The sequence below is a fragment of the Nyctereutes procyonoides genome, unplaced genomic scaffold (assembly GCF_905146905.1).
Source record: "Nyctereutes procyonoides isolate TBG_1078 unplaced genomic scaffold, NYPRO_anot_genome, whole genome shotgun sequence".
NCBI classification, from domain to species: domain Eukaryota; kingdom Metazoa; phylum Chordata; class Mammalia; order Carnivora; family Canidae; genus Nyctereutes; species Nyctereutes procyonoides.
Genome location: NW_026575044.1, coordinates 30,962,194 through 31,028,650, shown reverse-complemented (window position 1 = coordinate 31,028,650; position 66,457 = coordinate 30,962,194). Strand labels below are relative to the sequence as shown.

At 36.9% G+C, this 66,457-nt stretch overlaps 1 protein-coding gene across 1 annotated transcript; it reads left to right on the top strand.

Annotated features, from left to right (window-relative positions):
- The first annotated feature begins 14,848 nt into the window (after positions 1-14,848).
- DSG4 (desmoglein 4) lies at positions 14,849-60,497 on the top strand. Its single transcript, XM_055323730.1, has 16 exons — positions 14,849-15,184; positions 28,337-28,372; positions 29,756-29,887; positions 31,425-31,580; positions 31,893-32,037; positions 33,990-34,156; positions 34,400-34,534; positions 35,542-35,727; positions 41,564-41,835; positions 46,404-46,543; positions 48,844-49,071; positions 51,149-51,454; positions 53,921-54,060; positions 54,213-54,276; positions 55,554-55,762; positions 58,315-60,497. The coding sequence occupies exons 1-16, from the start codon at positions 15,137-15,139 to the stop codon at positions 59,080-59,082; spliced, it is 3,132 nt and encodes a 1,043-aa protein (XP_055179705.1). The 5' UTR covers positions 14,849-15,136; the 3' UTR covers positions 59,083-60,497.
- The last annotated feature ends 5,960 nt before the right edge of the window (positions 60,498-66,457 follow it).

Sequence of the window (66,457 nt, the reverse complement as noted above, 5' to 3'; positions counted from 1 at the left end):
ACCCCCTTTCATCTTTATCGGGAATGCATCTCTTTTTTTGCTCTCCAAAGCCACTTTCAGAACATGATCACGTTCATCTTACACAAAACCTTATCCTTTCCAGACTCATGTGATCTGCTTGTATTCCTCTCTCTCTCTCCTGCTTGTGTCATTCATTGACCTCCCAGCAATGTCCTCACTTTTACTAAAGACTCATATTCTGACACACAGTCCATTGCGATCTTTCCAACTCCTGAAAGCATTCACAGTAACTTAAGTGACTACAGAGGTGAGGCACCTGACCCCCATTTTTCTCCATCCCACCTCAGCAGGGCAGTACTCTGGGTGCCTATTTCAGTCTTCACATCCTCTGATCACTTCCTCCTTATCCTTTCAGCTCACTTGCTGAAGTATTCTGATTGCACAATTCCTCCACTTAATCAAAACTTCTTTGCTTTCACTCTCCCTGCTTTCTACTATCTGCCACCCCACTTCCCTCTGTGTCTAATCAAGCGTCATGAGCTTAAATATGCTGCCTCTTGGTGAATGCCTTCAAACTCCTTGCCCTGCTCTCCCCTTTCATATCCCAAATCTTTCACTCTCCATCTCTGTCCTCACACAAACAGCTCAGGTGTGACTGACTTTTTTTTTCATTTTGAATACTTAATCTCAAATCTCAGATTAATATAAAATGCTTCCCCACAATCCTACCTCCATCTCTGATAGACTTCCCATCTCATTATACTAGGTCACTATTCCATACCTTCTCTGTCCTCAAAACTCCTGCACCTCTTCTTTCCTCCTCATTCTTAGTTGATGACCCAATCTTATTGTTCACCTGACCTATACATCTTCCTGTACTTGTACTCTCTCCCCCCTGCCTTATTACAATGGAGTTGGTGTTCTACTTTTATAAAAAGACAATCCCCAATTTGTGCTCAAGAACTTTGCTCTTTCCCTAATAGTCCTTTTTGGAAACCATCTCTCTCTCTCTCTCTCTCTCTCTCTCTCTCTCTCTTTCTATTTCTTTCAGAGCATGTTCATCAGCACCCCTCCATAGAATTACTGCCTCATTTTTTGTTGGTTTCACAAACTTTTTAAGACTTATAAACACATGACTTTTCTCTCCCATGTCCTATCAAACTTCAACCCTGTCCCATCAATCCACTAAAATGGCCCTTGTCAAGTTTGTTTAAGACCTACAGATTGCCAAACACAAGGTCCACTTTTCTATCCTCATCTTTATTAATCTTTGGAAAGAATCTGAAAAAAATTAACTATTCTCTCTTCCTTGCAACAGTTTTCATTCTTGGCTTTTATACCATCCTTTCAAAATATAGCTTACATTTCACTGCATGAATGAATAAATTGAATGAATTCTCTCTTATTTTCCTGTTTCTTTGCCATCTACCCAATTATCAAATGATGATGTTCCCCTTAAAGTTTGATCCTATGCCCTCCCCTTTCTACACTCTACACTGTCTCTATGAGACCTCATCAAAGCCTCTTTTAAAGTGTTCAAAACTAAGCACACTTGTGCTCCCCAGCCCTCCCTCCCAATAAATAGAGCCCACTGCTCAAGACAGAGACTAAGTACTCCTCCTTGATTTCATCCCTTCCCTCACATCTCTTTCCTTCATCTGATCCATCAGTATATGCTAATGACTTTGACTGAATCTATAACCAAAACATAGCTCAGGCCATCCAATAGCTTCCATCCCCATATGGCCACCCCCTCCTAGAACTGTATCTTATCTTGTCTATTTCCATAGTGGCCTTCTTCAAACAGTTTTCTGCAGATAAGTTTATGTGGCCTTCTTAAATGTAAATCAGATTAAGCCAATCCTCTATTTCAAGAATTTTACTAGATTTCCATTGCATAGAATCCTAGAATAGCCTATAGGGATCCATAGGTACTAGAATAGCCTATAGGGACCCATCTGATCTGGTATGAAAGATGATGGTGGAAAGATAATGCTGATTTGGACAACTAGAATAGTTGTAATGGAGAAGGAGGAAAGAAATGGACTGAGGAAATGTTTTGACCTCTGCCATGAGAATTCACTCTGTGTGGCACATTTTCCTCCTTGTTTTCATATGGTTACATTGTTTTCACCTTTTAGGTAGCAATCTTAGTATCATTCCCTCAGAAAGCCATTCACTCATTCATTCATTTGTTCATTCATCCATTCATTCTGCAGATACTTAGTGAATGCCTAACAGTGTTGATATGACAGGAACAAAACAGATAAAGTCCTTCTGAGTTTACATTCAGGATAAGGAGTAGGGTAGGGGGTAGGTCTGACAATAAACAGGAAAATAAAGTGTGCTAGATGGCAGTAACATGTCTATTGAGCAGACAACTGAAGAACATTAGGAAACAAATCATGTGGCTATCTGGGTACAAGACATTTCAAAGGAAACTACAAACCACAAACAGTAATGAGATAGAGAGAGAAGGAAAGCAACAAGAAATGAAATCTGAGCGTAACAGGGATGAGACTGAGTTTGAGCTTTCAGGTCATTGTAAGAATTCTGACTTATCCTAAGTGAAATAGAAAGCCACTGGAAAGCTTGGGCAGAGGAGTGCTCTGCTCAGATTTGGATTTTTGAAAGATCACTTACAGCTAGCTCTCTTTTTTTAAAAAAATTTTTTATTTATTTATGATAGTCACAGAGAGAGAGAGAGAGAGAGAGAGAGAGAGAGAGAGAGGCACAGAGACATAGGCAGAGGGAGAAGCAGGCTCCATGCCCTGGGAGCCCGATGTGGGATTCGATCCTGGGTCTCCAGGATTACACCCTGGGCCAAAGGCAGGTGCCAAACCGCTGCGCCACCCAGGGATCCCTACAGCTAGCTCTCTTAATGAGGGACTCCTACTACCTGGTTTGACCATATAGTTTAATAGCAAAACAAGCAACAAAAATAAAAAGAAAAACCTTAAGCAGCTAAATAAAGAGAAGTTCAAAAGAAATTGGAAAAAGGGCCTTGAGAACTAGCTTAAATTCAAATTTCATTATAAAGTTTCTTGAAAAAACTCGAGCATAATAAACACAGATGGAACATATTAAATTGGTCCAAAAGATTGAAAAGGAGCCAATTTCTGGGCATGTACTTAGTGACTGAGTTCATATTAAGACAAACACTAGCTGACCTTTATTTTTCTTAATTTTACAAACAAAACTTTAGGAAAAACTTGGTATGTCCCTGTTTGTTCTGTGCCTATGTGCTAGTCATCCCTTCTCAGATAAAACTCAGGTGGAAAAGCATACTACCTGAAGAAATCTATAAATTTAATGTAATCCCTATCAAAACACCAACAGTATTTTTCACAGAATTAGAACAAATAATCCTAAAATTTTGTATAGAATCACAGAAGACCCCAAATGCCCGAAGCAATCTTGAGAAAGACAAAACCAGAGGTATCACAATCCCAGATTTCTTTTTATTTTCTTTTTTTTTTTTTAAGATTTTATTTGAGAGAGAGAGTGAGAAGAGCATGAGCAGGGGAGAGAAGGAGAAGCAGGCTCCCTGCTGAACAGGGAGCCCAATGTGGAGCTTGATCCCAGGACCCTGAGATCATGACCAGTGCCAAAGGCAGACAGACACTTAACCAAGTGAGCCACCCAGGCACCTCACAATCAGAGAGAGACAGATACCACACATGGAATTTAAGAAACAAAACAAACAAAGAAAAAAAGAGACAAACATGAAAACAGACTCTCAAATATAAAGAACAAGCTGGTGGTTGCCAGAGGGGAAGGAGGGAATGAGTGAAATAGGTGAAGAGGTTAAGAGTACGTTTATCATGATGAGCACCGAATAATGTATAAAATCGTTGAATCACTATATGGGATGCCTGAAACTAATATAACACACTGTATGTTAGTTATACTGAGATTAAAATAATAAATAAATAAATAAATTAATTAATTAATTAAACAAACCTAGAGGGAAGAGCCTTGCCTCAAGAACTTTCCTACAACTGCTCAACACGTCAGGCTCTATTTCTTGTTGAAGGTCGTATCTTGATTTCTGCAGGTTTCTCAGGGTCATGAGATTGAGCCCCAGACTGGGTTCCTGTGAGTGGGGAGTCTGCTTCTCTCCTTCTCCCCCTATATTTCCCCTCACTTGTATACACATGCATGGGTCTCTCTCTCAAATAAATAAATACATAAATGTGGTTTTTAAAGAAGACTATATCTGGTTGGACCGAGAATGTTAATTTGTCACATTTTCACTAGAAAATAATTTGCTGTGTTCAAATTAATAGCTATCTTTTTCAAAATGTATGCCAGTTCCTCCTTGCTCAATTACTGACTTGGGCTTCTCAGTTTGTTTTGATCACATCTGAGACTGGATTTACCCAGAATTAGACCCTGAGAAATAGGATTTCTGGGCAGTCTGAGGAAGAAGGGGATGGATGTGAAGAAATCCTGGTAAGTAACTGTGAAATGAAATAGAGAAGGGAAAACAGCCAATAGAGGCCAATTATCCCCACGGATAACCAAAGCTCAGCTCTCCTGGGGAAAATGTTGGAAGTCAGTGTAGTGCATGCAGTGCAGAGTTAAACTAGCCCAGAAATGAGAGAGATCGCATACTTAGACAATGTCCATCAGTTCACAGTTGAGGGGCAAAGTGGCTATAGCATTAATGAAGTGAAGAAACAGAATAGCTGGCAGTCAGAGATTGGATTTGTGGGTACTAAAATATAAGGGCAAAATATATGGAAAGGACACCAACAGGGTCTGTTACAACCACTGGTCTACTCGGCAGCACTCTGGCGAAATATGCTACAAGCAAGAAATAAAATTTTCAGATTTCACAGCCCTTTCTTAAACATTCCATTGTAAATAAGAATGGACCATAAGTTAATATATTGATAAACTGGATAACAAACCCCAGTGGTATAAAATAGGAAAGTTTGCAAGTCCCCTTTATCATTAAATTGTACCTTTATGATATTATATGATTCATGTTAATTAGATGCCTGTCCCTGTAAAGTGTTTAGACATATAATCATTCTCCTATAAGAGATGACTTAGCTTTACTGTTACAAATTTAGGAGTGGGCTTGATAGATAATTGGTTTTGATATCTATTTACTGCTAGAAAGAAGGGTCATGAATCTATTAAAGTTATCATTTTTTGTATACACAGCCCAACATTTTAATAGCTTATTTCCAATAACATCATGTTAACTTACTCAGTATCTAAAACATGTCCTTGCATCTAGCTTATTTAAAAAGGTACACCAAAAATTGTATTGTCATTATTTGGATATAGAAGTAATTAAATAACACATTTTGAATTAATGTGTGATACAGAGGTCAGCACAGCAACAAACAGAAACAATAATTATGTATTGAATACATACATAGATACAATCAATCCACTACTCAACTTATCTAAAACCCATCCTTGTCTGACCATCTACATGAGACCTGAGCCCCCAGATTATACTATATTGCTTGTCAAATTCCACAATTCCCAATAGAACTTCTCCTTCCTAATTATTATTTGGCCTGATGATTCCTCTTTAAAATGTGGAACAGTATAATTTAATTTTGTTAGATTGTAAAATATATTTTGACCAATTGTTTTAAATATGCTTTGGGGAAAGATTAGATATATAAAAATTTAGATCTTGCTAGGATATAGTTAGAATTAAAGAATTATTTTTAGATTAAATAACCTAAAAAGTAGTTTATTTTCAAATATAACTACACATTTTTCAAGTGGAAAAATTTAGAAAATAGAGTACAAAAAAATTGGGATGAAAATGTGGCTTTCTTCATATGACAAAGGTCATGGTGGCAGTAGAAAAGTGCTCCCAGGCTCTGTGAGGTTGATATATCAAAATGCAGAAACTCAATAATTATTTGTTGTACACATAAATAAATGCAATCCATTCACTACTCAATTTTTCTAAAATATGTCACCTGATAGGTGAAATCAAACATATGTAAAAGCTCAGGCCTTTCTACATACTGGTTCTCTGGGAGAATAAATGAAGGTATTTCCTATCTCAGAGAAAGAACATTTTACCCCTGCAGCTTAGATGAAAGGCATATCAAAATAACCACCTATCTCTGCTTTTCCTTTCTTAACCAATAAATAATTTTTGAGCTAGTATCTTGATTGCTAGGGTAAGTGGAGGGCATTTAGAGAATATGAACTTTATAGTTACTGTGCAATGGAAAAATCTCCCCATTATAAAATAATAAATTAATATTTTATTTCATAAATCATCTTCTATAAACATGATTATTGAACACCAATTACCGGGAAAACTAATTTACTTTCAATATAAAGATGAAAATAATTTGAGGCTATGGGTTGCCTGGGTGGCTCAGTTGGTTAAGCATCTGCCTTCAGCTCAGGTCATGATCTGAGGGTCCTAGAATGGAGCCCACATCAGGCTCTCCACTCAGCAAGGAGTCTGCTTCTCCCTCTCCCTCTGCTGCTCCCTCAACTCTTACATTCATGCTCTTGCTCCCTCTCTCAAATGAATAAATAAAATCTTTTTTAAAAAAATAAAAGAAAATCTGAGGCTAGAAAACTTAGATGTAAAGCTTGCAATGGGGAACTCAATCCAAGTTAAACAATGAATGGGCCAAATATGGGTGCCTATCTGACTGGATTTCTCTTTGCTCTTATCATTGACAACCTAAAAGCACTCCTTCTAAAACATTATTTATGGGCAGCCCAGGTGGCTCAGCGGTTTAGCTCCGCCTTCAGCCAAGAGCATGATCCTAGAGACCCACATCTATTCCGTGCATGGAGCCTGCTTCTCCCTCTGCCTGTGTCTCTGCCCCCTCTCTCTCTCTCTCTCTCTCTTTCTCTCTCTGTGTCTCTCATGAATAAATATATAAAATCTTTAAGAATAAATAAAATAAAACATTATTTAACATTATTTATGAAGTAAGGATAATGAGCCAGATTTTTTAAAAGATACATATGTATTTTAAAAATAATTAAATCCAAAATGAAGATTAAAAACCAATTAAATAAAATAAAATTTCAATCACAGGTACAAAACTGTCAAATTAATGTGCTATAAACTAGAGGAGCAAGCAATAAGAAAAACCTATTTATTGACTGTCACTAAAAATCAAATATTAGCACATAGAAAAAAATAGCATATATATACCTAATACCATAGGCTTTAATAAAGTCTATTATACACAATCTAGAAATTATGAAGAAAGAACACCAGTCAAAGAGAGTGTACTATGTGCTAGTTTCTCTAAATGTATTTAATTTAACTTCCAAAATCTGCCTAGGAAGGAGATAGATGAGATAATTGCAATTTACAGAGATAAATTAACTCACTCATAGAAACAAACCAAGCTAGTGAAATTTCTGGAATTTGAACCGGATCTACATCTTTAACGTTTTAATATGCAACACTAGCATTCCAAATTTACATTAACTATAAATAGCTAATTCTATGAGCATGACAAACTAGAAGCTACAATTAGGGATCAACTACATAAATAAAATAAACTACATAAATAAAATTAAATTCTACACAACAAAAGCTAACAAGTGACAAGGACACATTCTTTCGAGATCTAGTGATGTAAGCAAGCCATAGAATTATCAGAAAAAAATTCTTCTAGGAACCAGTTCTCCCTCACTGGTCACTAGGGGAGCTGAAGCTGAAAGGCAGACTCCTTAAAAGATGTCCCCTGTATTTTCTGTAACTAAGCTTCCTCCCCTATTGAGATCTTTGGATATGTGGCAGGATGGAGAGGCACAAAGACAGCATTTTCAGGGTAACTCGGGAACCAATCTCAACTAGATTTCCTAAGTAAAACCCAGCAGGAAAAAGGGAAAGCAGAAAAATACCTAAAAAGACTTCAGATACTAAAATCTTCAGGCACATCCTATCAAACAAATAGAAATCTGGCATGCCTGGGTAGCTCATTGGTTGAGCATCTGCCTTTGGCGCCGGGCATGATCCCAGGTCCAGGGATTGAGTCCCGCATCGGGTTCCCTGCGAGAAGCCTGCTTCTCTCTCTGCCTATGTCTCTGCCTCTCTCTCTCTCTCTTTTATAAATAAATAAAATCTTAAGAAAAATAACAACAAATAGAAATCTAATGAAATTTATATACCTAGTAAGGCTGATAAGAACAAAAAGAGAACACACAAATAAAAAAAATATCAAGAGTTCTTTAAAATAGGACATGATTATAGATTCCACAGACACTAATGAAATGAAGAGATTGTGAATACCTCGTTGCCAATCAATTAAAATATTTAAATTAAGTGGGCAAATTCAGAGTGAAAAGTACAGTTTATCCAAACTTTCAAGAGTCGAACACTCAAGGAAGAAATAATTCCAATCTTAGACAACTTTTCTACATAAGAGAATAAGGCCTTCCAACCCTCAATTCATTTTATAAAACTAGCATAACTTTTTGACAAATTCATCAAGATCAGTATAAGAAAGGGAAATTATATGTTAATTTCATACATGAACATGGACAGAATATTCTGTTTAGGGGAGTGGGAGATACAGGCTTCCAGTTAAGGAATGAATAAGTTTCCGGGATGAAATGTGTAACACAAGAGAATGTAGTCAATGGTATTGTTACTGCATTGTATGGTGACAGATAGTAGGTACACTTGCAGTGAGCACAGTACAACATATAGAGTTGTTGAATCACTGTATTATATTTGAAACTAATGTAACATTGTGTGTCAACTATATACAAAGAAAGAAAAAAGAAAGAAAGAAAAAAAAAGAAAGAAGAAAGAAGAAAGGAAAGAAGAAAGAAAGAAAGAAAGAAAGAAAGAAAGAAAGAAAGAAAGAAAGAAAGAAAGAAAGAAAGAAAGTTTAGCAAAATTGCTGTATACAAAAATCAAAAGGCCAAAATCCATTGTATTTCTTTTATTTTTGTAAAGATTTTTTTTATTTATTTGAGAGAGAGACAAAGAGAGCACAAGTGGGGAGAGGGGCAGAGGGAAAGGGACCAGCAAACTCCCTGCTGAGCAGAGAACCCTAGCAGGGCTTGCTCCACATGGGGCTCCATCCCAGGACTCTGAAATCATGACCTGAGCCAAAGTCAGACACTTAAGTGACTGAGCCACCCAGGCACTCCAATTATATTTCTGTGTTTATGAAAATAAATGCTAGAAAAAAAAATAAATGCTAGAAACTATAACTAAAGAAAATATGTCATTTATACTAGTAAGATAATGCATTTTTGTTGTTTTTAATCACTAAGTTTGTGATAATTTATTACAACAGCAACAGGGATAGATAGTAGCACTGTTTATAACAGCCTACTCCAAGGAAAAACATAATCATTTTCAAATGCAAAAAAAAAAAAGAAAAAAAGAAAAATCAAAACAAACTCAAAAGAGAAAAAAAAGCAAAAACAGTGTTAATGTTTTTTACAAAAGTTGATTTCCCTTATATATGAAAAGTATTTACAAATCTGTAATAAAGGCATCAGTAACATAGTGGGAGAGAATAAAGAAGTAAAGTCTTCACATAAAAAGAAACACAAATAACCAATACCAACCCCTTCATGAAGAGATGCTAACCTTACCATATTTTGAAAAATATGTTTACCTGCTGCCATTTCTGCTTATGTAGGCCTAGGTTAATTATCCTCACTCAATAGTTCTTAAAACTTCAGCCTGAACCCCCAGAATTACATGAAGAGCATGTTAAGAAAAAATAATTTTGGTCCCATCTCCAGACATTCTGATTCAGTAAGCCTGAGGCCAATAAATCTGCATTTCCTACATATTGGACCATATGATTTTTGGCCCAAGAAATACATTTCAAAAAGCACTGCTTAGCTTGTGACCTTCCTCCTCTTGAATTTCTTCCTAAACAGCCTAAGCCCACATTCCACTTCAGAGTCTGCCAGATGCATAACTAACAGCATAAAGGCTAAACAATGTACACAATACAACTTTGCCAAAGAGGGGGCACTGCCAGTGTCACTGAGGTAGCCAGCATGATATTTATGTAATTTTCATAGTGCAGAAGTGCTGTCACTGTCATCATGATCCAGAGTCAGGGAGCAGACCATGATGAAATTTTTGTGGGATAAGTATGCAGCAAATATGTAATAAGTATGTAAGTGTGCACTTTAATTAATACACAGTGAGAAGCCACACTATTCTTTCTGCACTTACTTAGAAGACATCCCACACCAAGGACATGACATCACAGAGAGAATCAACAAGGCACCTCTGTCAGGGTGTAAGTATGATTTTAGGGTGTAAACTAACATCATCCTTATGGTATTAATATAACTCTTTAGGAAACTGACATTTAATCTCTATGATTTCCAACACCCACTAAATAACCTGGTTTGCAGGCACCATGGTTGCCATACATAAATTGGCTTTAACAAGGAGATAGGTTGTTTATCTCCAGTGCCATTAACTCAGGGTGGACAGTCAGAGGTGTATTCACAGCACAGCTTGAGGTCAAAACTAAGACAAGTGTTGTTTACATTTTGTTTATCCACCCAGGCCCATGCTAATGAAAACTCTTTTGCTTGGGTCAACTCTAGAACCTACTTGCCTACTGCATTTGATAAACATAGTTTAGGACCATAAATATGTTTTAAATTTCCTTTCCTCTAACACCTGCTATCAAGAAATAGAATTGCCCATGGATACTTAAATATTATCCACCAGTAATCCTACACTGATAACCTTATGGCAAACGCTGCCTTAACATCATGTTCACACAATTTGGCCTAAATAGATTATGTTTCTTTTTTTCAAAAAGAATCTGTACTGGCATGGATTTAATTACCTATCTTTGAGGGCTTACTTTTAAAAAATGTAAGTGTTAAAATAACTAACTTTTAGGTGGACATGATGTATGGAATGAAAATGTCTCACTACTTTAAAATGTCCCAGTATGAGACAATATTACTGAAGCACAGAGCAATACTTAACTATGAAGAGCATCCCTGAAATTCTACATACACTTTCATCTGAGCAAATAAAATGCTACTGGTTTGATATCAAACATTAATAATAAAACAAACTTACTCTTAGAATTCTGCTTGCAGAGCCAGCTATTAAATTTAATAGTCTGGTAACCTCTAAACTATGTAAAGAGTTTTTGTAAAAGGTAATAGCATTCAGCCATCAACCCTTTTTTAGTTGGCTTTCACATATCCAGCCAACACTGAATAGTGGCATGGTATTTATATAAATTGACTATAGTCGAGTAGAATTCTTGTTCTACTTTGGCACTAATAAACTCTACAGACTCAAGGCTATAACTATAACATGCATTGGGGAGAAGGAAGAGTGAAGAGGTTGCATTAGATCATTCTAGGGTATTTTTAAACATTAATATTTTTGTACTCTGATTTTATCATGGATAGTACCCCGCAAGAGAAACAAAAGTAGCTGTTCTTTATCAATCTAAGCTCAAAATCATGACCTAGGTTTTGTCCAGAAAACTAGTCACTAGTCACTAACTGAAATCCTTTCAGGATTCTACTTTGAGATAGCCTCCACAATTCTCCCAAGGAGAGTAAATACAAATGAGGTGTTGGGGCATCAAGTGCCCATTCCTCAGTTACTATAAAATATTTTTTAAATGTTTTTTTTAATTTTTTTTTTTTTTTTATTTACGATAGTCATACAGAGAGAGAGAGAGAGGCAGAGACACAGGCAGAGGGAGAAGCAGGCTCCATGCACCGGGAGCCCGACGTGGGATTCGATCCCTGGCCTCCAGGATCGCGCCCCGGGCCAAAGGCAGGCGCCAAACCGCTGCGCCACCCAGGGATCCCTATAAAATATTTTTTAAATAATAAATTTATTTTTATTGGTGTTCAATTTGCCAACATACAGAATAACACCCAGTGCTCATCCTGTCAAGTGCCCCCCTCGGTGCCCGCCAACCAGTCACCCCCACCCCCCACCCTCCTTTCCTTTCACCACCCCTAGTTCGTTTCCCAGAGTTAGGAGTCTTCCATGTTCTGTCTCCCTTTCTGATATTTCCTACCTGTTTCTTCTCCCTTCCCCTCTATTCCCTTTCACTATTATTTATATTCCCCAAATGAATGAGATCATATAATGTTTGTCCTTCTCCAATTGACTTATTTCACTATAAAATATTTTAAATCTGTGTATAATCATAGTCACCAGATTCAATTCTGAATCACTGAGTACAGAAGTTACAAATGGGGAAATCTGGAGGAATTACCTAAAAAATCTACAAGCTATTTCTATTGTTTGCCATTTCTTTTGTTTCTTTTTCTTTTATTTCCTTTCCTTTCTTTGAAACTCACCCTATGAACAAAAACTTTTATTTTTCAGAAGAAATCAACTAATCATGATAAAGCAAAAAGTGGAAACCTGTGCAAATACCTCCATCAAACAGAGCCAGGAATTTTCCTCTTGTGAAAAACAGTGACACATAGATCTAGATCTGTTTCACTAATTCTCTTAGACAAATTAAATTATTCTAATTCAATATTAACTGAAATAAAACAAAAATGAATTTCTTTAGTTAGCTAAACAACAATCAACTTGCCCTATGATGCATATTATTGTAATGCACTATTACGTTGACTCAAAGCCTGTTTGGAAGTATTGGTGAAAATAAAACCATCATGACAGCCACTGACTTCTTGAACTTTTAGTTCCTTCTTAAGCTCTGACTGACCTATTGTTTATAACCATAAGTCTGCTAACAAATCCTTACTGGCTTTTCTCATTCTCTACTATTCTCTAGTGACTCCCATTGCAATAAAAGGTCTCCCAGATTCATTTCTGCTTGATGGCCCAGAGCATTGTACTGAAAGCACTGAAGCTATAGATCCTCTTCTATCACTCCTCCTTTGGATACAGACACCAAAAAAATTTATGTACATGGGCCATGGTAAATGGGGTGGCACACAGAAAAAGGATGTCAGCTATATATTCTTTAAATATTTGAGACACTTTACATTCTCCTCTCGTGTTTCTATACTTCAAATCTGAAGCAGCATGGCACACTGAATTTCCACAAGTCACAAACCATCTTCTTAGCTGTTTGTGGTGCATTTCTAGGGCTAAAAATGTACACAGTTAGCCAAAGACTATTCCTCATTGATATAGTGCAAATTCTCATTGTCCTTCCTTCTTTATTCCAAAATAATTCAAATGTTTTGTACAAAAATAAAAGCAAAGCCACAACACAGTTATACACAATAAAAAAGTCTTTGGTAGCTTGTATTGGAAAGAACCACTTCACACCAACTTATCCCTTGGAAATCATTTCAAGCAACAGTGTCCTTTATACTTCTGACATATAGAGAAACACAGGGAAAATACCACCGTGTCTCCAAAGCCCAAAGCTCACTAGCACTATTGATAGAGGATATATTTTGAGAGTAAAAGTACTTAATTTAATATTGTTCTATCCTAGCTATAAAAGAAAAATTTTCCAAGGTAGATATAATTGTCCCATTTCAAACCCTCTGAACAATTCATGAAAACAAAAGATGAAAGCTCTGTTGTGTGTAAAACAGTGACAAAATAATTTTTTACAGCTTATTTACCCAAGCATAGTTTTCCATAACTCTTAGCTTAAAGACGTATCTAACATACAATGAAATAGTAAATTAATATCCGGAGGACAATCTGATATACTTTAAACCTGATACACATACTTAATCAGGTCAGCCTATATATTTTTGAATGAGCCAGATATCCTCAAATATTAGATTTGGCTTGGGCAGGTGTATCCAAATACTGCCTTTTTGTAACAATTCACTTTTTCCATTGCTTAACTATAATTTCCTGCTCTTTCTTATAAATATTTTCAACATATAATTCATTCATTTTCATTTTAGGATACTATGCCACCCCTCTAATGCTCTCTCCTATGCTCCTCAAAATGTCAAACTAAGATTCTCAAAAACTAAGTGTTATTTAGAATACTTTCCATTAACAGCAATAGAGCCCGTCTTGTTTCTGAATTACAGCAGTGAGGTAGTAAAGACAAGATGCAATCTCCAATCAATATGTATTAGCAGTAGAGAACTCTATCAAATTCTCCAACAAACTTGTATCAGCAGTTAGAGGACATTCAACTACATTTTCTTTTTATGTTTGTTGATGATGCTTGCCAACCTGCAATTTTTTCACGGGAAACTAAACCTACTCCAAATCCACTCTAACAAAGGGTAAGAGAGAAATGAAAACAAGTAATTATTTTCAGAGACATCCCTGTTGCTCTGGTCTTTTCCTCTTAAATTCTTAGGCTTATAATTCCAGTTTTTTCTTAATCAATATTTATCAGGGTTTCAAACGTGTTCCTTACCCATGTTATGTGCTTTTTTTTAATCAGGGGAAATGCTATTAAGAATGAGGAAACTCTATCATAGTTTCTTTAAGACATTAGTGTTATACCGTATCTAACAGGTTCAACTGTATATTGAGGAAAGAAGGTGCTAAAATGTGGGAACAAACATCCTAGTGAAATTAGAGTCTCTTTGTTCTAGCCTTATTTTTTCAGAACATCTTTAGGGTTGAGTAATGCAGTTTGACCATAGTACTTTTTAAGGAGCGAAGCAGGAATTAAGAGATGAGAGTCTCATTATTCTATCTTTCTCCCTACACCATCTTTTGGGCCTGATACCTTTTCACAAAATCCTCTGCTCAAAGTGTGAGTCCTTGAAGTTGGTTCTGTAGTGGACATGTGTATGTGTGTTGTCAGTATATATAATTTTACTTTTACGATGTTGGCAGAAGAAGAAGCCTACTAATTTTATTCAGCATGATGATAGGCCCTAACATTTTAATTATTTTTCATGTTGTGAGTAATTTATTATTCATTGGGTATCTTCCCTGTAAATCTTGTCCTCACTCTGTAAGATTTTTCTTTGGTGTCCAACAAAGGGTTTCATTGCAATAAGAATCAAGGTGTGTCTGTGTTCTTACCCAGAGCTCAAACAATGCCAGCCTTCCAGACCAGCCCAAGAGTTTGGGGTGGGGAAACAGAGTCATTATAGAACATCTTCATTCCTCTGCTCAGAAAGCACCAGAGTTATCACCCATGCCCTCCTAAAAGGGCATCTTGAAGCACATCTTGCTGCAGAGCTGAATTCAGAACCTGGAGGACTAGGACTAAAATCACATCTCACTGGGGTTCGTGTGCAAGAGAGACTCGAAGGAATGGATTGGCTCCTTTTCAGGAACATTTGCCTTTTGATCATTTTAACGGTAAGTAGAATTTAAAGGCCTGGCAAGGAAATGCAGCCTTAAGGCCTATCTATTTTGTTGGTTGTCAGGTTTTCTACATGGGATTTATTCCTTTTTAAACCTTTCCTGTGAGTTCAGCTGCTGTTGACTTGAAAGGACTCTCCATGCTTGAGGGACCTAATGCCATAGAAAAGCAGAGCGAGGATCTGAGTGAATTATACTTCAGTGGCATCATAGACATATTCTAATTCAGATTAAATGTCTGGACAATTCTAAAATTTCTAATCAGAAACAAAATTATTTTTCTATTTTCTTTTATTTATACTTAAACCAAACAGATTACTGTCAAAATTCCCAGTATAAATGGATTCCACATATTTAGGGAAGTAAAGTTGGTCAAGCTCATTTATTTCAAACAGTTACGTTCCTGTGAGTTTGTTTTAAGGTGAAGGAATGGTGGCTATGTCAAAATTACATTGTGAATAACTGAAATATTTCAGCCATGTGAGAAAATTTTTCCTGTCAGAAATGGCTAAAGAAAATGAAGAAAACCAAGCCATCAAGACAGACCCTTTCTGGGATTATTAGGGCATTTCTACAGTCCAGGAAGGAATCATTTAGATGATATAGTTCTTTAAAATAAACATGGCATTGTGGATATTATACTACTTTCCTCCAACCCACGGGTGCTGAAGTGCTTTCCAGATAGGTATCATCCACAACAAGTGCCCTATTGAAAAAGCTAAGGCAGCTCCTAATGCCAGATCCCTAGAGGAACAAAGATCAGGTTGGTCAATTCACTAATTTTCAATTAGAAAAATCTGTTTTAAAAAATCAATTAAGGGGCACCTGGGTGGCTCATTCCGTTGAGCATCTGACTCTTGATTTCAGCTCAGGTCATGATCTCAAGATCTTGGGATCAAATTCTGTGTGGTTCTGCACTCAGCAGGGAGTCTGCCTATGATTCTCTCTTTCTCCTCCTTCCCCTCTCCACCCCACTCATACTCTCCCCCCCCCAAATAAATAAATAAATAAATCTTGGGGGAAAAATCCATTAAATTGGGTTAGATTACATTAGATATAAATCTATTGATGGTTAAATGACAGAACAATTCAGCCAAAACAGTTAAGAGAAATGAAAGGGATAGATAAAAGAAGATTATTAGGAAATTGTACATATGTTTTTTTCAAAGCAAACAAAGGCTAATACTCTATTGTTGGCCTCACCTCAGTCTCCAAGGAATGTCCATAGTGATGTCATGACATTTGCTTAGAAAATGATTTGTAAGTGTTATTCTCTGGGACTCATCTGAGCATCAATTCTAAAAGGCAGAGGGCAGCCAAGGGTAGGGAGATAAGGGAGCACATTGCCATCCAGTTGGCCCAGCAGGTGCCATTCTTCTGGACTTCACAGTTTCCATGAGCTTCAAAAGCAGTGCAGGAGTCTAACGCTGCCAAAGGGCACACATCCCAACCTTGGAAGGGAACAGTGGAGGAACATTCCATTCTCTGAGTTTGGGAGACAGATTATTAAACAAGACCATTTGGAGGGGTTCTGAGTGGCTCAGTCAGTTAAGCGTCTGCTGTCGGCTTAGGTCATGATCTCAGAGTCCTGGGATCAAGCCCCACAATGGGCTCCCTGCTCAGGGGGCATCTGCTTCTCCTTCTCCCTCTCCCTCCCCCCCCCCTTCTCCCCTGCTTGTGCTTATAAATCTTTTGTTTTTGTAAGGAAACTGATTGCATGCATCCAAATTTTAAAGGCTACTTCTGAGCACAAAATTTTGCCTCCTACTCTCTGCACAGGCATGTTTTATGACAATATTACTTAATTGAAGAGTTAATGTTTCTTCTCCTTGATCTTGAGAAAGTATTATATTTCAGATTCTCAGCATCTTTTTTTGGTAGTATACATTTATTATCCTTATTAATTTTCATGTTTTTGATGCTTAATTTCTCCCTACTCCCCACTGATAACTAAAGTATCTGTGTTTTAAATTTCTTGGTATTTGTGAGAAATTTAAGGTCTTTCCTAAAAGATTTCTAATAGATCTTTTAACATATCAATTAGTAACTTTTGTAATTAGGAAGTAGAAATTGCTGGCATATACCAAGATTGGAATAAGTTAAGGAAAATCAATATAATATTATGGATGTTGTGGAAAACAAGCACACCTACTTGTCTTTCATTTCTTGAGCTTGAACTCTGCCCTTTTTACATTAACTAAATCAAAGGCTATCTGGGCATCATGGCAGCTTATACTAATGAGGGTGTGGCAGCTTCTCAGAGATGGTACTTTGTGTCATCTGTATCTCAACCACAGAGAGTACTTTAAACAAGATTTTGACGTGATCTATAAATGGTACCCAAAACTCAAAGCTACAAGAGGGTGTCTCATTTTATCACGTGAGCCCTTTGGCATCTTCGTAATGTTCATCATGTTCTACTCTGAAATGGGTTGGGGTGGTCAAATACAGTCAAACTGGACTAGGATTCAGAAGCTTCAGGGGTGAGTCACAGCCTCCCCTCAAAGGAACTGGGTAACTTTGGCCAAGGCACCCAATCTTTCAGGGTTGCATTTGTGCTCCATGTCAGGACACACTGTTAGACATGATGTCACTAAGCTTCTGCCAATGCAGAAACTCTGAGATTCTTTAATTACCTCTACCAAAGAGTCATGCAGTAGAAGTTCATATCTGGCTCCCAAGAATTATTTTCATAACTTTAGTTGAAGAATCTAAAGATTTAGGTCATGCTGTGGATCGTATAAGTCTTATTAGTAAGGAATCAAGACAAACTAGTTATTAGCTGTGAGAGACATGTATTTTATCAAGTTGTTATCATTAAAAAAACAGCCATGTAGCTTTTATCGGATAAAAATTTTTGCACATATGGTGATCATTCATGATCATGTATACATATGAAATGTATACATTCCAACTAAGTCTTCTCCTTCTTGGAAAGTAAAGAAGGTAGATGGCCAGGCATATGAACATTATCTCACTGTAAGTTGAAAACGGGTATAAAAATTTAAAAGCATATTTAGAACTAACCAAGCCACTTATCAATTTAGTTCTCACACAAAACAACGTAATTTTGCCATGTAGAACAGAAATTTGTGTTTTATTTTATTTTCAGACAAATCTCTAGGAGTATAGACTTATGGGAACACCATTAATAACAACAATAAAAATATTTATCTGATTTTGTTTTTGACTTGTGCTAAACAGAATACCCTAGATAACATTATATGACTGGTTTTAGTACTGCTTGTTACAGATACATGGATGTCCCAATTGGGCCAATGCTGTATCCTTTCTATGCTTCCTTTATATTGTCTATTATATTCCAATATCCTTTCACACTTACTGGCTTTCCTCCCTCTTTCAATACCTAACACCAAAAGTTACATGGAAATAAATCTCACCTCTATTATTTTTGCTGTTGTTGATATAAGCAGCTAAGAAATTATAATATATATTTTAACCTGAGAGTGTAAATTTAGATTTTTGCTTTCTGATTCCTGCAGACTTTATGTTGGATTTAAAATAATATATAATATAATTTAATATATAATATAAATAATATAATAATATATATTATCATAACATGACCAATAATTTTAATACGGTCTTCTCAAGAATATCTACCTGTAGATTTGTAAGATAAAAATCTTGCTCTAAAAAATATTTCATGGCTCTTGAGACTCTATGATGTTTTCCTTTTTTCAAAGATATTTCTCTTTTTAAGAAAACATTACAATCCTTAGTACATAGCCTCTGACTTCTTGTTAGTCCCTAACTATCCAGGCAGGGATTCCTTACAAAGCAATGAAACTGTTGTTTGAGCTGCTGGGACATTTCCTTCCTTTTCCTAAGTGGCAGCGCTATTGGAATATTTCACCCACAAGGAGCACCTCTGATGAGAGGGTTTGTGGGAAGAGTGACTGGAGTGAAACCTTCAGATATTACCACATGAGAACTCTTTGCCTTTCCTTTCTACATGGAAAATTACATGGCTTGCAAACTAAAATGCCACTACTTGATATACCTTCAATTATAAACAAAAGTAGTATAATTAGGCTTGAACTTGGCATCTCTAACATACCCCTATGAGGATACCAATTGCTTTACTCAATTATTTTTATAAGTATTATTCAGGAGAGAACTGCTTATTAATAAGTTAGTCCTAGATGTGTAAATGGATTCAGAAACTGACTTCAGGGACGCCTGGGTGGCTCAGTGGTTGAGCATCTGCCTTTGGCTCAGGGTATGATCCCGGGGTCCTGGGATCGAGTGCTGCATCAGGCTTCCTGCAGGGAGCCTGCTTCTCCTTCTGCCTGTGTCTCTGTCTCTCTCTCTCTCTCTGTCTTTCATGAATAAATAAATAAAATATTTTTTTAAAAAAAGGTAAAGGTAAGGCACAGAAATGAAAAATAGCCTTGTTCAGTAGCAATGACTTAAATCACTCAGTATGTAAAAGAACAATGTGTAGACTAATTTGCAGTAAGCACGTATAATGTGCTTCCAATATCTTTGCAAAATCATCATATTCTCTCTGGGAGAAAGCACTGACAAAGAAAAATAGGCCCAGAAAAACTTCAACAGTTCACCAAAAGTTAGATGGCTATCGAATATTGTATATCCTATTATTCTCCCCAGACTGGGTACATCATTACAGGTTGGAACTCCAACACAAAGAACAGTACCTGTCACATAATATTTTATCAAAGAAAATTTTAAATAATGAATGGATATCATTTCTAATTTATCTTTCTCACCAAGTCACTTCACCATATTTTCCACCTATATGTTAATAGGTCACTTTAATGTGGCTAGTGAACTTCAGAGTAAGCTTGTAGGTTTAAAATTGAGACAACCATGGGAGTTGGATCTTGGGGATTTAGTCTGACACTGCCTTCTCATCGTACTGTCTCACACTAACAAAGCATTTTATAGTTAACGAAATCATTTCACACACATAACAGGAAGTCCTAAGAGATAAATAGAAGTATCCTTGTTTTACAAATAAAGAAGGGTATAAATGTACCATAAGTGGCACAGTTATAAATTGAACTACATGTCCAAAATTTTATCCAGTTTCAGAATTGATTCTTTCCCTTAACTGGGCCAATGCTATATACAACCCATGCTTCTTTTATGATGTCTATAATAGTCCAATATCTTTTTACATTTATTTGCTTTCCTCCTTTGAATGTGGGAGCCCCTTTTGGGCAGATACTCCATCTCAGTCTTAAACACATACTTGGAGAGTAAGTAGCACAGGCGTATACGTTTTAGCTTCAGAGGCATTTTACACTGCCAGAAAAAGTCCTATTCATGTTACTTCAGTTAATGCAATTTATTGTAAAGACATCCAAAGGAAAAAAAGAAGATGGGAAATCCACTCATCAGACTAGCCCACAGAGAGCACAGCACACTCAGGATACCAGACATCTCTCTGGGTTATTTCTGTTCCTTCGACTGCACGTGCCCTTAACTTCTCTACTCCATTATCATGCAACTGGTTCAACCCTCTCCATTTTGTGTGATGTCTTTTAGCCAGCCTTTCAGGCAAAACTATACCTTAGAATAATGCATGACCTACATAGGCTCCCAAAAGGTGACTTTTATAGGCAAGGAATTTCTTCAATTATCCAGGAACTCATAACTACTCTGCACAGTGTAATTGAGGTTTAGGCAGTTATGGTACTATGTGCAATTTAGAAAGATGTCATTTCATGTTTTTTCCAAAACACCCATTCACAGGTATTTCTTGGAAAGTGAGGAGCCTCCTGATTTTGTACAGCTTGAGAACAGAACCTACAGAGTTCGTTCAGTAACACCTGCACATAAAGGGATGGGATTTGGAGAGCATGGCTATTGGGACCGTCATCAGTAGAGCCGGCTGAGCAGAAAACAGAAATATCAGAAGTGCACCATCCCCATCAGGCACAATATAAGTTATCCTAGGAAGGACCCTAGGATCTAATATTACAACTTCCTTAAACAAAAAACAAAAAACAAAAGCAAAACAAAAAACGGACATTTACACTTATACTCACAAATTCACAGGGCAACCATGGATTGTTGCTATTCAATTGAGTTGGGTTCTGTAGAGAGGACAAGAGCAAATTAAATAAATTCAGAACACTCCCTTTATCACTTAAATTGAGAACTAATAGGTTGATGTAGCTAAGTCTTTAAAAATGAATGACTAGTACTTTTAGATGACAGGGTGTGCTGTGAACATATCCTTTAAAGCACAGAAGGAAACTCTTCTTTCACTGTTCTTCCTTTGTATAAATATACTGAGCATATAGGGTGCCTATTACTTTCACAAATTTTATTCTTTTTAGATGAGAACCTGAATCAGAGAGAAGCTAGGAAATTTATCCAAGATCACACAGCTGGTAAACAAAATTAAGACCCATACCCAGTTCTTCTGCATTTAGAAGGATGCATTGCTAATCATTATTATCAATGTCTAAACCACATTGCTTTTTATGAAGCTAACTATAATTCAGGGCTACATATTCACTCTGAGACAGAAATTATTTGACTTAGAGATACATACAGACTGAAAAACCTTAATACCACCTTACTTGCTGCTATAACAATAATCTTCATTTGAGGCAGAGATATCCCTGAGATACATGATCATTTCAGAGGGTACAAGTCCACAGATAGTTTTAAAGGAATCATTTACTAGATCTCAGCTTCCATATATATTTTTTTCCTTAAGTCAATCTTAATCTTTTTTTTTTAAGATTTCATTTATTTATTCATGAGACACACACAGAGAGAGAGAGAGAGAGAGAGAGAGAGGGGCAGAGACACAGGCAGAGGGAGAACCAAGCTCCACGTAGGGAGCCCGACATGGGACTCAATCTTGGGTCTCCAGGATCAGGCCCTGGGCTGAAGGCAGTGCTAAACCACTGAACTACCTGGGCTGCCCATTTTAGAACATTTTTTTAAAAGATTTATTTATTTATTTATTTATTTATTTATTTATTTATTTATTTATTTATTTATGATAGATATAGAGAGAGAAAGAGAGAGGCAGAGATACAGGAGGAAGGAGAAGCAGGCTCCATGCCGGGAGCCTGACACGGGACTCGATCCCGGGACTCCAGGATCGCGCCCTGGGCCAACGGCAGGAGCCAAACCACTGAGCCACCCAGGGATCACCCCATTTTAAAACATTTTTAGACACTAAATGCCTCTGGGAGATTAATTATTCTCAATAATTTCCAAATAGTCAATTGGCAAAAATAAAACACCTATTTGGTCCTACTTGTAGATCAGAACAAGACTTTCATTTGCAACACGTATCTCCATGTATACTTTCCATAACTGCACAATTTGAAACACATTAACCCTTACTAATGTTATATTTTCATCTAAAATCTGTCTATGTAGCAGAACTAATTTTATGAACACCAAACAGTTGGATGAGAGGCAGGGGAAGAACAGCACTAAATTACAAATATTATTTTGTCTTCCTTATTTTTAAATCCCCACTTTTTCTGAAAGGTCTACACCTCACCCAACTATTTACAATGTAAATACAGACTATAAACAAAGCCAACTTCTAGATTTCAAACCAAGTTTATATATTTCATTTTTCTTAAATAATTTTCAGCAAAGATCAAGTCTAATAAGATTTTAATCATCCCAAAGAGCCATCCCATGGCCCTGCAGAAGGCAGTCCCCACTAGCTATTTTACTGCAATGCCCATGTATTTGCAAGGACTGGAGTTTGATTCACTGCTACCCAACTGGTTTTCTAATCTATCATCTATTTGTACAAAACCATCATTTAATCACATCGATACTAAAAATCCTATGGTACAAAGGCCTTGACTTTAGTCATTCCTTTGATGGCTCCTAATCAAATGGTTATTTTCTCATGTGAGTTTATCATACTTATAATTAGACTAATGTTTTACAGATAAGGTAAAAAGTTGAAAAGAAATATCATAAAATTACCATTTAAGCTATGTGGAAAGTCTAAGAAGTCATTTAAATTTGGAGAGAGAAAACTCCACAAGATGGAAGCATGTCTGAGTAAACATGGAAGGCAGCCCACTCATTCAAAGGCTGCTCCAAATTAAATGCTTAACCAAGAGCAGAGATAATGAGTGATCATAGGCATATCATGAACCAACAGAAAAAGATATCAAAAGCCACCATAAAACAATTTCTTTCAAAGAATTACATGGACTATTTAATACATCTATGTATCTGCCTATTTTTCCTTTTGTATCTTCTACATTTTTGAATAATGCCACACTCTATTTCTGCAAGGCTTAATATCTTTATCATTTTTTATAGTTATCATTTTATAGTTATCATTTTTTTATAGTGATTGTCCATTGGTTTCTACAGCAAATATTTCCTGTATGTCTAGGCACTGGGCATTCTGATAGGGGAGAGAGGGTAAGAACATGATCCCCAAAGTCCCAATTTTCTTGGAACACATATAGTAATGGACAGGTATAGACAATAGATATCTTTTCAAAATAACATCAGACACTGAAAAGTGCTAGGAACACTCCTATTGAGGAAGATGTAAAAATGATGGATTTGACAACCATTGACAAAGGGTGGTCATGGATGCTGATTGAGCTTGGAGATTGGGAAGTCAGGTATGTCTCACTGAGAAAGGGACTGAGCCAGTGTTTTGAAAATCAGAAGTTTGAGTTTTCCTGGCAGTGACTCAATAGCCTGAGACAAGTGAGCACTTGGGTCCTGGAAGAACAGATAGCTCAGGGACAGAGATAAGGGATAGAGTTAGAAGATGAGCAGACCAAATCAGATAGAGCTTCTTGCTATGAAGGTAGCCTAAATTCCATTCTAAGGGCCACAGGAAGTTGCCTTGAGGGTTTTAAGCAAGGGAGTGACTTAATCCAATATGTGCTTCAAAAAGACTGTCCTAGCTATTAAATTGTTTTTATTTGGCCCTTGCAAAAGATCCATGATATAGCCCCCTAAGATATTTTGCCTTATGTATATGAGACTGAAATAAGGATTTTGTATTTGGTAACTTTTTCAATCTTAAAAGAAGTGGGGATAACTAGTTAGGAAAGAATCTTAATGAGAAAAGATTTGGTACTCCTAAGGAACATATATAAAAGCTATACATTCTACTTCACAATAAACATGTTTGTACAATAGTTTCAATGGAGGTGTAATTCATCAGTAAAAATAAACAAGCTTCTATGCAAGCAAGAAAGCTTTTCCAACTTTCTTTTAAAAATCAACACAAAAACAATGACATGATTGTCTATGCAGAAAATCAAAAAGAATTGACAAAACAAGTCCTGGAAATAATAAGAAATTATAACAAGGTTTCAGGATACAAGATTAATATACAAACATCAAATGCTTTTCAATATACCAGCAATGAACAAGTGGGATTTGAAATTTAGAACACAATATCATTTAACCCCCCCCTCAAATTAATTATGCTTAAGTTCAAGCAAAAAAATTATGCTTAGGTATAAATCTAACAAAATATATACAAGGTGTACATGAGAAAATCTACCAAATTCTGATGAAGGAAATGAAAAAAGAATTAAATAGTTAGTCCATGCATGAGAAAGAGAGAAGAAAGTGCAGGAGAAACAGAAAATAGAGACTGGTGGGAAGCTGAAGATGGGGAACAGTAGGCTCAGATGACAAGTTCATCAACCTTCTGGCATCCATTAAGGCAGTGCTTCCAGTTCACCTCCCACTGGGGGGACAGTGCCTGACAATCACATATCACAGTTTAGTCTCAGCATTAACTAGTCAGTTCTCTGTTATCCTAATATCCCAATGGTCTGAATGGAAGATACCTATTAGAGTGATATATAAGGCAACCTTCACAATGTAGGATGTCCCTATGTAGTCACTGGAACTTTACCAAAATAATCACTGAGCGCAAAAACCAAATTACCAAATGGCACATTATAACTCTTTGTTGGTTAAGAAAAAAAATTACAACTTGTACATGTATATATGTTTTGGGAAGAAGAAGAAAATTAAAAAAAAAAAAGCCTGAAAGAATTTCTCCAAACACTTAACAGTGATAAATCTCCAAGTAGTAGGATTTAGTGTGATTTTTACTTTTACTTATACCTTCCTGAACCATCTAATTTTCTAACAACAACAACAACAAAAAACGCTCACCCCCCAAAAAAGTGTTATTTATTATTAAATAAAACATCCTTTGTAATCAAATAAAATGATCTATTAAATACTGAACTTCTTTCCCAAGTCTAGATATTTTGCTAATGTCCAATTAAAAGTGCACGTGAGGGAGAAAGTGAATTAAGAGGAAACACTATTGGGGCGCTTGGGTGGCTTAGTGTTTGAGCTCCTGCCTTTGGCTCAGTTTGTGATCCCAGGGCCCTAGGATCAAGTTCTGCATCAGGCTCCCTATAGGGAGCCTGCTTCTCCTCTGCCTGTGTCTCTGCCTCTCTCTCTCTCTCTCTGTCTCTATCTCTCATGAATGAATAAAATCTTTAAAAAAAAAAAAAAAAAAAGGAAACCCTATTCCCCACTGCCAAATTTCTAATCTGTATTTTTCCCCTTTCTGGACTCAGGTGACATTCCAAATCCCCATCACATTCCCACTCCTCCTACACCCCCCTTCACACCTGCAGATCTGCTCTGCACCCTCTCCCTCTGTCCCAGTCTCTTTCTAGTCTCTGCCTGGTTTAGCTCTGCTCCCTGACTCACTGGAGTTCACAATAGTATCTTATCACATCCCTGAATCTTCAGTCTGCCTTGGTAACAATCCCCAACTAAGGAAGCCCTCATATTCCTTCTCTTCCAGCTCCCAGGCTGCCAAGTTCTATTAGAAAAGGCACAAAACACTTCCTGTCACTTTCCTACACCCCTCCTCATTCTTGCTCACTCCAACTCCACAAAACGGTGCTATAATTTTCCTTCAATTATACCTCAAAATGATTTTCTCTCTTCATTCTTATGTTTCAAAGGAAGAAATAGTCCTACCTCATTACCAAGGCTCTTTTACTCAGCTTTGACGCAGTCATTCCTATTCTCTTTTAATCCCAATTGTAACAGCTCCTTGATTTTTTCCTTCTGCTCCTCTTTCTTTTCTCCTTTTCCTCGTATCACTTTTCCCACACACACCCCTTTATCTTTCCCTTTATCCTCAGCGGTTGGGTGTCTGCCTTCAGCCCAGGGCGTGATCCTAGAGTCCCGGGATCGAGTCCTACATCCAGCTCCCTGCATGGAGCTTGCTTCTTTCTCTGCCTGTGGCTGTGCCTCACTCTGTGTCTCTCATGAATAAATAAATAAAATATTTTTTAAAAAATTGTATATTTGGTCATGATTTCCTGACATAAAAAATATGTCTTGATCTAATTGACTCTTCAAACTGCATCTAATTTCCCACATTTATTTTATTTTACTTTTTTTTTAAAGATTTTATTTATGAGAGACAGAGAGAGGCAGAGACACAGGTAGAGGGAGAAGCAGGTTCCATGCAGAGAGCCTGACGTGGGACTCGATCCGGCTCGGACCGATCCCGGGTCTCTAGGATCAGGCCCTGGGCTGAAGGCAGCGCTAAACCGCTGAGCCACCGGGCTGCCCTCCCACATTTCTTTTAACTCCTTACTTTCATGTAATCAATGATTGCTATTTCCACTTTCTCAATAACTCATCCCTTAACTCCTATGATTTGACTTATGCCACCAGCAAACGTTAGCAATGACTCCATGCTACTTACACAGATGTAAAGGAGAGACCCCATGACCTTCTCCGTTCCCATTCACCTCAACCTTGCTATGTACATAAATCATTAAATATTCCCTCTTTTGTCTAGCTTCTTATCACTGCACTCCACTCATTCTGCCTCCTTTCTTGCTACTTTTCCACCTACTTATCCAATCTCTCCTTTCTGAGTCACCTTCCTCACCAGCCCACCACAACCACCATGATCATCTATACTTTTTAGCATTCTGACACTGACAGAATGTGCTGTGTGCCCACAACCTTGATCCCTCGGTCCCTCTATTCCCTTACTTTCTCTGAGCCCTCTGCTTTTAGATTTCTTCCTTCTGTCCACTGCACAAATGTAAGCATTTCCCATAAGAGCCCATTCCCTGCCCTATTTCATTGACTTTGAACCATTCCGTGTAACAACCTCAATTCCTTTAACTTTTAGTAGCTCTCATGTTTGGACAAGTTCCACTTTTTTTAGCTTTGATATCTACCCCAGTTTTAGAATCACATTAAAAATAAATAAAACAAACATCCATCATCCTCTCACCACAGGGACACACTTCTGCTGAATTTTTTGTTTCTATGACTACTACTCCAGTTGTTCCTGAAAGCCAAGCTTCCTCCACTAGCACCATCTGACCCCTCCTTCCCTGGCAACACATGGTCCATAAGTCCTGTCAGTCCTTTGGGAATGTCTCTCTCCTCTCTTCTTTCCAGGGCCACTCAGCACCAATGTTGATGTTCTAACTCTGTCCTTCCTAAGCGATTGCTAATTCCCAAGTATCTCAACTTCCAGTGTTTTTCTTTGAAATCTACCTTCTGTATCAATGCTGTATTTTACACACACTGCTTTTGTCACTCCTTGTCTCTTACCCAATGAAGTCTAAAACTCCTTAATCTGGTATAAGAAGTGATCATGAAGCATCCCAAATTGACATCCCAAATCTTATTTCCCATGTGTCCTTCATACTTCCTCTACCTTCCAGCTAATATTATTTATCATTTCTGGAACTTCCTTTACATCTGTGTACATGTTTTACTCTGGCTGAAATTTTTCTCTTCATCAACTCCTCTTATCAAAGCAGCTTCATCCTGCAGAACCCTTTCAATCCCTAGTCTCCTATAAGGCCTTACCAAAATTCACTTTGATCCCTTGAGTTATCTGCTATATCTTTCCACTGAGCCCATGGGTGCCTCTGTTGCAACATGTGTCCTAATCTGCCTTGCTGTAATTATACTTTTTCTTTCCTAAAAGTTTAAAAGCCTTTGGAGGGCAAAAAGTCTATTATTTATTTTGTATTACCCATGTTTGTTCCAAATTATGAACAAAATGTATATTTAAGAAATGAATTAATAAAAGAACATTGCCAATGGTTTTATGACATTGTTTCCTTTATTTATGCAAATTTTTTGCTAATTTTGTACCTTCTATAACAGGTGGTGCTGGAAGTAAACAGCGAATTTATTGTTGAGGTAATGTATAAAAAAACTATTTTCTCAATTTAAAATTGAAAGAAAAATAGAATTTTGCAATGCATCATATAAGAAATATCAGAATATTTGAAATCATAATCATCTAGATAAAAGGTAAGAGAAAGAATCTCTGCCAAACTGAAATAGCAATGGTAAAACCCATACTTCCAAACATCCATGTTTTCAGGCATGGTTTGTGACAGTTCAATGTCATAGTAACTGCTACTTTTCTCAAACTATATTAGTAGTTTATCCATACATTTCCCAAATTAAACAAAACAAAAGAAGCACAGTAACACGTTAAGATGGGAAGAGGATTTTTAGACAGTTACACCATTAGGAAAGATAACTGATCATCAGTTAATGAGGGAAAAATAAAAAAGTAAAAAAATATTTATCATAACTAAGTAGAACAACAGGGAATCGAGTGCCATTTAGAGTGGGACTCAGGAAATAAAGCTACTGTCCTTAATCTCTGGGAGAATTTTATTTTTTTACAGTAGTTAGACTTTCATTATGATAATCTCAAATCATTGAAAAAAATTACTTTTCTAATCTCTGTTGACAAAGTAGGGAATACATGGTACATTTCAGGAAGTTGTATCAAAATGGAAGGAAATGTACATTATACACAAATATATGCATACATTTATACATGTATAAAAGTGTTTATGCATGTACTAAATTTCTACACTCTTGAATACTATAAAATTCCTGGACGTCTTCCAACAATAGCAACATAAACCTACAAAGAGAAAAACATATAGCAAGCAGAGATACAAATGGACAACTTTGAGAAGGCACAGAGTTGTTCACAGGATTATTGTAAGCACCATCAATTTAGTTAAAATATTCTCCTAATCCTACAATAATATATTTGGGTGCTTAGCTAGAGTCGTGTCCTTACCAACAGAAAAGAAAAATCCCTTCCATCTTTTAGGTGAGCATACTCACCAGAACAACTTTCCTTTTGCATAGGTCGTACTCAGTGGAACACTAACAGTCTTTTAGAATCTGGAGACAAAAAAGCCTGGTCAGAGGTCAATGAAGGGTGAGGTAGGCAAGCCCTCCACATGGTGAGGACAGATTGAAAAAAGAAAAATCATAACATATTATCCAATGTAACACATTGTGAGCACCACACATAGCTAATGAAATCTATTTCACTGGAATCATATAGTTAGAAGTGAGATGATTCCAAAAGAAGTAGGCAGGCAGGTGACAGAGCTCTAACTATCTAGAGTGATGAATTAGTAAACACCCTTTGTTCCTCAAATTCAACACTATTGCTTCTTCTGGGTATACTTCACAATGTTGAATGCATGTCCTTCCTAAGTAAAACTGTACTAACACTGTACAAAATGTGAACTATTTTTGCATAAGGTGAAAGAATTAGACATTGAAAAAGGCACTACAAAATGGCAGACCGTCAGAAGACAAAAGCGGGAGTGGATCAAGTTTGCTGCTGCCTGCCGAGAAGGAGAGGACAACTCCAAGAGGAATCCAATTGCCAGAGTAAGTGATGAAATAAACAGGAGCACGCTGTGCTGATAACAAATGATTTTGCAGGGCAGGAAAGCCTCAGACATTTCAGGGATTTTCAACCTTTACTACTCAATAGTCATTTAGGAAGATGGGTGACATGTACTCATCTGCTCATGTTGCTGAGGCACTGTTTTGAATATCACCTTTGGAGAGCCGACACAGAGCAGAGAGTCTCTGAAATGATCCTAGTAGAGACCTGGATCTCCAGCACCACTGGGCATTATCTTCTCATTTGTGTTCTGTTTATCTGTCGTATGTACATGTTATAGGAAATTTACATGTGTAGTAATAATCTCCGACTATCCCACTCCCAAATCAAAGGTTTATAGTACTTACTCTTTTCAAGATAGAGAGTATCAAAAGTTCCCACTAGATTCCTAAATCCAGAAATTAGGAGAGACTTAAAATTAAAATGTATTCCAAATAATGGTATTCCAATTAATAAGGAAGGAGAATTAGGAAAGAAAGGCGTCCCTCTTCTTTTCTTTTTATTTGCATTTGGAAGAATTCTTGGATTTTCATCTATATAAATAAGATCTCTGGATTACAGTGAAGCTAATCCAAGTTGTATTTACAGTTGTCTTTATTTAATTGTGAATATTTGGGTCACAAATCTTAGTATTTTATTGAATGTTTTCATCTTTAGTATACAGGTGAGATTTCAAAATGTAAACTATCTTTATTTAAATTTATGAGCAATAGGTATAAAGCTATTAAAACCGGGACACCTGGGTGGCTCAACAGTTGAATGTCTGCCTTCGGCTCAGGGAGTGATCCTGGGATTCTAGGACCGAGTCCCACGTCGGGCTTCCTGCATGGAACCTACTTCTCCCTCTGCCTTTGTCTCTACCTATTCTCTCTCTCTCTCTCTCTGTGTCTCTCATGAATAAAAAAATAAAATCTTTTAAAAAAAACTATTAAAACAAAACTTATATAGCAGAATATTTGCCACAAAATCTATTTGGCAGGTGAATGAATGAAATGGTAGGTTTCAATTCAAAAAAATGATTGCCAATATCTCTAAATACTGTGCTTCTCTTGTGATTTTCTTAAATTATCTATAATTTTGATTAAATCTCCAACTAAAGTATTGTCAAGGTACATATCAATATGACACAATCTTTTAACAAATACTAAAGATGGTGATTTCTTCTGTCAAATTCTTTATATGCAAAGAAAATCAGAGAATTAAACAATGTATTGTTAATAATAACAAATCTAGCATCAAGCATATATGTGCCTTATGCCAGGCTTTGGGGTGGGTGTATATATGTTACCTCATACCATCCCCACTACAAACCTAGGATGTAGGTGGTATTATCCCATTATAAGCTGAGACTTGGCAAAGTTAAGTGAATTTTCCAAGGTCACTCCAGGCCTAAATCATGGTCCCAGGTTTCAACCCAAAGCCCATCTGGCTACAAAGCTATCCCTTCTCATTTTATTATACTCTGCAGTTCAGGAACTGCTTTCAGTAAGATCACAGACCTAGCCATTTTCTTCACAGATTCGATCAGACTGTGAAGCAAACCAGAAGATTACATACCGCATTTCTGGGGTAGGAATTGATCGACCACCTTACGGAGTATTCACCATTAATCCTCGGACTGGGGAAATTAATATCACTTCAGTGGTGGACAGAGAGATAACTCCACTTTTCTTGGTAAGTCACATCAGTGTGTTTTAATTTGTGCATTTTTTCTTCCCTTTTTAAAACACAGCAAAGCTGAGGCGAAATAAAAGGACTGAAGAGACGAAAAAAGTGTGAAAACATAAGTTTATAGTTCAAGAGTGTCTGGTGTGTTGCATTGGTATGCCATCAAATGTCTTGATAATGTTTAAATTAATAAATTGTAATGTAGTCTGAATTCACTAAGTAAATTGTTTCTTTGCATATTTCTTGAAATATTTCTAAGCATATTACTTAATTATCTTCGATTGAAAAAGACAGGTTTTTTTCCACAACTCTCCACAGATCTATTGCCGGGCTCTGAATTCACGGGGTGAAGATTTAGAAAGACCTCTTGAGCTTCGAGTCAAGGTTATGGACATAAATGATAACCCTCCAGTTTTTACACAAAATGTGTACACAGCCAGCATTGAAGAAAACAGTGATGCAAGTAAGTAGATGACACTCCTTCTCTGCATTGTATCACATCAATTTTTTCTTGGTCAAAAGGTGTAGGAAATTGACATACAGGTAGAATTTAAAGATGAGAAAAAGTCAAACTTGTATTTTGAATAAACCCCACAAATTCTAACTTAAAACTGACCTAGATAAAAACATGCTGTCTAAAACACTAAATATTCTCTTGTTTTTGGAGGACTCTCATAGATGTGATTTAGTAGGTGCTTAGTGCCTTCCTTAAAGATTGTTACTGGCTCTTGATTAACTTAATACTAATGAGTAAACTGAAGAAGAAATCATGATATGGAAAAGGGCTCTGTACTGGTCTATTCCTCAAATTCTGGGCTAAAGCACACTAGAGAGTGATGGAGGGTACATCCCAAACAGCACCCATCAGGTTAGTCCTATAGGGTAATCACTGACTCTTCACAGTCTACACAGCAAGCTACCTTACATTCTCTCTCTCTCTTTTTTTTTTTTCATTTTTTCCATCTTGCTTAATTTCATCTCCAGGTCCAATATTCTTTTCTCCCTCTTTCTATCACTTCTCCTGAACATCCTTCCACCCTATGCTTTTCCTGTGTTGGTCTTTTCCTCTGCTCTCCTTCCTTGCCCTCCACCTCTTTCTTTCCCCAATATTCCAATATTCCTTTTCCTCCCATGTCTATGTCTGCATGTGTACCTCTAAATTAGATTTGGAAAAAAGAATAGAAGAAAGAAATTTCAGAAGGCACATAGAAAGCAAACTAAAGATACCGATGAAGAGTCAAAGAAAGAAAAATGGAGAAGTCTAGGGGAAAAGAGAAAGGAGACAAGAAATGTGGGAGCAGAAAAGGAGGGGGTAAAAAGGCAGGAGTCAAGAGGGGGTGTCTGGAGACTCCTTCTGCAGAGGCCCTAAAAACAGTGATGCTGAAAAGAAGAAACACAAAATTTTTATAACATAAAACATAACAGAATGGGAGGACATAACAGAAGTAAAATAAAAGTTTGCTCAAAGGAAGCCAAACAGAGAGGGGGTTTCCAAAGCCCATCATTGTTTCCTCACTAACATCCTTCCACAACCTGGTGAACGGAGAGAAGGTAAAACCCGCATCCAAATGCACACCCGAGTCCACGTACCCCTGGTTGCTGATTAGCAGTCTTGTTCACACTCCCTCATGCGAGGAGAGTCAACCACAGGGCCAGGGCGTATTTTCATAAACTATGAACTCCATGAGAATTGTTTTTTCTATTGAAAGCATCTCTGGTTCTCTGTGTTAGGGTTTTTCACTTTGAAACCTGGCTAGAAAGCAGAAAAACATCAGGGATCATCCAGCTCTGGAAAATCTGTCCTTTGGGCTGATGTCCTTGAGGACTGCCTGGATAAGCATCTTTGATCCTATGAATAATTAAGAACTTTTCCTATTCCTGTGGACAAATCTTTTCAGTAGGTATATGTTTTTGACTATTCAGTAAAGGACTACCATCCTCCAAGGCAACAAATAGTAATTCTCTACTTTCTGGGTAAATGAAAATAAAGAATATAGGTGCTCAATAAATAACCTTAACACTGAATTTAATTAAGTTATACTATTTCTTCCTCAAGCATTTTAAAATAATGTCACACGACCACACAAAAACAAATGGATAAATTCTGCTTTTCAGCTTTATGATTAAGGCCATGGAACTTTTCATACATCAGTGATTAGTTTGCCCCTAATTTACCATTTAATCACTTAAGGACTGGAAGTACTTGAGAAACTGTAAAGGATTTTATAGAAGCAAACCACTATTATTTTTGCAGTCAGTGGTGTAGCTGAAAGTTATGATACTATATTCTCATGGAAACTAAAGCAAAAGAAAATTCAGGGGAAGGACAACCAGTCTTTCTTCCTATGCCTGATGATTTGCTGAACTGATTCTAACAGAATCCCAAACATTCTCCATCTCCATCTTCATTTCTAGACACATTGGTTGTAAAGTTAAGTGCTACAGATGCAGATGAAGACAATCATCTGAATTCTAAAATAGCCTATAAGATCATCTCTCAGGAGCCAGCAGGTGCACCAATGTTCATCCTGAACAGGTATACTGGAGAAGTCCGCACGATGTCCAGTTTCCTTGACAGAGAGGTAAAGCCTTCTATGAATGAATGATAATAAATAAAGAATTCAATTCAAAAGACAAAGATAAAGGAGGGAAGAAAAAATAATCCAACCATGACTTTTCAATGAAAATTATAAAAAGAAAAAAATATATTAAAATATTACATAAAATTATAAAAGGAAATTGGAAGAACAACATTGGGATGTGTTGGATTTCATTAAAAATGAGACCTAAGTCTTACAGTTTTTGTTTTTTTTTTTTATCTTAAGCAACACAGTATGTATAACCTCCTTGTGAGGGGCTCAGATCGAGATGGAGCTATAGATGGACTGTCCTCTGAGTGCGACTGTAGAATCAAGGTTTTAGATGTCAATGATAATTTTCCCACCTTGGAGAAAACTTCTGTAAGTTGTTACCCTATAACCCTTTTTTTCCTAAGTGTCAGTAATTGATTTGATATGTATGGATGGACTCAGCTTTGCCGTGTAAACCTTGGAACTTCTTATGTATACTAATAATATATCTCATTAATCAATAATATTATACTAACTTTGTATGGTGACAGATGGCAACTAGGCCTACTCTGGTGATCATTTCACACTCCATATAAATATCACATTTCTATATTGTACGTAAAACTAAAAATTATATTTTAATTGTATTTCATTTAAAAAAATAATAATATACCTTACTAGTGCATGTTTGCCTTTGAGGCGCTATTCTGTGCAACTTGCACAGACCATCAAAGCAGCAAACCATCTCCTCCATACTCTACTTATAGAAATCTGGGATTTTATTAATCTAAGTCTGGGAATCATGTAACATTATTGATGTATCTTTATAGGCCTAATAATTTACTGAATTAATTCTACAAGAGCCCCAAGCATTTTCAACTTCCATCTTCATCTTTAGGCATAAAGAAGCATAGAATTGAAAATAGCAAGGCCAAATCTGACTCACCACCTATTTTGGTAAAAAAAAAAAAAAAAAAGTTTTATTGGACCACAACTTGACTCATTCCTCTATATGTTGTCTGCAGGTGCTTTGATCCTACAGCAGCAGAGGTAACTAGTTGTAGCATGAACTCCCTGGATCACAAAGCCTAAGATATTACTATTTGACCCTTCAGAGTAAAAGGAGGGAATAACTTAAGAAAAATGAAAAAAAAAATAAGCAAGAAGAATGAAACAAAGTGCCTGTTTGACCTTGATTTCACACACAGAACAAAAAATCAGTTTTATTATCTTATAATCATTTTATTCTTAGATTTATGATTAGAATGTATGTTATTTAATATTGGTGCAAAATTATTGACAGTTTGTTGTTAGTATCTTAAATGACAGTTATATATTAATTAATATCTTTCCCCTTTTGAAACTTTATTGACTATAAAATTGATCTGTCATTTCAGTATTCAGCAACTATTGAAGAGAACTGTCTAAGCTCAGAACTGATACGATTACAAGCAATTGATCTTGATGAAGAAGGCACTGATAATTGGTTGGCAAAATATTTAATTCTCTCCGGAAATGATGGGAATTGGTTTGATATTCAAACAGACCCACGAACCAATGAGGGCATTTTGAAAGTCGTCAAGGTACCGTATGGGATCTGCAACACTTCTAAAGTTTTCAAATACTCTTACAGCCAGAATCTGCCTACAAAAAAACCACACTAGAACCGTGAATACTATTTATGTGGACAAGTGCCATAAATTAGCTCACTATGTCAGTGTGAGACTTGCAGCTCAGCAACATGCTCTTTATTACCAAGAGCAATAGGTAAGGAGGGTGTTTTGTTCTCAAGGTGCTCAGTATCTAGTTGAGAAGACAAGGCATGCACTCCTGAATTCGATAATGAGTTCAAAACAAAGAAGTAGTTGTATAGATGTTATAATGTTAAACATAATTAATGGCCAAATGGGTGATATATGAAATAATTCCTAAGAGGTGAGATCTTTCTGAGCTGGATCTGTCTGAAAAAGTTTCATGCAGAGAAGACAGTTTAGTTTAAGCAAGACTTTACAACTGAGACAGCTAATGTCAAAACTGAAATGAACAAAGACACTGAGGTGAGTAAATATAAAGCATGTTCTGGGTACCATGAGCAATTTTGGGGGCTGCAACAGAGTGTTCATGGAAGGGAGACAATGGGATATAAGAACAAAGTTGCTGAATTAGAGTCGATCTACTGAGAACCTTGAATACTGGAGTAGAGGGTTTGACTTTTTCCTATAACTAATTTTCTTAAACTACTTTATGATTTTAAATTATGGACACCAATAAAACCTAAAAATACAAATTAGAAACAACTAAAACTACAGAACAGTAAGACTCAAATTAACAGTAATGTCTTAAGGGAAATTTTTTCCTCAAACAAAATTACTACTAACAACATAGGCAAAACTTATAGTTATGAAAATATAAACTATGAGACAAATGCACACATTCAATTTGGTACACAGTGTGAGCTGTAATTATTTCATTCTGTTACCACTTTTCTTTATCCCAATTACTATATATCAGGAAGTCATTTGGCCCTCATCTAAAGCAAACACACCATTTCTATATAGAGCCTTTCTCCGTTTTTTTGCAATTGTCTGGAGCAATTAAAGTATTACTTATTTACCTCAAAACCCAACCACCAACACTGAAATCATGTACTGTATTAATTTAGGAAGTAGTCACCAAAATTATGGAAAATATCTATGTATACTTTATAAGATTGCCATTCAAAATTTCAAAATTCCTGAAGAGAACACAAGGACTCTAAGAACACACCAGAGCCTTCCTGTTTGAGAAATATTGCTTTAGGCCATAGGTCAGCAAACTATAGCCCACAGGCCAAATATGACCTGCCATCTTTTTGTACATAACATTTTATTAAAACACAGCCATCATCATTCATTATTATCTATGGCTGTTTCCAACCTCCAGTGGCTGAATTGAATGTTGAAGACAAAAACTGTGTATGACCTCCAAAGCCTAAAACATTTACTATTTGCTCTTTTTTTTTTAATTCTTTTTTTCTTTTTAGATTTTATTTATTTATTCATGAGAGACACAGAGAGGAAGAGAGGCAGAGACACAGGCAGAGGGAGAAGCAGGCTCCATGCTGGGAGCCTGACAGGGGACTGGATCCTGGGATTCCAGGATCAGGCCCTGGGCTGAAGGCAGCGCTAAACCCCTGAGCCACCTGGGCTGCCCCACTATTTGCTCTTAACCAAAAAATTTTACTAATCCCTACTTCTAGACCAAGGGGACATTTTTTTTTTAAACAAATTATTAGCTCAACTCTGGAAAGATTAAAGTTAAGAAAATTATTGTATTAGTGAAGTCCTGAGGTGCTAAGAATCTGATCTAAGGCAACAGCAATAAAAATGGAAATGAGGGAACAAGAATAATAGCCATTGCCAAATTAACATAGATAAGGAAGAGAGAGACAAGAAGTCACCTGCCATCCTATCAAATTCTGAATAGTCAAGTTTGTTTCAGGAATCAGAATTTGTTTAACCTTGCATTTCAGTTAAAAAAATCAAGATCTAGACATGTCGCATAATTCTTACCATTGTTATCATTGACTTAACTTGTTACCTTATAACATATAACTGTTCTTTGCTTTTGGTCTGCCTCCAAATCTACTGAGATAACATAGTAATAACTTTGCATATACACAACTTGATCTAACACTGGACCACTCCTAGCACGTGTTCCAGTGTCCAGAAGATAGTAGAAACTCACAAAAGTTTGAGGATGGTGTGGTTTTCATCCAAATGGAGTTGAGCTTGATTGCATATTGCATAATTTCTAAAAAAGTATAAAAATAAAAAAGAAAACATGTTCATAATGTAGGCAATTATACTATAACTTACATGATGTGTCTTCTGTAAGTGCAAAAAAGTGGAGGTTTTTTAATATACTTAGTTCATCACAAAGAAAAACTATGGGAAATTCAATTTCATGAAAAATTGGTCCATGTATGTTAGATGTTATATAGACAAAGCATCTCTCTTCCTGGATGATAACTTCTCAAGTCTATTAAACAAAGCAGAAAATATGTTTAAAAACATCAAAATAGGGGATCCCTGGGTGGCGCAGCGGTTTGGCGCCTGCCTTTGGCCCAGGGCGCGATCCTGGAGACCCGGGATTGAATCCCACGTCAGGCTCCCGGTGCATGGAGCCTGCTTCTCCCTCTGCCTGTGTCTCTGCCTCTCTCTCTCTCTCTGTGACTATCATAAATAAATAAAATTTAAAAAAAAACATCAAAATAATATGGAAAGGCTAATTAAAATGAAATTTAAAACCTTAGTACGCATGTTAGGACACAGCCAGAAGAACTATGTATTTAGAGAACATATGTGTAATTTCCAGAATTTGGCATTTGGAATGAGGTCACTAATGCCCTCCTGCATCCTCTCCATTTTCACTCAAGCTGCTATTTAACCTTGTGGAAATTAGCCCCTCAGTCATGGGCTTTGACTAAGCTTTCCATAACCCTTTTCTTAGTCTAAGGATATTATAAATGACTCAATTCAACTCAAATGTATTAAGAACTGCTAGGTGTTAGGGATATGAAAGTGAATGAGACATGGTCCTTGCTCTAATTAAATTTGTAGTGTAACAAGAGAAAATATTTAAGAAGATTTTAAAAACTGTCAATAATAACTTTAATAACTTTTTTGGTATTTATCAACAAATGTGTGTGGAAATACTAACAAACAATATAAATGTCTGTGTGTGTGTGCATGCGTGTGTACACACATTTGTTTCAGCATTGAGAAAAAAAGCAAAATATTATCCAGTTGAAATTCTAACAAAGAAATATTCTCTGTTTTTATAATAATTCAAATTAACATTTATTAAGCAGTCAGTAAACACCAGCTAATCAGTTATATTGCATTATAGAGGTTTTACACATATTATTTAATCATCACAACTCTGAGAAGAAAATATTCTGATTCCTTTTTTATAGAAAGTGAAACAAAATCAAAGAGGAAAACTAACCTGTCTTAAGTCCACCCAGGTGGCAAATAACAAAGAAAAGATCCAATCAGAGCTTTTTTTTTTTTTAAGGTTTTATTTATTTATTCATGAGAAACACACACACAGAGAGAGAGAGAGACAGAGACACAGGCAGAGGGAGAAGCAGGCTCCATGCAGGGAACTCGATGTGGAACTCGATCCTGGCACTCCAGGATCATGCCCTGGGCCAAAGGCAGGCGCTAAACCGCTGAGCCACTCAGGGTGGCTCCCAACCAGAGCTTTCTGATTCCAAAAGCATAATTCACTGCCACCTCTGTGCTTCACCATGGAATCTGGGGCCAGTGAAACAAGTCTGAAGCAAGAACTAGAGTCTTGAGACACTTCATCTGTTTACTTCTATAAGCCCCTTCCCAATCATATGGGTCCTGCTAGTCTCTTCCAGACACATTTACACCAGAAAATGTCAATTCCTGAAAAGGAGAACGTACACACCATGGTAGATAATTAACCATTTCCTCAATCCCCTGGCATAGAAAACTTCCTGTTTTGTACACAGACTGCTAATCTCCTCCTCTTGTTCATACTTAATTTTAAAATGAACTGGCATCCCCCTAAGAAATAGCAGGGTCCTATTAACCTAGAATAAGCAAAAACAAACAAAGCCAGATCTATTTCTAGAGGGGTCTTCTTTACCCTGAGCCTCTTGTAGACTCTCTAACACTAGCTCCACCCTTTCTGGCACAGATCTGCATATCCTTTGTGATTATTCTTGTCAGGCCTTAAACTGCAGAAACTGAGGTGTTCTAGCCTCTCCATTCTAACTCCAGACAGGGACTCATGGTTGTTTTTATTGCCTTTTGTTTGTTTGTTTTTACTGCTTTTTGCACAATCCCGATCTCTGTACACAATTGCAAAACTCTTGTTAAAAGTTCCCATTGGCAAAGGATGTAAGAGGCTTTCCGCCTTTCCTCTGCTTTTTTTCTTCCCTATTGGAGGAAGATCAGACCCCAATTTCCTGTCACTATATTCTATGAACATCTATAATTCACATGATGTTATATACACATTAATATATTTTTCACCACACTCCATTCAAAAAGGTAGAGAACTATTCTGACAAACAAGAAGCATATGCACAAAAGAGCCCCAGGAGATCTCTGTACCAGAAGAGAAGATCTTAGATTTTTCAGTTGTTTAAAACAGCAATGGAGTTCTAAAAAATAAAAACTGAGTTATAAGAGAGGGGTTTCTTCTGATTGATAATCTATTTTTGAGTACATCATTCATAGTCAGCTCTGTGCAAGGCATTGTGTGGACCAGGAGGAGGACAGATAAAAAAACCAAAACCCAAACCTGAAGGATTTGAGCTGAAATCTAAGGAAATCATGTTGAGTTGGCCCTAAATAAGGATGCAATTGAATTCCTGTGAATACCTGTATCTTATTAGCTCTTACAAAGAAATTAACAAAAATTGACTGGGAAAATATTTATGATGTCATAGAATTTCCTTGGGAAGCAGAAATTTATCCCAGGGTCTTGCTGATGGCACTGCTATCCTGACTTCTGTTGTTGGTAAATGTGATCCAAGTGGTGCTTACATTAGCTTCCAGAACACTTCTAACCAGACTTTGTCCAGGACTCCTTTTTTCCACAACTATTTTTTCATGTGTTGTACAAGAGGGAACTCTCTTCCAATTGAAAATCCATTTTTTAGTACACTGTTCACAGTCAGCTCTGTGCTGAATTTTTGGTGGTGACCTTTCAAGTCACCACATCAATCATTCTGGATCAAAAGATTTCATTCACCTTTTATCCAAAGAACCCATTTCAAAGGTGACTTTTCTCCAGGAGACGTATTTACTTATTTGAATGAGGACTGTGAAAAAAATCTTTTAATCCACTAGACCCAACACAACTAAATTATAGTTTCTAACTACGTATAATAATCATGAATTTTCCTTTAGAAGTTGTTTGCATCATTTTTTAATAAAATTACACCTTCAATTACATCACACATATTGGCTCCTTTATTCTGCTGATTTTAAGAGATTCTCAGATGTGGATTCTACAAAGAAAACCTGAGTCCTATTTATTCATTCACCAGTTGTAAACCCCTTTTTATTTCATTCTAAATTTATTTTTTATTTTTCTCATTTGGAAAGAGATCATTTTTGACTTCACAGTTATTATATAAGAAGTTTAAAACTCCAGGATTGGAGTCCAACTTAAGTCACAGGCCTAAATGACTTATATACCTGATAAGGCCACGAGATAAAGGGAACAACATGTCCGAGGTATCTGATGCAGTAATAAAAGTTTTATCAATTCAAAATCTGAATTACATAGCTCCATGACTTTGCTATAGTGTGTTGATTTCCTATCATGGCTACTTAGTCTATCAAAAGAGAGTCCTTTCGCTGTTTTAGAGTTTTTTACTTTCTATCATTTCAGATGCTGGATTATGAACAAATGCCTAATATTCATCTTGGTATCGGAGTTAAAAACCAAGCTGAATTTCACCACTCAGTGGCCTCTCGATTCCAAATGCACTCAACCCCTGTGAGAATTCAGGTTGTTAATGTGAAAGAAGGACCCGCATTTCATCCAAATTCTATGATTTTCAGTATACGGGAAGGGATAAGAGGAAATTCCTTATTGAATTATGTGCTTGGCACATATAAGGCAATAGACTTGGACACGGGAAATCCTGCCACAAATGTCAGGTACCACAAACACTATGCTCATGTCAAAGTGATAAAATGCAGTTTGGTCCAGTGTTAGCTCATATAGAATCTGCTAGACTATGTGAGTTGAAATGCTTTTTGAGTTTTGCTTTGCTTCTCTTGTTCATTTGCTTGTTTTAAAACATTTTTGTAGCACTGACATTTTCCCAAGATTTTAATAGTAGTTTAGAGACAATATGGCCTCCAACTGGTTACAAAGGTCATTGTGTCCAGGGAGAAAGAATAAGGTCAAAGGGCTACCTAAGAGACTCTATGAATCTCTCTAATCTTTTGTGGCCATTTGTTACCACCCTGACCCCAGGCTGACTAAGCTGTATTGTAAACTATGAGACATAAAAGATGAATCACTGCTTGTTTCCTTAACACCTGTGTTATCAAAAAAAAAAAAAAAAAAAAACAAACACCTGTGTTATCTAATGACTTTGGAGCTAATTTCAACCACCAGCTTAATTTAAGAGGAAGAAAAAAGATAACAGAAGAAGCCAAAACACAGGTGTTCCAGAAATTTGAGTATAAAGGAAGTCAGAATCGGAGAAATAGAAAGGTAGGCATTAGGGGCACTAGGTAGACAGATTATACATGAATTACATTTAATTACAATATACTCTAGAAAATTACTCTAGTGAAATATGTAAGCATTCTCTACATCCTTTGCTTATCTCTCTTCCTCCTCCTAATATTTTTGGAGTGAACAGTCTATTGACTTGTAAATTACTTTAATATCAACAGTTTTGATTACTTAATAGGCTAACAAATTGACAGACAACAAAAATCATGAAGTCTATCAGTATGGGATAGAGGAAAAGGATGTGTCAGATAAGTGCTTTGGACACTTGAAATTGTGCGTGATACAGAGGCTAGATCTTCTTCCACTAAGGTCAAGCACTTTGAATCAATTGTATTATTATATTATGTTATATTATATTATATTAATATAATACCATAACCCTAACAGTCTACCAGTGAAGTACCCTAAAACTAATATGCCTTAAAAATCTAGGAAAAACAAAGTACATCACATGTGAAAATGAATAAAGGATATTCCCTCAGTAGGTATTGCTATAATAAATAAACCTAAAAGAGATTCATACATTTTACTAACAATTAGAGTAAGAACTAGAAGAGTAAGAATTATGAAATTTTTTTTTAGAATTATGAAATTTTAAAACACTGTTGTGAACCTGTGTTTACTATGTTCAACACTAAAATTTTATTTTTTTTTATAAATTAATTTTTATTGGTGTTCAATTTACCAACATACAGAATAACACCCAGTGCTCATCCCGTCAAGTGTACCCCTCAGTGCCCGTCACCCATTCACCCCCTCCCCCCACCCTCCTCCCCCTCCACCACCCCTAGTTCATTTCCCAGAGTTAGAAGTCTTTATGTTCTGTCTCCCTTTCTGATATTTCTCACACATTTCTTCTCCCTTCCCATATATTCCCTTTCGCTATTATTCATATTCCCCAAATGAATGAGAACATACACTGTTTGTCCTTCTCCGGTTACGTGGCCAAGTTCAAAAAGGGTGTTGCCTGAGTTCTTCTCTGGGATTTTGATGGAATCTTGTCTCACATTTAGATCTTTCATCCATTTTGAGTTTATCTTTGTGTATGGTGCAAGAGAGTGGTCCAGTTTCATTCTTCTGCATGTGGATGTCCAATTTTCCCAGCACCATTTATTGAAGAGACTGTCTTTCTTCTAGTGGATCGTCTTTCCTCCTTTATCGTATATTAGTTGAGCATAAAGTTCAGGGTCCACTTCTGGGTTCTCTGTTCTGTTCCATTGATCTATATGTTTGTTTTTGTGCCAGTACCACACTGTCTTGATGAACACAGCTTTGTAGTACAACCTGAAATCTGGCATTGTGATGCCCCCAGATATGGTTTTCTTTTTTTAAAATTCCCCTGGCTGTTTGGGGTCTTTTCTGATTCCACACAAATCTTAAAATAATTTGTTCTAAGTCTCTGAAGAAAGTCCATGGTATTTTGATAGGGATTGCATTATACGTGTAAATTGCCCTGGGTAACATTGACATTTTCACAATATTAATTCTGTCAATCCATGAGCATGGAATATTTTTCCATCTCTTTGTGTCTTCCTCAATTTCTTTCAGAAGTGTTCTGTAGTTTTTAGGGTATATTTTGAGACCCATTTGAATGGTAAATGGTTCTCCAACCTTTTATTTTCAGGTTGTAGGTGTCCTTCTGTCTAAAATGAGTCTCTTGTAGACAGCAAATAGATGGGTCCTGTTTTTTTATCCAGTCTGAAACTCTGCGCCTTTTGATGGGGTCATTAAGCCCATTCACGTTCAGAGTTACTTGAGCTTCTTCTTAAAGGGGAGTTTTAAGAGTCCCCCTTAAAATTTCTTGCAGAGCTGGTTTGGAGGTCACATATTCTTTCAGTTCCTGCCTGTCTTGGAAGCTCTTTATCTCTCCTTCTATTTTGAATGAGAGCCTTGCTGGATAAAGTATTCTTGGTTGCATGTTCTTCTCATTTAGGACCCTGAATATATCCTGCCAGCCCTTTCTGGCCTGCCAGGTCTCTGTGGAGAGGTCTGCTGTTACCCTAATATTCCTCCCCATGAAAGTCAGGGACTTCTTGTCTCTTGCTGCTTTAAGGATCTTCTCTTTATCTTTGGAATTTGCAAGCTTCACTATTAGATGTCGAGGTGTTGAACGGTTTTTATTGATTTTAGGGGGGGATCTCTCTATTTCCTGGATCTGAATGCCTGTTTCCCTTCCCAGATTGGGAAAGTTTTCAGCTAGGATTTGTTCAAATACATATTCTGGCCCTCTGTCCCTTTCGGCGCCCTCGGGAACCCCAATTAAACGTAGGTTTTTCTTCCTTAGACTGTCATTTATTTCCCTTAATCTGTCTTCATGGTCTTTTAATTGTCTCTTTTTTCCTCAGTTTCCCTCTTTGCCATTAACTTGTCTTCTATGTCACTCACTCATTCTTCCACCTTGTTGACCCTCGTCGTTAGGACTTCTAGTTTGGATTGCATCTCATTCAATTGATTTTTAATTTCTGCCTGATTGGATCTAAATTCTGCAGTCATGAAGTCTCGTGAGGCCTTAATGCTTTTTTCTAGAGCCATCAGTAGCTGTATAATAGTGCTTCTGAATTGGCTTTCTGACATTGAATTGTAATCCAGATTTTGTAACTCTGTGGGAGAGAGGACTGTTTCTGATTCTTTCTTTTGAGGTGAGGTTTTCCTTCTAGTCATTTTGTTCAGTGCAGAGTGGCCAAAAACAAGTTGTATTGGGAAAAGGAGAGAAGGAAAGAAAAGAGAAAAAGAAAAAAAAAAGGAAAAAAGGAGAAGAAAAAGAGAAAGAAAAAGAAAGAAAGGTGAAAAAAAAGGGGGGTGGGGGAAGCAATCAGAAATCAAAAAGAAAAGAAAAAAGAAAAACAAACAAACAAACAAACAAAAAAAATACGGGGGAGTATCTTCTGAATCTGTAGACTTTAAGTCCCTTGACTTCCCTGGAACTGGTCCGTCCAGCTGGTCTTCTGGGGGAGGGGCCTGTTGTGCTGATTTTCAGGTGTTAGCACTTGGGGGAGCTGCTCTGCCCTTGCCTGCTGCAGGGCTCAGCGGGGGTTGTTTACCCCGTGAGGCCCCAGGAGGCACAACCCCAGTGGTGGGGCCAGCTCTGGAGCCCTGGATCAGCCCCCACAGGAACTACGGGGCTCTCCTTCTGCAGGGCCTGGAGGCTCCGGGGCGGGGCGCTGATCTGCTCAGCTCGGGGCAGGAGCGTCCTCGCTGTCCTGGGCCCTCCCGGCCTCTGCCTGTCCCAGGGGAGGCCGGATCCTGGGCTGTGTCCCGGCGCCCTGTGCTCCGGGGCCTGCGCTGGTGGATTCGCGCTCCCGCCCCGCAGCCCCCTCCGCGGAGCCGCCGCCCGAGCCCCTCCGAGCTGCTCCGGTCGGTCCCTCCGTGCGCGCTGCAGCCCTTAGGGAGCTCGGAGCACTCCCCTGCGCTCGCAGGTGTCTGTTAGTGTCCCAGGGAGCCCGAGGGCATCCCCGCCCTCCTGGGTCCTGCTCCAACTCCCTGCGAGCCCCTTTCCGCCCGCCCGGGAAGGTTGGTGCAGCTCCTGCTCCTCCGGGACGGGACGGGGCTCTCCTGTCCTGGGGACACTCGCCCCGGCCTCAGCCCGGCTCCTCCGGGGCCCCTCCCCCTCGGAGGCCTTTTGTTCCTTTATTTCTTTTTCCCCGTCTTCCTACCTTGATAGAAGCGCGGACTCTTCTCACTGTAGCATTCCAGCTGGTCTCTCTTTACATCTCAGGCCGAATTCGTAAATTTTCAGGATGGTTTGAAGGTTATCTAGGTAATTTGGTGGGGACAGGCGATTTGGGGACCCTGCTCTTCCGCCATCTTGCCCCTCCCCCCAACACTAAAATTTTATTGATATATATACATTTTATAAATCAAGGCAATTATCACTTGTTTTTTACATTCAAGCACCATATTTATGTTTAATACATTGTATGTAACTTAAAATTATAAACTTTCATATGAGCAAATGATGAACTTATTTATTTCACAACAGGTATGTCATAGGACATGATGCAGGCAGCTGGTTAAAAGTAGATTCAAGGACTGGTGAGATAAAATTTTCTAGGGAATTTGATAAGAAGTCAAAATATATTACCAATGGGATATACACAGCAGAGATCCTGGCTGTAGATGGTAAGAAAATTTCTTTTCAATATTTTAGTAAAATTATTGTTTCATTAAATATAAATATGATTTTAATATAGATATTAGATTGACTCAAAATATATCATGTAGTGTATCTGTATGCAAAACTTATAGAGAGTTCTAAATACCCTAGATTAAGAACTGAACTCAGTACACTCATAACCATAATTTACATTTAAATCATAATTTATTTTACCTACTTCCAAAAAAGAACTTTATGTGATATACAGCAGAAAGCATAAAAGGTTATGTCTATAAGTAAAACTCAGTTTCTGCTTATGGCCTCATTTCTTGAGATGATTAATCCAACTTTCAGAGTGTGTTAGAAATGTTTATGTAAAGGAAGTGCTAACGAGGTATACACAAAGTTCATTTGGAGATGATCTATCGGAAAGCAATGTCTCCCAAAGACAAGGGTTAGTTTAAGGATTTTTTAAAAACATTTTTTATTTATGACAGAGAGAGAGGGAGCACACGTGTAAGCCCGTGGGGGTGGGGGACGAGCCAACAGAGAGGGACAAGCAGTCTCCGCGCTGAGCTTGGAGTCCCAGGTGGGGCTCTATCTCAGGACTCTGAGATCATGACCTGAGCCAAAACCAAGAGTCAGATGCTTAATGGACTGAGCCACCCAAAAGTCTAGTTATTTTACAACCACTAACACTGAGCTACAATGAGAGGCCTATGTAAGTGCAGCTTAAATGGACATGTTGTCCAAAGTATAAAGCACAAGATAGAAAGAGCAAATTAAAGATATAAGATCCAAATTAAAAGCCCAAAGTGCAGATGCACTGAACTTGTAACTGAGCTGCTTCTCATGTGGGAAAATCCATTAAGGATTCTTCTTGGTGAGTGCAACAGGAAGTTATTTATCAATAGTTAAGCATTCTCTGAACAGTATCTAGGAAACCAGCTACTACAGGAAAAAAAAAAAAAACAGCAAAAGGTCAGGATCCAGGAAAGAAGAGAAAAAAACAGGTGTTCCAGATGTATACCTAATAGAAGATAGATACTATAGGTTTATATTATTTATAACTGGGCCTTACAGTAGCCAAAGAAAAAGATAAGGAGGCAGTATAAGATTTAAAAAGAAACCATGATAATACCCAAGTAATTTATGGTCCATACATTCTGTTCTTCATTCTGGGAGTGTCACTTTTAACAGCTGGGTCTGTTATAAAAATAGTATAGTCTTATTTATTATCAGTATTCTAGAAAACCTTTTCCTATAATGGATTCTAATCCTATTGATCAATGCCTATGTTTGCATACTGGTCATATGTGAATATCTTCAGAAACTAGAATAAAGGGCAATGCTCTTGGGACCCCTCTCACTCCTGAGAGCTTTTACCGTGTCTCTGCTTAATAAACTCCTATCACTTTGCAAAAAAAAAAAAAAAAAAAAAAAGAAAGAAAGAAAGAAAGAAAGAAAGAAAGGAAGGAAGGAAGGAAGGAAGGAAGGAAGGAAGGGGAAAAAAGAAACTAGAATAAAAATTAGTCATCAAGTGAATAAAGAGGGAGGAAAAAACTACCAAAATGTTTAACAGCAAACTAAAAACAAGGGCTATTGTTTATGTACCTATGCAGAGTATCTGCACAGGTATAAGCCATCCAGATGGAAAAGTAAACTAAAAGCCCAGATTCCTATTTCTTGGTCCTCTGCCCATTCTCATAAAGTATATTAAGCCAAAATTTGTTTCAAGTGGGTGAGGAAAAAATTTAATAGATTTCTGTTTTTTTTCAGAAGTGCCGTTTCACAGAGAAATAGCATCCAAGGGATGGCATTTAAATTAAAAAAAAAAACATAGCAAAACGGAAAGAAAAAATATACAAATAATCATTTCATTTCAACTGTGGTTATTTTCCTACAAGCACAGAGCTCAATAAGCATCCGAATGGAAGGCTGGCGGGGAGTCTCGTTCATGGGGACAGGATAGGAACAGAAAGCTGTGAGGCTTCTCTGAATGACATTTACTTTTGCATCTTGGGATGTGTAGGAGTTGGGTGAATGAAATTGAGATGAAAAACATTTTGGGAAGGATGAATAGTGTGCACAAGAGTCCTGGGTTAGGAAGAAACTTGTTCCAAAAACTAAAAAGAAGCCAGTGTGGCTGGAAGGTAGTGGCTTTGGGTCATTGAAATAAGCAGGAACCCATCATGTACCACCTCAGGAGTTACACATGCTATTCCTCTATGTTGTGGCATCATTATGGAATATAAGAATTTAAAAAAAAAAGAATTTTTTGCCTCACACCATGTACTCCAACACCTATGATGCTCTGCTGTTTCAGATGGCTCTGGGAAAACAGCAACAGGAACCATATGTATCGAAGTTCCTGATGTCAATGATTATTGTCCAGTTGTTTTTGCTGAAAGTGAATACATATGCATTGACTCTCCATCGATCCTTATCTCTGCAAGAGACATTAGTGATCATTCTTATGGGTCTCCCTATACCTTCTGTGTTGTTGATCAGCCACCAGGGACAGCAGACTTATGGGATATCAAACCAAAAAATGGTAAGTGAAATGCAAACTTGCTCATCTTCAAGGCCAAAAGCAAAAACAATTACTAAATCCTTAGGCAAGACATGTAACAATACTTTCTATCTCTGTTTCTGTGATTCTATGCCATATTCATAGTAAATGAGAAAAATCTCTCATATTAACACTTAGGATATTTGGAAAATTCTTAAACTGAAATAAAATTTAAAAAGTTTTATCGGTAATTTTTATGCACAATTACAAATAGTAATATGTAAATATCAGTTTACCATTTTATATACATGGGGTACTAAACCAATATTTGGTCAGTTTGAAATAAACAGAACCCTTGACTAACTCACCATATGTCATAACCCCCTATTCTGAATTATTTCAGGCAAATCACTTAAAAATTTCTGAAACTCAAGTATCCCATATCTACATATTTTCTGCTCGGGTACACATAAGATCAATGAAATTCTTTTTAGAAAGAGTGGTAAGCTTAAACTTTTCCTAAAGGTAAAAATTTAAATCCAAATTGCTCAAAATGAAAAGAATGGTTAAGCAAACAGTAGTACACATTATTAAGATGTAGTACATACAGCATTAAAATTAGAATTACATGAAGCTTTTAGATACAAAGAAACACATAAGCCATAGTATTTAAAGAGTAAAGATCTCCAGGTAGTATATGCGCTTGTGCTAACCACTGCTTTGTAAAAATGAATGCCTGAAAGTACTGAGAGTAAATATCAGACTACATAATGTTTACATACTTAGGTTCTACTTCCCAGAGATGTTAAAAGTGTAATAGAAAATAAAATGCTATAAGAGGACCTGATTTGGGTTACAATAGCTCTCTAATTTCATATTCACTTGAGGCAACAATAAAAGATTTTTAGAGGGTGATGGGATGGAGATCCAACCTCAGAGCCCAAGGTGAGAGGAAATACTTGCCATCTCTCCAAGACCACTGAGGTTCTCCACTCACAGAATGAAGAAATGCTAAAATGATGCCAAAAAGAAAAAGAAAAAAAAAAAAGAGCCACACTTAAGCACTTAATAAAAAGAGGAAATTAGGCAACTTGTTTTCATAATAAAACTTTTGGCTCTTTTCCACAAAACCACTTTAATATTTTAAAAAGCTAAGCACATTAAAGTAACTCCATTAAAATCAAAACAACTTTGAATTCACACTTCCTATAAAGCCTAATATCCCATTCTTAAATAACAACTGTCAAATACCTTTCCTCATTAAGATCCTAGATATTATGAGTAAAAACATTTTTAAAAAGGTTCAATGTGGAAGTTCATAAAGGTATTCAAATTATAGATTTGCCAATAAAAATATAATCACACTGGAAAAAAATATTTCTAGGGGGGTCCTGTGTTGGTGTTAAAGAACAGAATAAACTTTCACCTAATGTGCTATGGCATCATACATGTTATTCAACTCTTGCCTTGTGCACAGGTGCATTTTATTAGACACAGTTGGCTTATTACATAGCTAAATGAAATGAATAAACCATAATATTTATAATTATGGCACGTTATAGATTAATCAATTAATATTCATGATTTAGGTATAAACTTAATAATCTCTAAACCCTTGGGTTTGTAAATAAATTTCAAGCTATGTATTAAGCAATAGTTTCTATGCAAATCAATAGGCAATGGAAGCACAAAGAATTAGGAAAATAATAGTTATTCGAATAATTTAAATTTAAATGATACAACAGCAACTTTGAATAAGAGATCATCAAGTGTCTTAAGGAGGTATTTGCAAACTGTAATCCTAAATAGAAGATTTCTAGTATTTCCTTGCAGCTCGATAATTCTTCATTCATTGGACAAATAGTTATTGACTGCCTATAACATGCCAAATATTGTTGGTCCAGAAAATAGCAACAGGGTCCCAGCCTGCTTCAGAAAAATAACAATTCAGCAGGAAGAAGTATTGGACAATTCATTATAAACATTAAAAAAAAAAGTGTAGGGTGCTGTATGACTAGGGGAACATGGAAAAACCAAGCCCTAGGTTAGTCTTGGGTATTAAGAAGGGTCACCCAAAAGGAATTTCAATTTATTTTTTCTTTCCTCTCTTCTTTTTCAGCTACCTTCGCAATCCTGACAGCTAAGCAGCGTTTAAGTCCCATGCTCTACCAAATCCCAATCATCGTGAAGGACAGCTATAACCGAGCATGTGAATTGCCACAGATTGTGGTGTTAGAAGCCTGTGATTGTGACAACGACCACATATGCTTGTACTTTAGTACCACGGGCATCAACACAGGGGATGGCAGCTCAGTTACCAGCGATATATACGGGTCTGTCACTGATGACCAACTTGGGAGTTCAAATGTTGGTCTCGGACCAACAGGGATTGGCATGATCGCTCTGGGACTCCTACTACTACTTTGTAAGTACTGGATTGAATCCCTCTTTTCAGCCATTCATCAAAATAAGAATGTAACTAGGCTCACTGTTGTGACTAAATTTGTTTGGCCATTTCCTTTTGGTAGCTATAGCAATTCTTGCAGGAATTTGGGGAAAAAAAAACAGTGGAACCAATTAGAGCATATACTTGTTCAATAATGATAAATAGAGTTAGGGTGGGTCATAAAAATGAAAAACACAAGCAAATGTCTAAGAATAATGTAGCAAAACATAGAGTAAATCCCATCATGAGAATTTCAGCAAAGTGCTGAAAAGAGAGGTAGAAGCAATTCAAGTCCAAGTGGGAAGGTTGGTAGTCTTCATATAGAAACTGGCTTTGGCCCAGGCCCTAAAAGCTAAAGATTTTCTTAGAAGGAGGATGGTATCTGGGGAAATCTGAAAGGAATAACACAAACATAAACAAGGAGAGGGATGGAAAGGCATTGGACACTCAGGAAGTAGATAAGCTAAAAGGTAAGCTAGGAGCCATAAAGCAGGAAAGTTCATGATAAGCCAAACATTCTGGGCTTCAGTCCACAGTTGAGAAATCAGTGAGGATGTATAGGATCAGGTGACCTCTTCACTCTAGTATAACAGGAAGTGGGGAGAAGAGCCTAGAAGAGAAAATTTGCCTCTAGACTCTTGATAGAAGTGTTTGCAACTAAAACCATGGTCATAGGAATGGTGAGGTCCCTAAGCAAACACTGCAAAAAGAATCCTCCTCTCCCTATACCATTTTTTAAAGCATGTAGATCCTCAGAAGACTAATACATTTTAGGCTTCCCCTGCAATACTTAGGGTTTGTGGAAATCAAAAATTGAATTCTAAAATTAAAGATGACTAAATCCTTCAAAATATAATATTAATATGTTTCAATGGATAAGTACACACTGAAACATTATCACTTTGAGGAATGAAAAAATAACAAATGAGTTTGGGGCAGACTTTCCTTCTTAAAACAATATGAATTTTTAGGATTATATCAATATCACAAGTGATTATCATAATGATACTAGAGATATTTTCCCAGAACATGACAATAGCAAATGAGTCAAGGTGTCAGCTTGCCTTTAAGCCAGCGGTTCTCAATCCTACCTGCACATTGGAATCACTGAAGATCTTTAAAATTAATCATGTTCAAGCAGAAGTACTCAAGATGACACCAAGTTGTGGCACGTCTGGTGAAGCTAATGTACAGTTCATGGGAAAAAAATAATAAAAAATAAAATTAAAAAAAAAAAACAGAATCAGCTGCATTCTCAGTGGACTAGCACTCAAAATTTCATGACTCTTCCTTAACCAGGCCAAGAGAGCATAAGAGTTGTTAAGTTGATTGTAGAATAGAAAGGGTATACCCTTTTGGTCAATTATTTGTTTTCACTGGAGAAAACCAGGCTGTGTTATGGAGGAGGAGAAGCAGTGTTATGGTGAGAGGAGGGGTCCCTGCCCAAAACATTTTCTCAAAGGGCCTTCATTTAAGACTTCTGATGTTTGCTCTGAGATTAACTACTTCAATGAAATCAATAAAAGTCCTATTTAGCAGCTTTGTTATTTTCTTCCATACCTCTAATTAACTCAGTGGAATGCATGTTACACTAGGGAATTAGAAGAGTATAAAAAAATCAACTAGAGTGGACCCAAAGAACTAAACTGAGCGTATTCTAGAATCTTAGAAAACTTAAGAAATGTCTATATTTATGGATTAAAGTGTAGAGTTGAGGTAAATTTTTCATTATAGTTTATAGACAAAATCTTAAAATAAATATAAATGGCTCAATTAAATTTAGTGGGTGATATCTAGTTGATTTTAAGTGTAAATATAAGGGTAGAAGAGACCTATTTCTAGGTCCTATAGCTGAAATTTGTATTCAATCTTTTTGATAACATATATTGATTATGCACTTAACTTATACATATATACGTGATGTTTGGTTACATGGGTTTGTATATATTGGTTTTTATATGGATATGCAAATGTACACACACACATATACACAGAGACAGTCTATGTGTATGTATATACCATATCCAGGTACCTACAAATACACATACTCTTGAGGATAAGTATATATTTATTCATATGTATATATAGGCTAGCAAACACATATACATACACAGACAATTATATGTGTGTACATGGGGGACTAGGAAATCAGAAAACTGGATTTGAATCCTGGATCTGCATCTTATTTTCCTGATCTATCAGTAAAGAACCCTGATTATGTGATCTCAAATTCCTTTCAGCCCAGCATTCAAAGTCTGTGATTTGGTGATTTTATATTCATAAACATGGATGTGTATATATTCAATCCTTTAGGAAATGCTTTCCTACATTTATATTTATCCCTTTGGTTCTAAATAGAATGCTGCATTTTTCAAAAAAGGATACTTTTAATGACTTCCTAAATTGAGCAATATGTGTTAACTCTCTTTCTACTTTCTTGGGTAGTGTCACCACTCTTGCTGCTCATGTGTTGCTGCAAACGAAGACAGCCCGAAGGCCTGGGGACGAGGTTTGCTCCTGTGCCAGAGGGAGGTGATGGAGTGATGCAGTCTTGGAGAATCGAAGGGGCCCATCCTGAGGACAGGGTGAGTGGACTGTCATGTTCCAGAGAAGTGTGGGGTTTCAATGGGATTATGCATGTCTTGACAATTATATGAGACATAAAAATAAAAGTATGTCAATTTTTATATGTTTAACATAAAGCATTTATTTTAAAAATATTTTTCTTTCTTTTCAGGATGTGTCAAATATATGTGTACCAATGACAGCCTCTAATACCCAGGATCGTATAGATTCTTCTGGTCAGTGGACACCAAAATCTGTTTTTCTTTTTGAAATTTGCAAAATTATCCAACCAGATAAATTTCATGTAAAAGTAATTTTTTTAAATAAACAGTATACCTGCCAAACTTTTTGGAGGAGATTATAATGAGAGGAAAAGTTACGTTTGAAATCAGCATTCTCTTTTTCTTAAACTATAGGCAGTGCAGTATGGTGCAGCAATTAAAAAGGCAAACTCTAGAACCAGAATATTTGAGTTTGATTCCCAGTTATGTTCTTGGGCCAGCACTTAAACTCCCTGGGCCTCAATTTCCTTATCTTTGAAAATGAGGTTATGATAGTCCCTACTTCAAAGTGTCATTGTGAAGAGTGACACACACAAATATACACATATTATGTATGCTATATAATGTATTATATATTATATAATTTATGTTTTATATGTATATGTGTGGTATGTGAATAAATATATCACAAAATATACACGCATACAAATACATATAAAATATGTATATGTATCACAAAATATACTTTAGAATAGTATATTCTAAGACTATAAGAATAGCCTTACACAGAGTGCTACTGTAGCCATTATTTGTAACAAAAATAATAATAAAAGAAAAAGCAGCAAATATATTCTTCTAATATACACTGAAGAATTTTCTTAAATCCACATATGCATTTGCCTCACCAGCCTTATATTCTCCTAGTTTATCAGTTCTATGTACATCTAAGAATACTATAAAAATACCCAGCTAGTGACCAATGACTGAACAATATAGAGAGGTTGCCCAGTTCTAGAGCAGACATGAGATTTCTCAGCAGTGGCTCCTTAGTGTCCCAAACTGGACCCTGGATGCAAAGAGCCTAAGGTGGCTGGCCACTCCTCGAAAAGCCAGCTGTCCCTCTAGTGTTGGGGTGAATGAGGACTGTGCCTGTTTCTGCTGGCCTTGCAGTGGAGGGTTCCTGGATGGGTGCAAGCCCTCTCTGACCTGCCCAAGCAGCAGGGCAGAGGTCCTGCTCCTCTTGGCTAGTTCTCCACCTGAGTCTAGGGGAGAAGCTTGTGCAAATGTGGGGCCACGTGCGAAAGCTGGCTCCCTCTGTACCGCTTACTTACTTTTATTGGCAAGCCTGAGACTGGGTAGAATTTGGATGGCTCCCAGCCTTGCTTTCCAGAACCTACTCATGTTGTGTGGTGGTGGTGGTGTGACACAGCAGACAGTGGCTGGCAGTGTTTTACATGAATGATCTGTGCAGACCCCTCAAGCACTGTTTCCCGAACACTCTCTCCTTTCAGAAATCTACACTAACACCTACGCTGGTGGAGGAACAGTTGAAGGAGGTGTGTCAGGAGTGGAACTCAACACGGGGCTGGGGACAGCTGCCAGTCTGGCCATCGAAGATGCAGCAGGAGCGCGGCGGAGGAGGAGTTCCACTATAGGAACTCAGTGGGAATATGCAGATATGGGCCTGAACATGGCTTTCTTGGACAGTTATTTCTCTGAGGTAATCCCCCTGCACATGGCCCCACAAAATAGTCTTGGACTGAATGATAACATTCAGCAGATTCTTTTTTTTTTTAAGATTTTACTTATTTATTCATGAGAGATACAAAAAGAGGCAAAGACATAAACAGAGGGAGAAGCAGGCTCCCTGCGGTGGGGGGGGGGGGGCAGGGGGGCTGATGCAGAACTTGATCCTGGAACTCCAGGATCACACCCTGAGCCAAAGGCAGATGCTCAACTGCTAAGCCACCCAGGCATCCCAACAGGTTCTTCTGAAATATATTCAGTTATTCTCAAGTCTATCCCCATCCTGAATAAGAAGTATTTCATTTCTCCTTAAAATACAGAAAGGCAATGCAGCCAAAAACATTTCGTATTCAACTGACATACTCTATTTTAATATTGTGGAAAAGGCTAGCATCCCTCATTGTTCCCTACTTCTCTTTTCCTATTTTTCTGTCTTCTGTTTCCTTCTGGTTTTCCCCCTTTGTTTCCCATAGCAGCAGCAAAACAGGAGGATTCTGATCAAGAAGAAAAAAAAAATGTGTATCCATGTCCTCTCCTTATGGTGTCCTTCCTGCCTTGCAAGTACCTCTAATAGAAAAGAGGAAAAAAAAAAAAGAAATTAAAGCCAGGACTGGGGAAGGAAGAGAATGGTAACTCAGGAACAGAGCACTGCCATGACTTGCTGATAGATCAAGATCCAGAACCCCTGTCCCTATTCTCCCATCACCAAGGATATGTGTCCCCCAGTTAGAGAAGGGATCATGGGTCTATGAGCATTCCAAAGAAAGCTCCATAGGAATTGGATTGGCCTAACAGAGTAGCACAAAGAGTAAATAAATCCCCTGTGAATCTCTATTTAGTATGTTTATTTGATTTAACTAGAAATCCATTTCATTTTAGAGTTCAACTAGCCCATTTTACTCCCTATATGGTAATACATGAATTTTACCATAGCTCTTAACAAAACAAAACAAAACAAAAATGCTAAGGATGTTGTTGTAATTCTAAGCTATTTCTTAAAATTGGTGATTACAAATACTACTGCAGACTATCCATGAATAGCATCGATTATTTAAATGAGTGACTACTATCACTGAGTACACTCGATATATGGGCACAAATTATATATGTATCATAGAAATGTCACAGAAATTTTATTTAACAAATCATTCATAAAAATCACACTAATAATAAAAGAGCTTTACCATTAATGTAAAAATTGCACTGGGCATTCTTTCCTTTGGTTACAATTGGTGCCTGATAGGTCAAATAAATTCAAAACGTGTTCTCCTTTCTCTGTGAGCACTGAGGTTCATCCTTCCCCAAACATATCAGCTCTACACTTTAAAAATGGCCCTAGATTTCAGAGGTGATGAGATGCAGCCTCTCCCTCTACTAGGTGAAACCTGCAGAAGAGTGCAGTGCTTCTTTTTTTCTGTTTTACACCACCACACCCCTACAGCCAACTTGTGCCCCAGGCAAGAGGGGATTATTCTCTTACTAAGGTGTCGACTTAAAAATATTAAACAGCAAAGTTCTAAGGTAATACCAAACTCATGAAGAATTGATTTCAAGACTTAAAATCATTTCTAATGCTAGAATTTAGAGTCTAGTGCAGACCAGAGGGTAAGGAGCATGATGTAGTATAAAAAGGATAGTTGAATTTCAGGTAGCCTTCTACAATTATTTGAGTCTCGGGCATTCCATTCACTCTCTCTGGGCCTTCGACTACCTTATTTATAACATAGAAAGGAGGTAATATTATACCAGGTCCCGTGGGATTTCGTGGAACCCAACAGGGACCATGGCAACTGAGGGAAATCGGGGAGAAAACTGGCAGCCACCTCACCTCTTCAGAGAAGTTCTCTTTCATCTCTTCTACATAGAGGACTCCTACCTAAGATTTCATTTAAAGGGGCTGTCATTAAAAATAATTTGAAAATCATAGTAGGTATCATCCTAGTGTTTTTTTGCTGTCAACCTAACTCCAAAGTCAGCTTGGCTCTCTTCGTCTAGTTCACATAAAACCACTGAACATTCAAACATAAGTCTCTGGAGCTTAAAGATACTGACATCTTCATACATGCTTTTATTCTAAGTTGATAAAATTTCTCTCCTTAAGTAAATAACATGTTGAACATAACTAAATATATTTTGTTATTTCTAGAACATATCAGAGAAACAAAAGACTATAAATCCAAAAGACTAAAACCTCGTCTTTGATAAATCCAGATTGTCAAAATCTGAATAAAATGTAGAAATTATTATGTTAGCTTTCAAATAAGAGCAGTTCACATTTATTCAAGTTCTATTCACAATTAATGAATACTGATCTCCTTTAAAAATTCCAATTATTGAAAAAATAAAAATAAATAAAAATAAAATCCCGATTATTTAGAAATAGAGCAAAAAAAAAATCATCAGTTTTTCTTCAGTTCATTCCATTAAAATCTTCTCAAATCTGACATCTCTAAAGCATTATTATTATTCTTTGGTTATCTTAAGGGAAAAGAGGCTTCTAATTTCCTATTTTTCTTCTAATTTTAGAAAGCATATGTTTATGCAGATGAAGATGAAGGTCGGCCAGCAAATGACTGCTTACTCATCTATGACCACGAGGGAGTAGGGTCTCCTGTTGGCTCCATTGGTTGCTGCAGCTGGATTGTGGATGATTTAGATGAAAGCTGCATGGAAACTTTAGATCCAAAATTCAGGACTCTGGCTGAAATCTGCTTAGACACAGAAATTGAGCCATTTCCTTCACAGCAGGCCTGTATACCTATCAGTACTGACCTGCCTTTGCTGGGGCCTAATTATTTTGTTAATGATTCTTCAGGAATGACCCTCTCAGAGGCTGAATTCCAGGCAGAAATGGCAATACCTGAGCCCATAATCCATGGGGATATCGTAGTGACCGAGACATACTCAACTGCTGACCAATGTATGCAACCCACTACAATTGTTATTGATCCTCAGCTTGCACCCAATGTTGTAGTGACTGAAACAGTGATGGCACCTGTTTATGATGTCCAAGGGAATATCTGTGTACCTGCTGAGCTAGCCAACGCACACAATGTAATCTATACTGAGAGAGTGCTATCTAGTCCTGGTATGCCTGACATGAACAGCAGTACCATGACTGATGGCTGTATGGGACCTGTAATGAGTGGCGGTATTTTGGTAGGGCCAGAAATTCAAGTGACACAAATGGTGAGTCCCAACGTTCATATAAGCCAAACCACTGGTTCCACATCCCCAATGACATCTCGACACAGAGTAACACGGTATAGTAACATACATTACGCCCAACAATAGTGCTTTTGGTCAATACTCTATATGGAGACCTTGTACTTTGTAATCACCCACATATCCATTAAAGGTATAAATGTATTATATTTAACATTTTAATAGCCAACAAATATTCAGATATTCTAAGATCAATGCTACTCTTTGAATATGTCTTTTGCGGGGGGTGGTGAATATGGCTAAGCACTTTAGATAAGCCTTTTATAATTCTTTCTGGTTTTAAATAATGTGCCAAAAACTTAAAATCTTTTATTTCCTTTGATACTGTCTAATAAATAGCACATAACTCATAAGGTGAATCTTAGAGATCTTCAGGTCTATAGGACTAGTCATACAAGCCAAGATGCCCTTGTTCTTGGAGGTTGCAAAAGAAGTCATGACTACAATTACCAGTCATATTTATCTTTTGAGAAATATTTCTGTTAAAAAATTTTAATTGAAAAACTGAATGAAGTGTACATTTCTGAAAGAAGGTTGGAAAGGACAATAGAGCATCTATCATTAGCAGCCTGAAATCATTTGTCTCTTCAATAGTTTCTCAAGATATGCAATATTTAGGGCATAACTAATATATTACAGGGAGAGAGTTTGACAGCTGAGTGCATTACTGAAAATAGTTCACTGAAAAGAATTACATATATATAGATATGCATATATACATTAATCAATATGGGTGAATTTTTATCATACTTTATTGATTTATATCAGTAACTGTAAATTAATTTACGATAGTAAAAAGAATTATGACAACAATAGAGTACAAACAGTTCTTAGGGAAAGCATTAAAGTATTTCCTTCTTAGAATGTTTTCTCTATTCTTCCTATGTCAGAAAACCATATTAAATATGGTTTACTCCATTTTGTTGACCCAAGTCATAGAGCTTTCATTTAGCGATAGGGTATTCTCCAAAGTACCTCTCTGGTTATGCATATATTCAACAATATTTACTCAGAAGCTACTATGTGTTGAGTGCTGGTCTTGTCTCTGTGAATAAATACGTGAAGAAGACAAACATGATTTACCCGTCTTCTAGAACTTCTAACTCATCTGTAGCCTTAAAACTCTGGGGATACAGCTTTGAGTTCCTGCCAAGAATAATTAACAAAATATTTAAGTCCATTACCAAGTTGTGTTTCTCTTTTTAACACTGCTATATTATGTTGAATTAATAAAACAGAAACACATACACAGATTGCTTGCTTTTAGTAGGTATAAAGTGGGCTTAAGAGAAAGAAGTTCTAGCAAGATAATTTCATTTAATTCTGTAAAATATGTAAACTATATAGTAGCAACTATAATGTGACTCATAAAATAATGTAAATGAAATAAACTTATTTTCAGGGCTTATTCCTTTTGGAAGGAAATAACTGTAGTGCTTCTTGCTTAATTTGTTCCTTTATAAATAAAACTACTCTAGAATTTGGAGCATCTCCCATAATCTCTTGCCCAATTCTCTCATTTTACAGAAAAGGAATCTAGAACCAGAGAGGTAAAGTGACTACAACTTGCTAGTTGTGGAACAAAATCTTATAGCCATTTCTCAGGTACTCTGGCCCATGTTTCAATACTATAACTACATCAGACATGGAGATCAAGTTTGGCCCATTGCATACTCTTTGTTATTTCCTATTTGGAAGAAAAAGTATCTCTCAAAAGAAAAAAAAAAGGTTTTCTGACGTTTAAGTGCAGAACAGCTGAAACGGTATGACGCCAGAAGATTATTTACATGTTTTCTCATCTTTTCCAAGCTACATGTATTACCAGTTATTATAGTCATTCCTTACTGTGGTTATTCACAACCAATATTCTGCTACATTTCATAACTCTATAATTTGATGAATTCATAGGGTAGCTAAGGAGCATATTAATACCATGGTCATTTTAATAGTCAACAAACCAGCCATGTAACACCTTGCATGCATTCAGTGCCATGGCATATCCTGATGTGGATATTTCTCTCTTGAATTCTGCATTCTATGGCGCTAATAATTTTTCAAATTATGAAAAAACTGGTGAATAATTAAATGTAAGGTGCTAATGGATTTAAAACTGAAAACAATAAGAGATTTGAGAAATGATGAAGAAAATAGTACTAAAAGTTTAACTGATACCACTTGTGAGAAGGCTATGAAAATTTCTCTATAAACTTTTCTATCAATACACAAAGATTCAATGGTGCTTCCAAAAGAGGAAATCTATCTCTGGTGGCTGTTTTCCCTTATACTGTCCATGGAAACAAGCATTTCATTTTCTCTCTCAATATTATCAGTGAGAAGGAACTCCTCCATCATTCCAAGATGGTCTGTATCATTCACATATGACATAAGGCTCCAAAATTGGTGTATTATTAAAATATTATCCCAAATAAAATAGAAAGCATAAGTAAGATCTCCCTTTCCCTGCTGAAGAGTTAGGGTATTGATTTATCTAGGATATAAAGATGATATAGCATTGATGTTAAAATTTGAAAATGAACCCATAAGTTCAAGAAATGATATTTAATTAGTAAGTATAATAACGGGGATCCCTGGGTGGTGCAGCGGTTTGGCGCCTGCCTTTGGCCCAGGGCGCGATCCTGGAGACCCGGGATCGAATCCCACGTCGGGCTCCCGGTGCATGGAGCCTGCTTCTCCCTCTGCCTGTGTCTCTGCTTCTCTCTCTCTCTCTCTCTCTCTCTCTCTCTCTCTCTCTCTGACTATCATAAAAAAAAAGTATAATAACATATAGTTTGAATCATATATCTTGCCACTTGCAATTACCTGAAGGGAAGTCATTATCAAATATAAAAATAGGTTCTATTAGAACTGCCTTATTAGGAAAAGGGAAAGGAAGACAAGAACACAGAGTATTTACAGGGGCGCCTGGGTGGCTCAGTTGGCTAAGTATCTGCCTTTGGCTCAGGTCCTGATCCAGGCTCCTGGGAATGGAGCCCAGAGTCAGGCTACCTGCTCAGCGAGGAGTCTGCTTTTCCCTCTCTCTCTCTGCCCCTACCCCTGCTCATGCTCTCTCTTTCATATAAATAAAATATTTTTTAAAAAACAGACTATTTACAAACTTGTTTCAGAAAAAAAATTATTGGAAAAAATTTCCTTTTGGATTAGATATTTCTGATGACAATATATTACCAAATGTAATAATGTTTTATATGTTTCTCCAATAAAAATGTGATAAAAGAAATAAATGTTTCATTTTCTCTTTGGTGTATGTAGTGTTCTACACACAAACACACACCCAGAAAACCTCTTCCCATCATGTTCCCGGGTGATTATTGTCTCTATCATGATGGGTATAATACAGGAGCATGGATTCACTTGTAAATTGGAATTCAGAATAATTCATTTACTCACCAATGGTAAAATTTCTCAATAAAATCATTATTTTCTTAGTAAATGCTCACTATAAACTAACAAATCTCCTGAATAAATTCCAAAAATTATTCCAGACACTGTATAAGTTACAGAATTAAATATCCTCTTTCTCCCACTGGATTTAAATTCAATAAAATTATCATTATTGTTCCTCTACCAGAGGCATCAATTTCTATTGAAATATGAAAAGAAGAGTGAATTTCAATAAGGGGAATTGAGGAAGACTTCTTGAAGGGTGAGATCTGAGCTAGACCAAGCAGAATTGTGTCTGACAGGGATTCCAAAGGTATAAAAACTAAAAACATAGGATATATTCAAAGAATATTAAGTGGTCAAATTAAATATAATAAGAAATGTCTGAAACAAAGTAGGCATTATAAACTTATTACATAGTCAGCCATTTTATATGACGCTTACTGTTCTAATTTCTTAGAATATATTATCCTATTGAGTTCATAAAACAACACTGGGTATGACTGATATCCAACTCACACATGAAGATACTAAAGCATTGTTATTTTTGTATTAGAGCTTAGGTGAGTAGCAGAGTTAAAATTCAAACCCAGGATGGCCTATTCTTATTCTTAATCTTCAAATGCTTTTGACTTCATTCAAAAGATTAGGGAGAAAGGCAAATGGTGGAGAATCTTGAATCCCATTAGGGGTTTGGTCTTAACTTGTTATAAAATGAGGAACAAGTGAAATTTTGTGTACTGGTAAATGGCCAAGTCTTATTTTATGAGATGCAACGGAGGCAGCCATTAGGAGTCTTCATGACAGTTGGTGTGCTATTGAACACAGAGACACTCTTGAGGCCAGAGAGCCAAGGATCTTCCAAAAAGACAATATTCCAAGGTAAGCTTGTTGACCCCAAAGCCTCAGAGATCTTAGATCACCACTGTGATGAGCAGGTATATGTTGGGTGGTCTAAGGTGACTCCAATAAGTCAATCAAAGTTTTTCTACATTTTGAATGCCTTTGACCTTCTTCTTCCTTTTTTTTTTTTTTTTTCACTTTAAGTCAGATGTATGGACTATTTGCAGTTCCTAGAATAAGGCATGCTTTCTCATACCTCCATCACTCTGCCCCTCCCTGGTTCCTTAACCTGGAACACTCTTTGCTCTTCTCATCTACTTAGCTTTTTCCTACTTACCCTTCAACACTCACTTCAAGCATTGCCACTTCTTGAGAGCATTTCCTGATATCTCTTTCACTGCCCTCAAGCTGCTGGCTTAGCTAGCTCTCCTTTACTTCTGTTAACATACTATTTTTCCTATGCCTGCCAGCCTATGAGAAAGGACACCGCTTTTCTCCACTGTTAAAAGAATATCTAGCACATAGCACCCACTCATTAATTTTAGAAGTGAAGAATATAGTACAATTCTCTCAGGGACTCAAAAGGAAGTATCTGCAGTTTAATAGCATTACCTCTAGGTAGCAGCCCTTTGAATGACTTTTGAAAAGCTTGTATAAATGCTGCCTTTAGCAAGAAAATGGAAGTATATAACTCACAAAGACAATTCCAGGAGAAATCTATCTTTTGGGTCCTGGGATCGAGTCCCACATCAGGCTCCCCCCAGGGAGCCTGCTTCTCCCTCTGCCTATGCCTCTGCCTCTCCCTCTGGATCTTTCATAAATAAACAAACAAAAAAGAAAGAAAGAAAGAAAGAAAGAAAGAAAGAAAGAAAGAAAGAAAGAGGAAAGAAAAAAGAAAGAGAAGGAGAAAGAAAGAAAGAAAGAAAGAAAGAAAGAAAGAAAGAAAGAAAGAAGAAGAAAATCTCATGTGTCTTTGAAAGAAATTATGTTATAGCTGAATAAAATAAATTTTAAAATGTCACAGAGAAAGTGATTTTTATGCAAGATAAACACTTCAGAAGACAGTTAAAATTTCTGCGAATTTGAGAGACAGTTGATAATAAGATTACCTTTCATTAGAGCCATTGATTGTGGACTTTTTCTCTTTTAATACCATTTCTTCTAAAAAAAAATACCATTTCTTCTATATAAGGTTGGTAACAAAATGTGTGTGTGTGCATGTGTGTGATAAAGCCTGACAGCAGGAAAAATAGAGGTCTCAGTATTAAGATAAAGGTTCTTTACTTTTTATCAAAACAACCATGAAAACCAAATAAATGAAGCCTAAAAATTACGCTTACATTTTCATGGGAAAAATTCCCAGAAAGCCAACACTTATTGTCACTTATTGTCAAATGGTATAATTTCTTGAATGTTACAAAATCTAAATGGTTGTTACAATTTTTTAAACAGGGACTAATTATTAAATGCAAATAATGAAAATTAAGTTGCTAAGACAGCTTCTTTAAATTCTATTTCAGCTTATTTAAGGGGTCCCTGGGTTGCTCAGTCAGTTAAGCCTCCAACTCTCAGTTTCACCCTAGGTCATGATCTCAGAGTCACAAGATCAAGTCCCTTGTGGGGCTCAGCACTCACTGCAGAGTCTGCTTGGATTTTTCACTGCTTCTCTCTCTGCTTCTCCCTTAACCTTGCACGTACACGCATGCATGCTCTGTATCTCTCTCTCTCTCTCTAAAAAGTAAAATAAATCTTAAATAAATAAATAAATTCTATTTCAGCTGACTTGAAATAACTGTAAAACTGAAGTCAAGAGTTCACACTGGGAAGGAATCCCTGGTGGGGTTTGCCAGCACTTTTGTGAAGTGCTAAGAAACTGAATAAACAAGACTGTGAGCTATCTTATCATTTTAAAAAATAATAAAGGAAAAGGCAATAAAAGCCTTCTAATAATTACAAAAATAAATTCTATTTTATAGATTAAGATAGCAATTGTCCAGAACAGAACTGCCAGCAGGCAGGCATCATGTGCTAGTGCAAAGTGCTTGTTCATTAGCTCACATGCAGGCAGAATTGTGCAAGGTAAGGGTGCCAATACGTAATGTAGATAAAGTTAGTTGAATAAAAGTGAAACAAGTGAAAGTTGAAGACTACTGTATTTATTGTTGTTGGCATAAAAGATCAACTCATAGCATTGAAAATATTTTATTAAAAAGAGGACCAGGGTTAGAATTCCTGGTTATGGGTTAGAAATCCATAGAGTTGAGTTTCTCTGTGATTAGTAAGATGACTAAGCTAAATTTAAGAGAGATGCTGACTGTGTGCTTAATAAGGAGATAGTGAATATGTGTAGTGAGTGATGGTGAGGTGTTGGTACAAAAGTCACAGAGCACACATGCAATCAGCATAAACACCGGTTGCCTGGGAATTCTTCATTATGTATTTAAATACACAGGAGGCACGGACTGGGTGGGGACTTTGGTATCAGGGAAACATGAGCCACCAGGTGTGGGGAATATGAAACTAGATAGTTATTTAAAGAGAGAAGAATAAAAAACCAAATATTTATTTATTATTATGCAAAGGATTACACTAATTGCTTTTCAAACATGTTCTCCTTTAATCCACTTATGATCTGTCTTCCTAGATGGATAAAACTGAGGAAAAGAAAAATTATGGGAACTACTGTGACCTAGTTCCAAAGCTCATTCATTCATTCATGAATTAAATGGTTTTTGATCATTTCACTATTTACCTGTGAGCTCATTGCTAGGAGTAGAGAAGTAAACTAAGGTTCTTGTCTCACAGTCCAATGCAGGAAGAAGTAGAGTTAAAATAATTTGACAACCGTTACCCAAGAGAATAAGTGAGTACTATGGGGGAAGACTGGGGGCATCCAGGCAAGTGGGAAGCGCTTCTGAGGCAAAATGACCTTTCAGCTGAGCCTGGAAGAACCCAGGAGAAAATGCCAGATGAAGAAATGGGAAGGGCCCTCAAAACTGGAAAGAATAGGAAAGAAGCAGAGAAACAGGGGACATAGAAAAAAGAGATTAGCTCTTCTGAAAACTAGAAGTAGTTTGGTAAGGCTGGGGAATGAAGGAAGATGGTAGTATAGATAAGAAGTCAGAAGCCTAAATATAATGACATGCTAAGGAATTCTCATTTTAATCTAAAAGTTAAAGAGAACCACTGAAATATTTAA

What these genes read in the sequence shown, in the direction of transcription:
- DSG4 (XM_055323730.1), top strand. Translation starts at nt 15,137, where the DNA reads ATGGATTGGCTCCTTTTCAGGAACATTTGCCTTTTGATCATTTTAACG. An exon ending in CCAGTTTCCTTGACAGAGAG is followed by an intron (nt 34,157 to 34,399) that starts GTAAAGCCTTCT and finishes TTTTATCTTAAG; the next exon opens with CAACACAGTATGTATAACCT. An exon ending in GGGCCCATCCTGAGGACAGG is followed by an intron (nt 54,061 to 54,212) that starts GTGAGTGGACTG and finishes CTTTCTTTTCAG; the next exon opens with GATGTGTCAAATATATGTGT.